At 44.5% G+C, this 69,266-nt stretch overlaps 3 protein-coding genes across 3 annotated transcripts; all 3 read left to right on the forward strand.

Moving 5' to 3' along the window:
* The first annotated feature begins 20,997 nt into the window (after window positions 1–20,997).
* Window positions 20,998–24,693, forward strand: LOC124091576 (keratin, type I cuticular Ha1). Its single transcript, XM_046442649.2, has 7 exons — window positions 20,998–21,412; window positions 21,601–21,683; window positions 21,980–22,136; window positions 22,875–23,036; window positions 23,129–23,254; window positions 23,421–23,641; window positions 24,270–24,693. The coding sequence occupies exons 1-7, from the start codon at window positions 21,065–21,067 to the stop codon at window positions 24,421–24,423; spliced, it is 1,251 nt and encodes a 416-aa protein (XP_046298605.1). The 5' UTR covers window positions 20,998–21,064; the 3' UTR covers window positions 24,424–24,693.
* Window positions 24,694–32,480: 7,787 nt separating this feature from the next.
* Window positions 32,481–36,570, forward strand: Krt34 (keratin 34). The gene is made up of 7 exons (XM_046442650.2): window positions 32,481–32,890; window positions 32,997–33,079; window positions 33,948–34,104; window positions 34,951–35,112; window positions 35,205–35,330; window positions 35,476–35,696; window positions 36,153–36,570. Exons 1-7 carry the CDS (start codon window positions 32,543–32,545, stop codon window positions 36,235–36,237), a joined length of 1,182 nt encoding a protein of 393 aa, XP_046298606.1. The 5' UTR covers window positions 32,481–32,542; the 3' UTR covers window positions 36,238–36,570.
* A 13,607-nt stretch (window positions 36,571–50,177) lies between these two features.
* Window positions 50,178–55,466, forward strand: LOC124091578 (keratin, type I cuticular Ha3-I). The gene is made up of 7 exons (XM_046442651.2): window positions 50,178–50,574; window positions 51,997–52,079; window positions 52,490–52,646; window positions 53,504–53,665; window positions 53,758–53,883; window positions 54,045–54,265; window positions 55,052–55,466. Exons 1-7 carry the CDS (start codon window positions 50,227–50,229, stop codon window positions 55,152–55,154), a joined length of 1,200 nt encoding a protein of 399 aa, XP_046298607.1. The 5' UTR covers window positions 50,178–50,226; the 3' UTR covers window positions 55,155–55,466.
* Window positions 55,467–69,266: the final 13,800 nt, after the last annotated feature.

Raw genomic sequence — 69,266 nt, forward strand, 5'->3', positions numbered from 1 at the left:
AAGCTTATACTCTGAGGTGTCACCTGGAGGATAAGTTCCAGATAGAACTAGATACCAAGTTCTCTGTGGACCTGAGCAGGGTGTTGGAGGACCACTGTGGATCACAGCAGCATACTGTGGTGCCAATATGAGGCTAGGGTTGAGACCAACTGCCAGGAAGTGGAGCAGTGATTCCAAGATCAGGTGGTGATGCAGAGCAGGGAAGGCCCCCGGCTCTGTTCTGGGGCAACAAGCTGATCTGTTGTTTGATCCCTCAGGCTTTAGTCTGAGGGCAACAGCCTGGGGGGCCGTGTCCTGCTTTGAGGAACTGTGGTGTTGCCAGTCGGAGATCCTGGAGCTGAGAGGCATGTGGAATGCTCTGGAGGTGGAGCACCAAGCCCAACATAGCCTGCTACGAGTCCTCCATGACCCTCAGCACATGGCATACCCTCAGCATACCAAGGCCTGGTGGTAGCATCTATTAGAAGTCTCATTCATGAGTTCTTTCAACATTAATTCAGTGATCTGCTCTCTTTCTCCTTGGTGGAGATTTCAGTGTGACCCACAGAAACAGTTCTTATGAAGTCAACTTCCCATTTCCTCTAGAACAAAGTGTGAAGTTCAGGCACTCACTCAATGAGATGTTACGAGCTGCCACTTTTTTGCCAGATATTGCAGATATGGGTTTCCTAAGTTAGATTTTTTTATGTTCTTTTTTTTTAAGGTGGACACAATGTCTTTATTTTATTTTTATGTGGTGCTGATATTCGAACCCAGTGCCTCACACATGCTAGGCGAACGCGCTACCACTTGAGCCACATCCCCAGCCCAGATTTTTTTTTTTTGAAAAGTTACAGATGTATGGACAGTGCTTTCCGGAGACTTCTTTCAATGTCCCCATGCCTGGTGAGTTTGGCTATGATTTTCACTGCTGAATTTTGATGCTCTTGGGTCTCTTACTCCATCATTTCTTGTTACAGAAGGACAGTGTGCAGAACTGTGTGATGCCAACTCTCTGCAGCCTTGAGCTGGCCCAGAAGAAGAGCCTCATCCTGTGGGGGAGCTGTTTGCTGAGACCATGGCTGATCTGGAGTGGCAGAACCAGGAGTACCAGGGACTGCTGGATGTCAATACCTGGATGCAGGGTGAGATCCACATGTACCAGAACCTTCCCGAGAGTGGGGACTGTACATATGTGATCTAGGCAACTCGTGGCTGAGCCACATACTTGGCTATCAGGCAATTCCTCAGAGATAACTGAAGTGCTTGCAGATCTTGGCATGGGGAATAAGCTTCCCTGTGCACCCTCACATGGTGTCTCATTCACCTCTCCTGTGTTGACAGAATGTTACATAAATGATAGCCAGGTCCCTGAGCTGGGGCTCCTGGATGTGGAAAGATACAGGTGAGAAGAAAAGTAGAACTGTTGGGATTGAATCCTTTGGTCTCTGGGCCTGGTTGGTGAGAGACCTGCCCTTTGTCCTTTTGCCCTGTCCATCTCTGAAGCATCTTTTGATTTCCTTTGTTTAACTCTTCCTTTTATCTCTTCCATGTGGACTCCCCTATCACCCCTGCTCTGTATCTGTCTCCTGCGCCCTTTGTCCAAGTTGTGCCTTACCACGCATGGGCCTCCCTCGGTCTGGGGAACCAGCTCTGGGAGCTGATTCTGAAGGTCTGAGCTCCAGTGAAGGAGAAGTTCTCTCACCCTCATTTCTTAGTCTTTCTTCCAGAAAGACCAGACCTACTGGAGACATTTTTGCTAAATTGAAGAATAGCAGATACTTCCAAGTAGCAACTTCCTGCTTTATCCTTATAGCCTTAAACTTCATACACATATATAAAAGCTATTGCTTTTCCCAGTGTCTCTTCTGGGACTTTGGTTCTACTCTAGTGTTTCAGGTCTCCTAAAATGTAACTGGGTCCCTGTATTAAGTGCCCAACAAGCCACCTTCCTGTACTAAGTGCTATCCTGGTGCTGGCCGCATGTGTGGTGAGATACAGAATCCTGGTCCTCAAGTTCTTGGGTCCTCCTTGCTGGCCCTGACACGTCACTGCCAGGAACTTTCTGGGTGCAGGGGTCTTAGCCTCTGGCCCTTCCCTGACATTGGATGTGTACTTACTTTGCCCATGAATCTCTACAGACCGGTGAAAGGAGGTGCTGCTGATTGCCAAGCTTGCATTCTTTCAGAACAGCTCAGAACGAACATGTCCCTACCATGCTTTTGGCATCTTAGGCCTCTTGGTATTTTGTCCAAGAGCAAAATCACACCACTTAAAGTTCCAATCTAGTCAAAGGGAGGTCATGTTGAGAACTGCCATGGCCAACTTGCCAAGTTTTCTCTCACTCCGGTTGGCTCTTTTCACAGAAGCATGGAATTCCTGCCCAGTCTCATAGACATGGAGGCCCAGCTTGGGCCCTGGAGGACAGTTGTCTTGGTCCCAGCTCACTTTCTGGATGTCATTTTCTTACAGAGATGCTAACACCAATGTGTACACTATCGGTGACTGCTGCCTGGCAAGGGCCGGTGGTGAAAATCACGGTCACCATGAGAGCACCTTCCTGCCTCTGGGATGTGGCTCTGGCACACGCCAAGGTGGTTCCCAGCAGGATATGACTGAAGAGCAGATGGAGGAACAACTTCTGGGAGCCTGTTCTGCCGTCTACTCTGCGCTAGTCCAGGAGCACTGAGTGTGTCCAGAGGAATGAAACACAGATCTCACTTCACCTATGCACCCAGTGTCAAGGCCAAGGCAAAATTAGTCCTTCTTTGTGGTAGAAGTACATGGTGAAAAGAATGTTCTCTACACTCAGTCAGAACTGGGTTCAAATCCTGCCTTGGTGACACTATCTGAGTAAAGTTGGCCAGGTCACTATACTCTCTTGAGACCTCTATCACGTCTAAAAGTAGAATAATTGCATTTTCTCTCAGTATAGTTGAGGGATAATGCACACAATATTCCCAGCATATAGAAGGTGCCCATTGGATATTATTATTGGGGCTGTTCTCACTCCAGGTGGTCTACCTGGAACTAAAAAAGCATTCTTTGAGTTGTCAGAGGACAGGAATGTCCAGGGTGCTCCTGTGGGTTTCCTTCTAACAAATAAACTGCAGGAGTCACGTCTTAAGGAGTGGCCAGATCCCACCAAGTGATGGGGCCATGAGGGCTCAGGGTCCCTCCTGGTTAACAGTCCCAAGTCTCTTTCTTCCCACAGGCTGATTCTCCCACCTGCACATTATGTTCCTCCCTCTGGCTTCCCAGCACCTCCCTATCCTCACCACCTGGATCTGCAAAGCCCTAGGTGTGCCATCTGTTTTTGCTTTGGCCACAACTGCATCCAGGTTGTTTTCAGGTGACATTCATTTTCCTTCTGAGACTTTTGCACCCTTGGCTGAGAACTAGATCCAGTTAGGGACCACTGAGTGCTGAGCCCATGAAGCTTCAGTTTACCAGTACTGTACCACCAGCAGCTGGGCTGGTACTGTCTTTTTCCAGGTTTCACATGGTAACATGAGGCAGGCCTCACCAGGTCCTTATGCTCATTTTTTTTTTTTGAGGGGGGGGGGGGCTCCAAATGTCATTCCCCACAAAGCCCAGTGAGTAGGATAGGTGGCTAGCTATAGGCCCCTGAGAGTAGAGACTGAAGTCACAGAGAACTCTGGGAAAACCCAGGTACAATTCTGGACCTACACGAAGAGGAAAATTTTGCATTTAGGGTTTTTTTTTTTTCTTTTTCTTTTTTTTTTTGTGTGTGTGTGTGTTTCCTATGATGATGCTTCACACCTAGTGCAGACTGGGTCCTCCTCTTCCTCTTTCTCCTCCCAGTATCCTCCCTTCTTTGTGCTGACCAATTTGTCCTCTCTCACGGCCACTTATAAGAATCCTAGGAGCTCAAATTGGTGAACCATTTTTTAATCTTCTTATTTTCATTGAATTCAGTGATTCTCAACTGTGTCTTCCCATGGAATAAAACAACAACAACAAAAATGTGTCATCGTCTTGCTTAATGTTGTTTTAACTTTAAAAAATATAAAGGCCAAAGTCCTATCATGACTAAAAGACAGCTCATTTAGAATATAGGTTATGCTTGTTTTCAAGTGACACTCCCTCTAACTAAAATATCTTTCCTGCCACCTGTTTTGGAGATGCCAAACATTACCTTCCCTCTGGGGCACGGACTGTCCTATTGAGAATCACTGTTGCTGCTCAGGTGTGAGCCCTTGGGCCAAACCAACCAGCATGACCTGTCTTCCAGGAGTTGGAGGAGGGTTTCTCAGTGAGTCCAGGCAACCCAGCTGCTCCCTCCTGGCCCCGGGTCTTCATCTCCAACCCTCCAAACACAGCATCTCCCCTCCCGGCAGATCTTTCCCTGGACCTCCCAGCTCCCTTGAAGCACATGGTTGTTCCAGGATCCCAAAGGGACTTCAGGGCACCTTTAGTTTCTCTCTCTCTTCTAACCCCATGCAAGTAATTGCCTCGCCCCATGGAGTTCTTTTGGACCACCTGTCTTCCCTGCCCTTTTTTCTTGCAGTACTGCTGGTGGCTGGTTTTGGTTTCCATCCCATCCTCTGGGATTCTTGAAGGTGCTTTCTCCTGTTCTGTGCCAAGGTCATCCTGCGCACCCACCAGTACATTAATCCAAGGCACCCCGTTGTGTGCTGGAGAGCCCTCAGAGTGGGGCGTCAGCCTTCCCACCCCAGGGTGCAGAGTGCGTGCTGGAGTGATTTTCCTAAACTTTTCCTTTGATGACCTCCCTGTCTTCCCAAACACCTCTAGGGAATGTTGTTCCCTGCTGTATTTTGGCTCTTCTAATGAGTATATGGCCCAGAGAAGGAACTCAGTGTCGATTTGCTGAATGAACTGAGTGGATATCACAGGATGGCTAGTATCTAGCTTAGCTTGGTTTTCAGAGCAACCTCCATGCTCTGTCCCCTTCGGGGTCACTTGGAAGAGCCAAAAGAACCGAAGCCCGGGAGTCAGGCAGATCTGGGCTAAGGTTTCAAGGACTGTACTTTCTTTCCAGCTTTGTGAGCTCAGATAGGTTGCTTAGCTGCTATGAGCTTTGTCTTATTTCACAATGGGACATTTGCAACCACTTTGTGGAAACCTGCAAGTAAGGTTGTTAGCAATCAAAACACACAATTGTGTGTAAACCACATGGTGTAAAAGTTGATGAATAGAAGGTAGATAGATATGGTTGTGTATATCTACTTTGAGTACATAGTTTCATGTGTGTGTGTGCGTGTGTGTGTGTGTGTGTGTGTGTGTGTGAGAGAGAGAGAGAGAGAGAGAGAGAGAGAGAGAGAGAGAATTAGATGAAACACTGTGTGTTGAGTGCCAAACCTGAAGCCACCACACAATGGATGTCACATATTACTTCACTTGGCCTTTATCTGTCCTCCACAAACAAACATTGCTCCTGATCCTGACTGGCCTGTCCCCACAAGCTTGACAAACACAGTGTGTGGGTTTTCCTTTTTGTCCCTCCTTTCTTCTTCCCTCTTAGATATTCTTATAAAACAAATCTGAGTGATGAAAAGGGAACTAGGAAAACAAGCAGGACTTGCTTATTTCTTGCCATCCCGAGGGCCATGCATGCTGATCTTAAATGCGGCAATTCAACTTTAGGCTGCTCTCGACCTCGTTGGATCTGTGTTGCCACCTGGAGTTCATTTGCACAGGATGACAGTTGCCGTAGAGCTCATCTGTTGTTATGGAGCAGGGGTTCTGTCCTCCAGGTGTGACCCCAAATCCTGAAGCATCAGCGTGATCTGGGAGATTGTTAGAAATGCAGGCTCTTGGGCCTGACCCTTTTGCATCAGGAACTCGGCACAGGGCCTGGTAGACTGCATTTTTGCAAGTCCTCCAGGTGATTTCAGTGCAGGCTACCCTTTGAGAGTTGCCAGGGGAGACACTAATGAAAATGGAAGCAGACTACTACGTCTTTAGCACAGATGAACATAAATTTGAATTTTATAGGGGTTAAAAATGTGGCTTTGGCTTCTTTGAGCCTACCTTTTTGTGTCATTCAAACCCATTTCTTTGGGAGTCCTCTCTAGTCAGCTGTATTCTTGCATTCCTGAGGCTGCACCTCACTTTTCTGCTTTTTAATTTTTGCTTGTACTCATATTTTTTTTCCCTAGAAAAACCTCTCTCTCTGTCTCTGTCTATTTAACTCTTCCCTATCTTCGAGTTAGTGTCTTTGATGCCTCCCCTACATCTCTAAGGACCAGTGTACTCTCCTTCCCCTGAGTTACGTGGCCTAGCTCTCCTGATCTCAGCTTTTTGAAAGACAAGACTCACCCTCATTCATCACTGTGCCCTCTTCCCATCCTTGTGCCTTGAGAAGGGTTTTGCCATAGCAGCTCTTGAAAACAGGACATTTGGAGTAGATCACCAGGACAAGGTAAACCCCACCTTGCAAATATCATCTGCATCTGTACACAGAATAGTTACGGGAAGTGTCCACATGGGCCTCACTGACTGTATCACTTTTGCAGACAGAGGTGACAAGGAGGTAGGTTTGTGTCTGCGTGAAGGACTTTCTAACAGTACCCTATGTTCTGAGCCCCTTAAGGCAGAGCTGGCTGTTGTTTATCTCTGGATTTTAGTGTCTTGTGCAAAGCCTGGGAAACTGAACTGCAGGGGCTGGGTTGGCTAATGAGGGCATAGACCACCATGGAAAATGACAGAGTGGACAATTAGCAGGAGGGCAGTTATCAGAGGGGATTTAATCCCAACAGGTCCTAGACTTGAGAGGACATTGAGATCTTTTTCAGCTTGGAGATTCTGTTTTAGGGCCACATGTCCCAAGGGCCCTTCTGATAAATTCATTCAGCCTAGGAATGGGGTCAGTGTGGCATCTTTGTTAGTGTAGACTGGAAGCCAGCTAGCTGCTCTTTCTCAGGGTTTATTGAACAGCTGACTATTGGCTGCTTATTTCAGAAATAGAGGCTATAAAGCTTCTGAGGCTCTGAATGCACCTGAAGATTAAGAAAATAAAAAATTAGTTCTATAGTCTTTGAAGAAATGGGCAATTCAGGAAGGTGTACTTCAAAGAAAAGGCAAGAACATTTCAAAAACTAGGTTGTCTTCTGTAAACAAGGCGAGGAGGGCCCCAATCTGGTGACAAGGTCAGTGGGAAGAGAGGGCACCTTAATTAGCTTATAGGTACCAATACACAGCACCAGAATTGTATTTCTTGGGAATCACAAATTATTTTAGTTTTATTAACGAGTTTTTTCCCCTCTAATTCCAAAATTCTTTTCTGTTTTACCATTGCTGAAGTTGGTATTTTCATTTTTAATTCCTAGCTTTGTTTTTTCCTTCTGGGGCCAGATCCCTTTTTCCGACTCTGCTTTACCTGAAGACTATCTATGGGGTGGCCCTGGCCAAATCTTCCCACATCCTGGGCTACAGCACAACTTTCCAGTGCTCACATAGATATATGTCTTCACTGCGAACACCAACACACTGGACTCTTTCCATTTCCTAAACATGTTTGGTTCTGCTCATTTTGTTTTCTGTGAGAGATATCCTTTCCTCCAATCCCTCAGGGAAGACATCATTAAAAAAATTTCCTACTCCATGAATTTTTTTTTCTAGTCTCTCAATGTGCTGTCTTTCATATTGAAATCTTCAGTCTCATTTAAAAATATACCCTCTTTTCTTCCCTTTATACGATCAAGATAATTTCCTTTCTTTTCCATCTTATTGAAATCTAACTTCTTGCTCCCCACCAAGCAGCGGTGGCCTTGGTGTCTGTCTCATACTGGGCATTCCATAAATATCTACTGAAAAAAACTAATTATGATCCTTGCCCTTTTCTTCAAGGTTCCTGATCGGCTCATATTTTAGACTTTGCCATGATGGGAATATATATTTTTAAAATTTAAATTAAATTTATTTTAAGTGGATACATTAAAACATAAAAAAATTACACATATCTGTGGGGTGCTATGTGATATTTTGAGACATGTAGACATTCCGTCATGCTTCAGTCAGGGTAAACTTACCTATCTCCTCAGACATTTCTCCTTTCTTTATGGTGAAACATTCACAGTCCTTTCTTCTAGGTCTTTAAAATACACAGTTCATCATTTGTGATCTATAGTCACCTCCCCGTGCAACAGCAGACCCCAGCTTCTTATTTCCATCTGTCACTTGTTACCCATTGTTCAACCTTTCCCCATCCACCTCTGGCCCCCGTCCCCCCAGACTCTGGTAACCACTATTCTACCCTCAATGTCTATGAGGGAGACTTTTCAGATTCCACATATGGGGAACATTCTGAGGTAGAAAAAAAGAACACAGCCGTGAGAGAGACTTAGGAAATTCTCGGAGTCTCTGCTTCTTGATAATTTTAGAGACATAAGCTGATGGAAGGGGAAAGAATTTCTAACCATAGAAAACAGGCAGCTGGGAGAAGACCTTGTTTCCTCTGTTTTCTAGCACCCTGCAGTGACAGGAAGCATCATGTTTGGATTAAGATCTCTTTCGTGAGCTCATTAACTCTATAGGAGACAGATTGAAATTACTAATAGAGTGATTGTGTAATAATGGACATGAATATTAATGGGAAAAGGCCAATTTTTGCATTAACACCCACTGAAGGTCTATGGGAGACAGAGGGCTTCATCTTCAAGCAAACCCAATCATGGGCAAAGCAGGAGTCCAGCCTTTACTGCCATGACTTCTGACTGCCGCAGCTCCCTCCTCAGTGGGCAGGATTCAGAGGTCAAGGCTGCCTCTCCCATTCAGGCCACTCTGGCACACACTAACTGAATCCATGTGGGGTCCAGTCCTCTGGACTCTCCTAACCTCTGTCTGCCCCTACAGTTGCCACCCTGCTTGTCCCTTGTCAGGGGATCTGTAACACTCAAGGCACCCTTGGAATCTGTGGGACTATTGTGAAGGCAACCTGAATGGTCAAGGGTGAAGCCATGCTGTCCCTGAACGACTGCCTGGCCAGCTCCCTGAGAAGGCACACAGGGGAGGATGTGGAGCTGGAGAGCAAGATCCAAGAGTCAAGCAAATGCTGGACTACTCCTGCCTCCAGACCGGAAGGAGCTCCAGTTGAAGGGGAGGTTTGCTGTGTAGCAGATTCGGCATCAGCAAGCTACTGGACTGACTGACCACCTGGGCCAAATCCAGCCTCCCACCTGATTTTGTAAGTAGAGTTTTATTGGTACGCACCCATGGTCATTCATGCATATACCATTCATAGCTGCTTTTGTGCTATGACAGTAGAGTTGGGCCACTGTGACAGAGACTGTCAAAGGGTCTCCGTCAAAGCCTAATATATTTATCCAATGATCTTTTACAGAAAAATCTTTGTGTCCCTTGCACTTGATGTTCAGGGTATTCAGGGCCTGGGTCAGCAGTAGAAGTAGCTGCCGCTGGAAAGTGTTTGGATTGTGGGAAGAGCCTCTCTTGAGAGCACCTCTTGAGTGAAGGCGAATGGTAATGTGCAAAGGATGGGATGCAGGGTCTGTCTGCCCGGTGCCCAAACACTTGCCTTGGTTTCAGGGTGTGCAATTCCTAAGCCACAGTTAACAAGACAGTGCTAATTTATGAAAGCAACCTGCCTTCAGGAATACTTTCTAATGTCCTTCTGAGCTGGTATCTTATTCATTCAGGAGCACAGGCCTCTCATGCACACCTGCTGTTCCCTTTGATTAGCAAGTCAGTGCTTTCTGAGAGCCTACATCTTAGTTTTGGAGACAGGAAGACAAAGAATGCTAAAATAGGGGCCATAGAAACCTGGCTAGATTCAGAGAAGAACTTTAGGAAGGTTGGGCAATGGAAGAAAGAAACTTGTTTAGAACTGGGTCCATCTAAGAACATGTATGAAGACACGAATGATGTGAATATAGTTTGTATACGACCAGAGATATGAAAAATTGTGCTCTATATGTGTAATATGAATTGCAATGCATTCTGCTATTATATATTACAAATTAGCATAAAAAATTTTAAAAAATGGATTCACTTTATCTAAAACTTCCAAAGCCAGTGCATTATTCTGGGCTTAGATTCCAGGTGTTCTTGTTTATATCAGGTTAAGCATCTAGCAAAATAAAATCAAGTCTTGGTTGTGCTTAGTTTGCTGCTACCTTCCATCTCCTGGTTCCCTTGACTCTATTTCTTCATCTTTTGTCAAGAACCCTCCTGCATATTCTCCCTCCTGAACCACAAATGTTTCTCTCTTACATGGCTATGAGTTTGTGTGGTCCAAGGGGATGTTGGAGTTTGAACCTTGGCCATAGATGGCTCAAGGAACAGGGAATTACTCACTGAGTCTACTTTCTTTCCCCAGATCCTGTGTCCCAAATCGTAGAACAAAGGCTGGTCATGCCCACAGATGATACCAAGTTGGCTGCAGATGACTCCAGGACTGAGTGAGTTGGGGTAGGCCAGGGATGGTGAGGAGCCAGGTGCCTACCTTGGCTTTTTCTCTCTTGGGGTGCAGTTGGCATCAGGATGAAATCAACCCAGACCCAACAACAGCAGGAGAGAACAAAGGGCATTAAGCACCCCCCGGCCCAAGCCACCCTCTTATTGTCTGATTTTGGAGTCTATGATGTGCTTTAGAATGCACCATCTTCTCCATTCTGTTCTAAGAATGTGAAGCAGGGAGGGCGGGGATGGCATCTCTTTTCATCAGGGGACTTTGAAGAAGAGGGTCTCTGGTGGCCACATAGTATTGCAATTGCCTGGTTCCTTTGCTGCCTCCTGTTGAGAGCCACAGCCAAAGGGGCCCCAGCAAACTTCCAGCTGCCAGCAAACTTCCAGCTGCAGGCTGATGATTGGCTCACAGCGGCCCCAGCAACATCTAGCTGATTGGCTCCTCGGCCCCAGCAACATCTAGCTGATTGGCTCCTCTGTGGTGATGCTCATTGGGCTGTTTCCCTGCCCTTTCAGACCATGGAGCTGCTCATTGGGGGACTTTTTTGGCTCCGCCCACGTGACCCAGCCAATCGGCCTCAAGAGCAGGAGGATTGTGGGAGGTGGAGAGAAGCTTGTGTGGGAGAGAGAGGCTTGTGGAAAGCCGGTGGTGGCAGTTGAGGCTCTGAGGGTTTTTCCTGAGAGGCTGTTTTGTTTGGCGTGTGTGGTTCTAAAAATAAAGTTAGTTTCTTTTGACAAGTGGCTCCTGATTGTGCCCAGCCAGACTGCGGCAGCCTCCCTTTTGGGCTGTGAGCTGGAGGGTAGGTGCTGGCTGTGTGTCCATCATGCCATCCTCAGTACTGGCCACTCTGCCTGGTTCAACTTAGGTGTTCAGTGTTGAGTGAGGAACATTCCATTGCTCTCTGTGCTATGAGCACACTCCATGGGCAAAGCCAACTCACAATTACATTGCAAAAGGAAGGCTGGAGGGATCATGGCTGTGTACCGCATTCTGGTGCCTCTTTCTACTCTCTGACTCTAACCCCTGCAGCTGCCTTTTTACAGTATGAGATGGAGCAGTCGCTGTGCCAGCCAGTGGAGGCTGCCATCTGGGGCTGTGCAAGGAGTTAGACAACCTCACCCTTGGCCGGTGTGACCTGGAGGAGCAACTGGAGTCCCTGGAGGAAGAGCTGCTTTGCCTCAAGAGGAACCAGGGGCAGGTGTGAGACTGTTGTGTGATGTGTTGAGAAATCCACAGGAGTTGGGGGCAGCAATGAGGGTTCCCTTTGCTTGGGATATGAGCTCAGTGGGCCTGGCCTCCTGGGTAAGCCATGGAAGCTATGAAGGTGCATTCTGGAGGCTGCTGGACTGGGGTGGTTAGTGCCCCCTCCTCAGAGAGCACAGAGCAATTGCTGGGGTGGACGGGGAGTGGGAGCTGAGGCTTTGGGCAGAGGGCAGTGGGGCCCCTGAGTGGGTCAACCTCCTGCACCCACAGGTGAGGTGTCAGTTGGAGGACAAGCTCCAGGTTGAATGGCACACTGAGCCCACTGTGGACCTGATGAGGTACCACCTGCTGGGAAGATGTGGTGCCAGTAGGAAGCCATGGTGGAGACCAGCTGCAAGGAGGCGAAGCTGTGGTTCTAAGCCTTGGTGAGGACCACGCTTCAGAGCAGGGCGGGACCCTGGCTTCTACTCTGGGCCACTGAGCCGACTGGTTGTTTGACCCACTGTGCTTCAGTCTGAAGGTAGAGCCTGCGGTCCTGCAGTTGTTGGTCTTGGAGCTGAGACGCATGCTGAGCACCCTGGGGTGGAGTTTGGGGCCCAGCACATTCTGGTGAGTTCCTTGTGGTGTGGAAAGACTTGGCTCGGCTCCCACTTCCCTTGAGCTGTTCCCTGGACTCAGTACAAGCCTCACTGAAATCCCAAGCAGGGACACAGCTTGTACCTTGACTTCATCCTCTTTGGGAGAACTTTCTAATTGATGTAGATAGTAGATGAGTAAATATTAAGTCAGACGAGGGAGGCTCTGCAAACTTGCCTTAAAGTTCTATGATGAAGACCAACGGCATGGTGTTAGTTCTCACAGCCAAAGACAACTGAAGGGCTTGGATTATTCTCTGGTCCTGTCAATGTCTTGGGGGGATATGCTCTTATTGCAGAAATTGAAGGCAGGATTCATGGCTTTAAACCTGCTTCCCCTCCTTTTTTTTTTTTTTTTTTTTGGTATCACAGAAGGACTATGTGCCAAATTCCTGTGTGAAGCTGAGGCCCCTGTGGCCCTGAGCTGGCCCCTGAGCAAAGCCTCTCCAGCATTGTGAAGGAGCAGCGGCTGAGCCCTGGGCTGGCCTGGAGTGCAGAACTAGGAGTACCAGGTGCTGCTGGATGTCAGGCCCAGGTTCAGGGCAAGATCAACAAGTATTGGTACCTTCTGGAGATGGGGACTATAAGTACACTCCCTGATGCCTGTGTCAACACCAGATGTGGTAACAGAGTCCTCTTCTTGGGAATTACCTAAAGGCATCCCTGGAAGCCAGCTGGGGTGGCACTGCTGATCCCATCTTTGGGAACCAACGTGCTCCCAGCAGGCCTGGTGAGTGCACACCTGCCTGGCCCTTCAGGAAGGTGTGCCAGAGCTGTCAAGCTGACCACGTCAGGCTCCCACTGCTGGTCACTCCCACAGAGGGCAGAGCTCAGGGCACTTAGGTTTAGATACATTCTCTCTGGAAGAAATATTAAAGTAACAGGGATTTTAAATTGTTTCTAAGGGCTGTGCACCTGTTTTTCTGTTTTAATTCTTCAATGGCCCCGCGGGAAGGGTAATGGATAACTCACTCTGTAAACAACAAGGAATACAATTAGGAGCTTATTTAAGTTAAGAGAGTGGCTGACGTCTGGCCTGCTTCTTGCCTTCTCTCTGCCTGAGAGGCAACCCTGGCCCTGCTCTCAGATTCTCTGAGCTCTGGCTTCTGGTCCCCTGGGGACTCCAGGCAAGCCAATGCCCCTTCCAGGTTTTGAGCCATCTCTCAGGTCTAAAATTCTCTTTTGCTCTCAAATTCTAAAGTGTCTACTTACCTTTGTCTTTTGTTCACGTCTCATGCCAATGTTTCAAATATATATATATATTTCCTCTCCATAGACTTCCCTGCAACCAGTGGGTGACTCCAGCCTCCAGCCTCCAGCCCCCGCGGTCCAGCCCCTGCTGCCCACCTCTGCTCTTCCACTTCTCCCACTTTCCGTGCCTCCTCAGCCGGCCAGGCTGGAAATGGGAGCCACCTCAGCTTCTCTGGCTCTGCTGAACAGTCCTGCTAAAGACGCCTCCCTTCCCCCACCAGCTGGGCAGGAGGCTGAAGGGAGGCCAGAGCCTGTGGACAGGCTTTTGAGCCTAGCGGCTCAGGTGCTGTACCTAGATCTGGGCTCCTCTCTCTAGGGTATCTAGAATGTTCCATTTTCCTCTCTTTTATTGCCTCCTGACTGCTCAGAGATGTGGCAGACAATCTCATTTTAATTTTGCAAATAAACTTCTGCAGCATAATGAGTTGGAGCCTATTAGTCTCAGTCTTTTTTTTTAATCCCATGCTGATGGTCTTCCTGGGCCTCTGCAGCTCCTGCTCCTATAGAAGTGGGGATGAAGCTCGCTCACGAGGGTAGTTCTGGGAGATGCTAACACCAGAGACTGGGAGTTAAAAACAGGATGCAGCAAAAGGGCCTTGATGAGAGGTCCTCAGCCCCTGAGGACCTGGCTAAGCCTATTTGGAGTCAGAGTCATAGAAACAGCTTTCAAATTATAGATGTTAAGTAAAGTTCCCTTTTTTACATGGATGGAAGCCACTTTGTCCTCGTGCAAAAAAAAAAAAAAAAAAGCTTAGGACAGAGGGCTTCCCTGGGCCCCAGGACACCCTACTTGCAGTGACAAGGCCCTGTGTGGAGTCTCTAGACAATGTGACACAACCCTCTACAGAGGGAGTGGCTTTTGTTTTTCTCAGCTGGTGGCTCAGTCAGGACTTCAACCCTAGACTCTTTGAAGTCGGTCCAAAGCCCATTCCTTAGAAGCTTTGAAGGGGAAAAAGGACAGAGGAGAAGACTTAGGGTGCCAGTTCCAAAAGTGTGGATCTCCAGCTAGCAGCACATGATGCCAGGAGCCGTTGGTTCATCCTTGAGCCCCACCCAGGCTTCCTGAGTTGGCCGTCTATTCTATCAAGTCTTCCAGATGGTCCTGATGTACCAATGGGTGAGGGGGTATATCTGGGGAGTAAGTTCCTGTGTGGCCAGAAAGGACTGGTCTTGCTCTTGTGAGGTGTCCCATGGGTCAGGAGTCCCTCCTGTGTCAAGACTGTGCCTCTCTTCTGCACATTTGGAAACTTTGAGAACATTCAGTGATAATAATTGCTGAGCTTGCCAGGCTATCCGTAGAGAAAGGCTCAGATAGGCTGATCCACCAAGCTCCTCACTAAAGTCCACTGGGGAGTCTTTCTGGCAACCGCCTGGCTTGGAATTTGCAGGCAATAGATACACACCAGAAACTCTATTTAGGCAGTCATGGCTGAGACCCAGCACATCTCCAGAATTCAAAATCACAGCTGACCAAAGATGAGAAGCAGCCAGTTCCCTATCATGGGAGACGTTCAAGTAGAGGCTTTGTAACTAGCTGGTGGGGATGTCGAGGAGGCCACTCAGGCATTGGATGGGGTGGGATGTGATGGGAGCCGAGGCCTTCCAGCCGCCACGGTCTGTGACTCCCCACATTCTAGGCCTTATTATTTATCAGTGAAACCTCGAGTGTTCAAGTGGAGCCACCAAACCCACTGTAGGAGCGGGTTCGTGTCTTCCCTCTGCTCTGGGAACTCTCTGAATCACAGTGGCTTGCTGAGAAATCCACATGTGTAGTGGATGACTGCTTAGCTCAGCCCATCCCGGTGCTGAGCTCTGGTGCAGGAGTGACCACAGTCTCAAGCCCCGGGGGGGGGTGGAGGAAGCTTAAGTGAGAATCTAGTCACTCTGCCTCCAATGTCTCTCATCCCCAGAACCCCACCTGTGGGCCACTGTCCATAGAGCCAGGACTGATTTGCTTGGGAGGCATCAGGACCTCTGTCCTAGGAATCTTGGGTAGGGTCAGAGGCTGTCGCACCCACTCCTCCTCTCAGCTGTGACTCTGCTCTTTGTCCTGAGTGGTGGAGTGTTTGGGTCCAGGTGACACACCCCTGAGGCCCTTACCTAAGAGTGGGTCTCAATAAGAACGAGCAATCAATCATGTTTAGTCTTAATTTAGCACCTTGCCCAACCACCATCCCCTCCTCCTCCTTTGTACTTAAATAGTTCCTTTTATCCAACAAGTTCAAAGCTGTCCAACAAAATAAACCTACTTATTTTTGCACTGTGACAGAGTAGGCAAGCATCGTTCTTCCCATTTAAGGGAGAGAGGGAGAAGGTGAGTCATGCAGTGGTTGAGGGAGTCTTCTGGTGGTATGAAGTGAGTCAGTGAGGCCCCAGGGTGGTTGACCTGGGCTGCTTCAGTTCATGCCTAATGCTCTAGCTGACACTTATAATGGGAAGATTAGGTGAGATGAGATTGTGTGTGTGTGTGTGTGTGTGTGTGTGTGTGAAGTGGTTTGGGCTCTTGGGAAAAAATGCAGGGCAAAGGGGATTATTATGCTTGGGGCGTGTGTCTGTGAAGAGCTTCCCTGGAGATCACACTGCCTGCCCTTTATTACCATCACCAACCAACACTAGGACCATTAGCATCATCCTCGTCGTCATCATCATCCTCACCATCACCAAAGCATGCATCTTTTGAGCTCTTACCATGAACCATCTACTGATCTAAATTATAAATGGGTCTAAAAACTCATAGCAATCCCATGAAGTCAGTGCCATTCTTTCCCCAGTTTTCAGATGAGGGGTCAAGTCTCAGAGAGGTTAAGTAACACACTAAGGTCACATAGCTACTAGGTGGTGGAGACTTCATTCAGATCCAGGAAGCCTGCCCTTGGCTATGGTGCTTTACAGATGCCAAGTCTCAGATTCTGTCAGCAGGGTGACAGAGCCATAATTATGCCATTGTTTTGGCTCATTTCCTTGAAGGAAATAAGAATGCTTCTGTTACAGGAACTATTTCTGAGAACTTGTACTATGAAGGGTGACCCAAGGAGGGGAAGTTCTGTAGTATCTCTAACTTGAAACTTGAGATCCCTGACAAATTTAATGGCCTAGAATCAGCAAAGAAGCTTAACCTACTCTCTACCCTTCCCCAAACCACTTCACTTATGAGGAAGAGAAGAGAAATAGTCTGAATCCCTTACAGATAGATGTTCATTGTTTCCACATTTACAAAGCATGTGTGTTATCCAATAAGCGCCGGAAAATCTTACCAGAGGCAGTCCAGACATCACAATCCCCACTGTGCAGTGGGAGAAGTTCAGGCTTAGGGAGGTGAAATGACCTCTCCAAGGCCTCACAGCGACAGCATCAGGTACGTCTCATCCTGGTCCATTGCTCATTCCCTGTACCCAGCTGTTAAGGTCTTTGGCAAAGGGACATCTGGATCAAATGCAACATCCATCCACTCTCACACACTGGGATAGACTGCACAGGGCGAGGCATTCCAGGGTCTGGGATCTCCCTGAGGATAATCTCCCAGGGCTTCTCTCATCCTCCAATGCCCTCTCCACCCAAACTCCACATTGCAGGCTCAGCTTCTGGCCTTTGGCCACTTCTGGCCTTCCCTCAGCTGAGACTTCCCCTTTATGCTGGTTATTGCACCCAGATCACCCCTGCCTCCCTTTCCCTCCCTTCCTCCTGGATCTTGGACACCTCTGCAGCCTCCTGCCAGTCACACCAGCAGATCTGGGTGCTGCTTCCGTTTGCCTCCACCTGTCTTATTCCCTTTTCCACTTCCTGTTTCGCATGTGCTTGACTTAGATGGTCACTGCTTTCTCTGCCCCACACCACCCCCCTGGAATGGTTTCTCACTTGTCCCTGCCAAAAGCTTCGGTCCCTTCTTAAAAGATTACCTATGGGACAGCCACAGGGCTGATGTGAGGCCATCACCCCTGCCCAGCCTGTGGTCTCCAAGGCAACAAGAACCAAACATCAAAATAACCAATTCCTAGGACTGAGTGAAGACAAGATTCTTCAAGGGATTAGGATTCTAATGAAAGCAGTTCTTTGAGCCCTACCTATGAATCACCTAGTCAGTGAAGCACAAATAAATCTCTTTTGAGAAACTGGTAAATAATGTGAAGTGGCTTCCTCTCTTCACCCTATGGAAGATAATCATGGACAGGATTGAAGTGGCCTGACTGGAGCTTGGGGCAGGAGCAGGGGTGAGAAGTAGGGTGCAGAGAATAGAGGAAAGAAACTTTAGAGGGTAAAGGGCCCTATTATGTGTATCCACCTGCTCAACAGGTCAGAGCTCCTGGGAGGCGTACCCCACTCATACCATTTCCTGTCCCTGGGATTGTATCAAACACAATGCTGCCCTTAATATCATATGTGCCATTTTCTAATTATGTTAGATAAAACATATTTCCAAATGTCCATTTCACATCTTTCAAATAACTCATCCTCTTACCTTCTTCCCATTTCTCATTTATTTTTGGAACTCACATTCGCCCGAATTGTTCATAAACAGATAATCCTTTACTGTTTTGGTTTAGTTCTGTGTCCAGCATACAGAAGATATCTAATAAATGTATTTTGAATTAAACTGAGCTAGATAAAGAAATGTGGGTTTGACTATCCATTGACAGCTCAGTTTTTCTTGGGATGAGTAAAATTTGCAAATATTCCAATTTGGAAATCAAGAAAGTACATAAAGTCCACTCTTAAGCTGTGTGAATTTTTGGAGACCTTACAACCCAGGCGAGTCCCATTTCCCCTACTAATTTAAGAAGCAAATTCACTCAAGCCTTTCTATATTTTGCAAATTCTGCAAGAAAGATGTGAGATTGACAAGAGACAGACAGCAGCCTTGTGTTTACTCACCAGCTGGTCTGTCTGCGGCTTCCATCCAGAATTCTTGTGCCATTTCACCTTCTGCAGGGCAGCCAACAGGGAAAGGAAGCATCTCCAAGTCAGAGGGGCAGGCAACTGGGGTCACCTGTTTCTCCCTGCAGCTTTGGTGTGGCTGCCGGTTGGCCATGACCCAGAGCCAGTGTGGGTCTGACTATTTCAGTCCTTTCTTCTTTCTCCTCTCCATACTCGTGGCTCATTCAGGAATACATGGTGTTGCTCCTTTTTGACCTTGCATTGCCTGGGCACAGACAGTGTGGACACGTTGTCTGCCGCAAACAAATCTGTCTGGATCATGGGGATGATGCTCTGCTCTGGACACCTCAGAACAATGGTGCTTCTTTCAGAGACCTCGGAAGCTGGAGATCATCCATGATTCCTCTCCATTTCTATTCCACAGGACGTTCAGCAGGGTGGGCTGCGCCTCTCTCCACCAACTCGGCTTGCTTTGGCTACCTCTCAACTTTGCCTTCTCCAGGTTAGCCCATCTGAAGATGGGCTCTCTGTGACAGTCCGACTCCTGAGGTTTCCTTCTTGCTTCTTTTCCTTGTGTTCTTATCCCTTTTATTAAACACACTGCTCCTTGTCTCCACATCTCTCCATTTCTCCAATCTCTCTGCATCGTCGGGAATTCTGCATTTGCTTTTTCTGCTAACCTGGTTCTTGAATCTTCTCATCCTTAGAACCTAAACATGCTCCTCTGTTATTCTCTCCTTCAAGACTCCGTGAAGCAACCCTGGCCGATCCGTGGATAAGACCAAAGAGGTTGCAGGACATTGCTGGCATTTAGTCTCCGCTCAGGGTAAAGCCTCCCTGGGTGGGAAGAAGAGTGTTGAGGAAATAGCGCCTATCAGGAGGCCAGCACTTTGGAGTAGGTTGGCAAGAGTCGGAAAGCAGGAGGCCTATGCTGGTCCCCACAGGGAGTGCTCATCTTTGGAAGCAGTCATCTTTCCCTACATCCCAATCCCAGATGAAAGGAGACAGAAGCTCCCTGTTGACTGCTTCTGCCTAGCACAAAGTGTCTGTGTGTCTGTGTGATACCTGACTCCAGACCCGCCTATTTCTCCCCCTTTAATTGTCTTGGAAGAAAACAAAGAAAATTTGATTTTATTACAAGTCTAGGGCTTCTTTGTGATGCTGTGGGGCTTTTCATCTGGATGGCATTATAATAAGTGGTGATAATGGTCTTGGGGAGTGTAGACGAAGGACCTTTTATCTGAGACTCAAGCTGAGCCATGAAAACTCAATGGGGAGAAAGACTCCAATAAGTCATCGTAAATGGCAGTTCTGGCTAGCCGCCAAAGCCACAGAGGAGGCTGGGATGCTGCTACCTGCAGGTGGTACCTGGAAGTGCCTGTACTTATGCAACTTGTATCTATTCCCAACTCTGACTACCTTTTCCTTGCATCTTCTGGTGGCGCCCTTCACCTCCTAAATCAATCCAAGTGACTTCAACTTGCTTTCCCAGATCCCCTACTTGTGGGGTGTCTCAGAGACGTCTCTCCTGTGTCCGGGCCTTGGATTCAGTGACATAACCACAGTCCTCCTACGGTGCTTTAACACCTTTGAATAGGTTGTGTGTAAAGCAGCAGGGCTGGAGGAAGGATGCCCAGGACAGAATTGGGCACACGTTCCTGGTATAGCCATTTCACTTAGAGAGTTGGGCAAAAGATGACAAAGTTTAACTGCAAATTTAAGTGATTTTTAATGTTCAAGCCAATGTGGACGTATTATGGAACTAGTGAAATTTTAAGATGAACTGATTTTATGCCTATGGAGGGCCCTTAGGGCTATCTCCTGACATTTCTAATATCCCCACTTGCTCTGTTCTGACACAGTGGATACCCGGTGAAAGCGTTTGATGAACACTACCTTATTGCTTTCCCATCAGCCTCCAGATACATTTCCTAGTGAGTTCAAGTGCATTTGCATGGATCTTTCAACTCGTATTTTTCATCCTTCTTTCAAAATGATCTCTTTCTCCAGAAACTTCCCTGTTCTCAAACCAATTATCAAAGCCTCAACTTATAAAATTATTTCCTCTACAATTCTCTTATGTGACAGCAGGGGACATTATGTGGCACTACAAAACACAAAGCCGTTGGACCTTTTTAACCATTGTCCAAATCAATCCTAATCATTCGCCTCAAACATCCATCCCTGAATGTATGCTGCCTCATTTAAAGATCCTTCTCACAGAGCAGACAGGGAGAGAGTCTACTGCTGACAGTTAATGCCACTTCTTCCTCAAACCAATCTGTCTCTCTCTGGAAATGCTGGGTGGGCCAGGACATGAGGTTGATTATGGACCTGCAGGATCACGTGACACAAAAGAATGACATTGCATGCACCAACACCCAATTAATGAGGGCTGGACATGTGACCTCTTTGAAGATCTCCCACAGAACTCTGATTTCATGGGTGTACTGCCTGAAGAAGAGTCCTGACTTAGCAAGAAGCCCAAGTAAAGAATTTTATGGGACAAGGGACTCTTCTGAGGAAGGCAAATAACAGACTGAAGGAAAGGGCGTCTAAAACCAATGAAGAAGTACAAAGAAAAAAGACATTACATACTGTGTCCACACCCTCCGTGGAGGGGGTATAAAGGCCCATCCGGGGAAAGGAGACCCACAGCGCTGTGGCTCGCCTTGCATTCTGTCTTCAGCCGGGCACCTCGCACCCTCCCAGCACCATGCCTTACAACTGCTGCCTGTCCAACGTGAGCTGCCGCAGCAGCTGCTCCTCCCGGCCCTGCGTGCCCCCCAGCTGCCATGGCTGCACCCTGCCCGGGGCCTGCAACATCCCCGCCAACGTGGGCAACTGCAACTGGTTCTGTGAGGGCTCCTTCAACGGCAGCGAGAAGGAGACCATGCAGTTCCTGAACGACCGGCTGGCCAGCTACCTGGAGAAGGTGCGCCAGCTGGAGAGGGAGAACGCGGAGCTGGAGGCCCGCATCCAGGAGCGGAACCAGCAGCAGGACCCTTTGGTGTGCCCCAGCTACCAGTCCTACTTCCGGACCATTGAGGAGCTCCAGCAGAAGGTGAGGGGGCTGGCTGTCATCTGTAAGCAAGGAAGGATGACTGTGATCCTCCATCTCGGGTAGAGAAGTGTTTCTTGCTTCTTGGCTGCCATGATTCTTACCTTCAAAATGTCTCTTTAAGCCATTCTAAAGAAGTTGGTGGTTGGGTCCTGACTTCCCATCCTCACTAAGCGATCTCTCCTCCCCAGATCCTGTGCACCAAGTCTGAGAACTCCAAGCTGGTGGTGGAGATCGACAACGCCAAGCTGGCTGCCGATGACTTCAGGACCAAGTGAGTTCACACTTGTTTCCTTTACTTCTGTTTAACCTCTCTTTAAATGGGATTTCCATAGCTTTACTGAACAACTGGTCAACCCCGTTAGTTGTGCAGAGGATGGGAGGGAACCACGTAAAGGAATCACAGAAATAGAGGCCAATGGTGGGTCTCCATGGAGCCTCCAGAACTCTCTGTTTCCTGGGTCTACTCATTTCAGAAAGAGGGAAGACCAAGCCAATGAGATTACCAAGGATCGTTCTTTTGAGTCTTGAAGATCTGCCAGTTGCTGATCTGCCCCTATCCTCCTGCAGGTTTGAGACGGAGCTGTCCCTGCGGCAGCTGGTGGAGTCCGACATCAACGGCCTGCGCAGGATCCTGGACGAGCTGACCCTGTGCAAGTCTGACCTGGAGGCCCAGGTGGAGTCCCTGAAGGAGGAGCTGCTCTGTCTCAAGAGGAACCACGAAGAGGTGAGGCCAGAAATGTGAGATCAAGAAACCTGACTCAGTCTCAAGAGGGTGGCTTTAGGAATTTGGTGCAGAACCAATATAAGGCTCAGGATGTCTGTATGAATTTTGTTTGAAAAAAAAAAGCCTTATGAGGAAAGAAGAATTGGAGAGATAAAACCTGTGCATGTCCCCAAAAAGGATACACCTTTCACTCCAACCCCCTGCACCATTTCTTTCTAGAGCATTTCCATTTGCTGGTAATTGGTCACCAAGTTGTGGAACTAGTCCTGGTATTACTGTTATTAGTGCAAAGTCATTTTTATTTCTCCCTCAAAGGCCAAACAATCAAACAAACAAAATATGACTGAGATTGTGGGTCTCCACATTTCCTAAGTCATGGTGAAGAAGGAGTGGGGACACTTTCTGTCTCTTTAGAGGGGCCATTTATTGGATATGCAATCTGAGATGGTACACCAAAGTTTTGTATTCTGGCGTCCTCACAGCCAATCTGGGAAAGTGTGCATCCTTCAGTGATATCCAAGTAAATCCTTGGGAATTCTTTTTGGAGTCAAGTCCCATAGCATGGCCACAGTGAGGAGGTGCTGGGCCACATGCAGACCATCTTGCCTAGAGCTGTCACAGACTGCTTTGCTCAGTTTTCTTTCTGAAAAAATAGACTAACAGGGCATCAACAAGCAATGCCATCTCTGAGAGTCCAATCATTGAGGACAGTAACTCTTACATTTTTTGCATCCACAGGAAGTCAACACCCTGCGCTGCCAGCTTGGAGACCGCCTCAACGTGGAGGTGGACGCTGCCCCCACTGTGGACCTGAACCAAGTGCTCAATGAGACCAGGTGTCAGTACGAGGCCCTGGTGGAGACCAACCGCAGGGAAGTGGAGGAGTGGTTCACCACCCAGGTGGGCATCCGAGCACCTGACCACTCAGGACCCAAGGCCCCAGGGCCCTTAGGGCAGGGTCTGATCCTGTCTCCTCCCCTTGGGTGTTTCAGACTGAGGAGCTAAACAAGCAGGTGGTGTCCAGCTCAGAGCAGCTTCAGTCCTACCAGGCGGAGATCATTGAGCTGAGGCGCACGGTCAACGCCCTGGAGATCGAGCTGCAGGCCCAGCACAACCTGGTGTGTATTGTTCAGACCAGCTGGTGAGCAGTGTGAAGTCGGGGAGGCAGACTCACCTGTGGTCCACACTCTCCTTAACCCTTGAAGCTGGTGACTCTGCAAGCCCATGGAGAAGCTCCTTAAAGGGGAGCAGCTCTCTGACACCCCTTTATCTTCCCCACTACAGAGGAATTCTCTAGAAAACACACTGACAGAGAGCGAGGCCCGGTATAGTTCCCAGCTGTCCCAGGTGCAGTGCATGATCACCAACGTGGAGTCCCAGCTGGCCGAGATCCGGGCTGACCTGGAGCGTCAGAACCAGGAGTACCAGGTGCTGCTGGACGTCCGGGCCCGGCTGGAGTGTGAGATCAACACGTACCGGGGCCTCCTGGAGAGCGAGGACTGCAAGTGAGTAACAGCTGGAGGTGTTTGATGAAGCCCCACTCATGAGTACACTACTCCGCGGCACTCTCCAAAGATTACTTACCTTGGGAAGGAAACCATGCCTTCATTCCAGGCATGCTCAGACAGAACCCAGAAAACACGTTATGGCCATCATTAACAACATCAAATAGTTTGGAAGCAAGAATTATTTGATGTACATATGGAAATTATACAACCAATTCTTTGTATTCTACTATGATAGTATATTTGATCGCCTGATATGTGATCAATGATGTCTTACTGTCTACAATACTGTATTGCATAGAGGGGACCTCTCAATACACTATCCTATCTGGCCTTATAATTTAACCCCTGGCCAATATTCTCCCCATTCTATATGTGACTTGCCCAAGGTCACCAGCTGGGAATGGACCAACGTGGGGTAGAAGTCAGAGTTTCAGGGTTTCTATTCAGTGCTTTTGGCGCTCTGTGATAGGGAGAGCGTTAGCAATTTGATAATGTGCCGCAGTGCGAGGTAGGCCTTCTCTGTTCTAGGCCAGGCAGGGTCCTGATAGGTGTTCCACTCTTGGGGTCTCTCTGGTATGTGATTTTTACATCCCCCTCAATTTACCTTGTCATTCTTTGTCTCTAGGCTTCCCTGCAACCCCTGCGCCACAACCAACGCGTGCGGCAAGCCCATCGGGCCGTGCGTTGCCAATCCCTGCACTCCCTGCGCGCCCCCTGCCCCTTGCACACCTTGTGTCCCGCGCTCCCGCTGTGGACCCTGCAACTCCTTCGTGCGCTAGAATCCTGCAAAGCCAAAGGGGCAAGGACACGGGCCTGGGGCTCCAGAGCGTTGACCTGGCTCTGGTTCCTTCCAGAGAAAGGGCCTGAAAACACAGTGGAAAGACTGGCGCTGCCCCAGGGAGGCACAAGAAACTCACCCAAAGCCTCCAGCCACTCCAGCCTACTCCAGACCCGCCATCAGGGTCTGTTTCTTCCTTTGCTTGCTCAGAGAACCCTCTGAAGTGCCAGCAGCCCTTCCTTGTAACCCAATAAAGGCAATTTTCACAGCAAAGCAGATGCCTTTCTCTTTGGTATGCATTCATTGCCACTGTCAGCATCAATTGGGGACTCTATAAAAAGCCACTTGAAAGACCACACAATGGCCTGACTCTTGGAGACAAGAGCCATTCCATGCCTGGCAAGCAGGCATGTCTGGCCTGGTGCCGGGGACCCAGGAATGAGGCAGAGAGGCCAGCAGAAAGCAGGGCAGGGTGCTGCCACCTGTATCTCCACTTGACCATCCCTGGATTTTCCTCTTGACCTGGCATTTCCCAAAATTGCTAGAGTCCTGAGCTGGGAACTGGAAAGAGGCTCTGGAAAATTTGTCTTTTCCCAGTAGGAGCTTTGGGTTCAGTGCTGCATGATTCTGGACCAGGCAGTCCCAGCAGCACCCTGTGAAGGGACCCCCCCCTGGCTTTTCTTGCCATGTCCAGCACCTCCTCCTCTCCCCTGTGTGTGTAGATGGTATCACCTGGGTCACCAGCTGCTCTTCCTCCCTCCCTGGCTTTGGGTCTCAGAGACCCCATCAACTCTTCAGTTGATACTTTGGCCTTTCTCCATTCAATTCAGCCAATACCTGTTGAATTCCTACTGCACAGATGATTTTAGGCTTTGATGCCTTTAATCTACGTCTAAAATGAGTTGAAATTCTATCTATCCCACGGTGGTTATGCCACTTAAAATTTTTCCTAGAAATGCACAAGGTCCCGATTTCTCCCCATCCTTGCCAACTCTTGTTATTTTCTGTTTGTTTTTTAAATAATAACCATCTTAATGGTTATTATAATGGTTTTGTTTGCATTTCCCTGATGATTAATGATGCTGAGCATCTTTTACATGTGCTTATTGGCTATTTGTATATCTTTGGAAGAAATGTCTCTTCAAATCCTTTGCCCATTTTTAAGTTGCATTGACAGTTTTTTTTTTTAATGTTGAGTTGTAGGGATTCTTCATAAATCTGATGATCCCCATTAGATATAGGATTTGCAGATATTTTTTCTAGTATGTGATTTTCCTTTTTACTCTCTCAGTAGGGTCCTTTGATGCATAAAAGGTTTTTAATTTTGATGAAAGTCATTTTATTTATTTTTTTTCTTTTGTTGCTTGGGCGTTCGGTGTTGTATCTTAGGAAATTATTGCTGAATCCAATGCCTGGTAATTCCAGAGCTCTTTGGTGCCTTTTTTTTTTTTTTTTTGGTGGGGGGCTCTTGGGCTGTTCACTTGCCCATCACTCTTGAATGTTTTATTTTCCCCCAGCTTATCATCTGAATATTTTTTTTCCTGATTCTTTTACTTTCTGTTTCCCAACAGATTTTATATTTACTATAGCACAGGGCAAAGGCATTTTTTTCTGTCCTTCCATCTGGGATCAAAGCCATCATCTGAGTTCTTTGAGGCCAGAGGCTGCCGTCAGCATCTTCAGGAAGAACAGCAGGGCTGCCCAAGAATGCTCAGTATTTTCCTTTTAAAAAGCCCATCCCATTATTTCCAGGAGTCATGCCTTATCACAAGCCTGTGGGATTTGTCACTTTTAATCCCCCCGTTGACTGCACTGTGCAGGAAACCTGGGTGTGTCTTCTCATCTGTGTGCTCAGAGCAGCATTGGAATCCATGATCCCTCTCTGTGTGTTCTCCCAGTTCCTGTGCTTGGCCACACCCTGGCCTAGGTTAGGGTCTCGTCTCTCTAACTCGCAAGTGGTATGATGGTCCCCGGAGACCCGAGTCTATTTAAGTGTGTCAGTTTTGGACAAGTTAAGTTTCCTCCCGATGTCTCAGATACTTGATCTCTATACACAGTGACAAGAACAGAATCTGAACACCAGGGTTTGGGGTCAGGATGGAACACTATGCAGGAAGGTACCTAGCAGACTGACTAGAAAGTTATGGGTTGATATTTGTGTTTCCTTGCTGTCTGAGCCTTAGTTCTCTCCTCCGTCAATTCCCGTCCTTCTAGTTTTGGAATTCATCGCTTCCAAAGAATCAAAGAACTTAGTTCTCAAGTGAACTTTTACAAGGTTAATTGTTTAGGTTTAGGCAGGTAGGCTTTCTTGCAGGTTCTAAATTACCTTAGCTCATGTGTTGTATGTTTTCATTTGCTTAGAGGCTTAGAAAAGACAACCTAATTTCTAACATGGACATATCAACCAATCGTGCAGAAGGATGGCTGTTTCCCTGTTGAGTATGGAGATTCTTCAGAAACTTGTTTTTAATTTAGGAAAGTATCATAGAGATTAGCTAGGTGGCTTGAGCAGAGAGGCCCTTGGAAGACTGATGGGGTGTGGAAGGAGTAGAGTATGGGACCACAGAAGGGACAAGAAGGGAAAATTATAAAGTGAAAGGGCAATGGAAAGTAATGAATCCAAGATTTCCTTCCCCTCACTAACTCAGAGAAAATGCTGCCAAATATAAGATTTTTGCACTGCGTTTCAGTGTTCCGTCTCAGAAGTCAGAGATACCTGAGTTGTTCAAATCCTAGCCCCACTACGCATTGACTCTATGTTAGGCAAATTCGGATACTTTTCCAATTTTTTTTTTTGTTATCTGTAATGGGAATAATAAGGCAACCTCACAGTGATGCTGGGAGAATTAAATGAAAAATGTGTTGATCCTTTTGTATCTTTTTGCTTATTACCTTGTTTGGCACATAATGAGGATTCAGGAAATGGCCGCACCCTCATCATCCTCCTCATCATCGTCATCCTCATCATCAATACTACCAGCATCATTTTTACAAATACTTGCACAGAGCTGTAAGGCTGGGGATTCCTAGAGGATGAGTATAGCCCATTTCAATGCCAGTAACAGAAAGGAGGCCTTGGTGGCAATATGACTCCACCTAGAGAATTGTGCTCTTCAAGAACCACCCCGAATTAGGTGACTAAACCCATAAGATCAGGAATTTAGCACAGAAGCTAGAAGATGATAGTCGTCTGTGAACTTCCTATTCCTGATGTCAACATTTGCAGTTTTTTTTTTTTTTGTTAATCCATGAATACAGTTCTGTGTCCCTAGTGCTTACAGGGCAAGTGAGATTTGATACCACTGAGTGAACATGGGCAATGGGCGTGGGTGTCTGCTTAACAAAGTAGACTTTTCCCAGATTCTTTATCTGAACCATCTGGGATGGCAATAGGAAGGATGAAGCTTACAGAAATTATTGTCAGTACTCCATCCCCCAACTATGTTCACAAATACCATCTTACTCAACCCTCACAAAAATCTGGCAGTTAGGCAGCATTCTTACTTACTTTAATTAAAATCTTTTAAAGATGAGGAAAACAAGACTCAAAAAAAAAAAAAAAAAAAAGGGGGAACTGACTTCTCTGGATTCCTATCCTTGGAATGTGAATTACTTAACTTCTAATGTGTTTTCTGGGAAGTGATGCCAGCAATCAGGTGGAATAGGAAGCCCTAGGTCTTCTTTGCTCCCATGGATGCACCAATTCACAGATCAATTCTCTTTGTGAGAAATACAGTAACTGATTAAGAGGCTCTTAGGTGAATGAAACAAGCCAGACTAAAGCTGGTAGAAAGATTCAAGACACCTCTTCTTGGTATCTTTTATCCCAGCACAGTGCCATATGCCTAGAAGGAAATTCCCAGCTACCAGCTTTTCTGCAGTGAGGGAATGCAGGAAGCTACCCGAGAATTACTTGAGGGTCTTCTCTTGGTATGGCAGCCAGGGAGATTTTAGGTTTAAACTTGGGAACTATCTGAGGCTCTCCCACACAGTAGATTGCTCAAGGCACAAGACCTTTATCTCTGCTCTACTAGGAAGATCCCTCACAGTAGCTCCGGAAATGGGTGTAACCTGTTGGGAACTAGAGAGCCCACCAATAACCATTTTTGGTAAAGAACATTGCATTACATGTGCGTGTTTACAGCAGCACAATTAACAACAGCCAATTTATAGAACCAGACTAGGTATCCATCAATAGATAATTGGATAAAGAAAATGTGGTTTATATACACAATGGAATTTTCTTGGGTCATAAAGAAAAATGAAATTATGACTGAAGAAAATTCCATTGAGTATATATACCATATTTTCTTTATCCAATTATCTATTGATAGATACCTAGTCTGGTTCTATAGTTTGGCTGTTGTGAATTGTGCTGCAGTAAACACGCACATGTATGCATGTATGTATCACTGCAGTATGATGACTTTCATCCTTTAGGATAAATACCAAAGAGTTGGTATAGTTGGGTCATATGGTGGTTCCATGCCTTATCTTTTAAGGAACCTCCATAATCATTTCCAAAGTGGTTGTACTAATTTACAATTCCACCAACGGTGTAAAACTGTTCCTTTTCCTCCACATCTTCTCCAGCACTTATTTCAATAACTACTTTAAGTGTAAATGAATAACCCTCCGATTAAAAATGTAATCAAATGGATAAAACCAAGCCAAGATCCATCTACACTGTCTATGCTGTCTACAAGAGACTGACTTTAGGTCTAAAGACAAATACAGACTGAAAGTGAGGTATGGAAAAAAAGATATTCCTTGCAGATGGTAATCAAAAGAGAGAAGGTGGCTATACTAGCATAAGACTGTTAGGCTTCAAGTTGAAAATTTCATAAGAGACAAAGAACATTATATAACGATGAAAAATTTATCAGGAAGATATAACAATTAGAAGTCTATGTGTACCCATCATTGGAGAACCTAAACACAAAGCATGCATTGTCAGGACTAGGGATAAATAAACAAACATACAGTAATGGTAGGATACTTAAAAAAATCCCACTTTCAATAATGGGTAGAACATTAAGATAGAAAACCAATAAGGAAATAATGGATTTGAACTTTTGCACTAAAGAACAAACAGAACTAGCAAATGTCTATATAGAACATTCTGTCCAAGAGGAACAGAATACACCTTCTTCTCAAGTGCATGTAGAACATTCCCTAGCACAGATCACACGTTAGGCCACAAAACGAGTCTTTTAAAAAATTTTATTTGTTCCTTTTAGATATATGTGACAGTACAAAATGAGTCTTAATAAATTTAAGATTCAAATCACATATCAAGCATCGTTTCCAACCACAATGGAACAAAACTATAACAGCAGAAGGAAATCTGGAAAATTCACAAATACGTGAAAATTAAACAACATACCCAGGAGTAACCAACAAGTCAAAGAAGAACTTAAAAGGAAAATTAGAAAATATGTTGAGAAAAATAAAGACGAAAACACAACATACCCCATTTGTGGGATGCAGTAAAAGCCGTACTGAGGGAAGTTTACACTGATAAATACCTGCATTAAGAAGAAAGATCTCAGAGAAACAATCTAATTTACATATACTTCAAGGAACTAGAAAAAGAATAAACTAATTTCAAAGTTAGCAGAAGAAAGGAAATAATAAAGATTAGAGCAGAAATAAACAAAACTAAACAGTAGAAAAGCAATAAAAATGCTGAAGTTTGGATGTTGAGTGCCCCCCAAAGCCCAAAGTGTTAAAAGGCTTGGTCTCTAGGGTAGTGTTATTGGGATATAGAACCTTTAAGAGGTGGGGCCTAGTGGGAGCTGTTTAGGTCATTGGGAATGTGAGCCCTCATAGAGGGATTGTGTGCCCTCATAGAGGGATTGTGTGATCCTAGCCTATTTTCCTTTCTCTCTTTTTTGCTCCCTGGCTCATGATGTGAGTGGTTTTGCTCCTCCATGTGCTTTCACTCTAATGTGCTGCCTCAGGATAGGCTCAAAATGATGGGGCCATTTGATCATGGACTGGAACCTCTAATGCTGTAAGCTGAAATAAACCTTTCTCTCGATAAGTTGATGACTCAGGTATTTTGTTATAGTAGCAGAAAGCTGATAGAGAAACTAAGAGTTGGTTTTTAAAAAAAGAAAAACAAAATTCAGAGATCTTTAACCAGAGTAAAAAAATAAAAGGAAGACTCAAAGAACAAAATCAAGGTTTGATTTTTCTGCTCCTCTCACAATGCCTTTGAAATCTGGATGCATTCTTATTTAAATGACTTACATTATCTTCCACAAATAGTCTTTTGGGACTTCTTTCTGAACCAGGGCTTAATTTCTATGCAGAAAGTGTGATAGGAAAAGAAGGTGAGGTGAGGAAGGCTTCTCTCTAAAGACTCATAACTGGGCAATTGGGAAGTTCTGCAGGATATGGAAGAATCAAAGGGCAATGATATGTATATGTAAATTAGATTGTTTCTTTGAGACCTTTTTTCTCAATGCAATGATAAAGAGGCGATAGCAACATGCTTATCAGAGTAAGGTCTCCTCCTCCTTCTTCTTCTTTTGGAACCAGGATTGAACTCAGGGGCAGTCAACCACTGAGCCACATCCCCAGCCCTATTTTGTATTTTATTTAGAGACAGGGTCTCACTGAGTTGCTTAGTGCCTCACTTTTGCTGAGGCTGGCTGTGAACTTATGATCTTCCTGTCGTAGATTCCTGAGCTGCTGGGACTATAGGTGTGTGCCGCAATTGCACCTGGTGAGACAGGTCTACTTCTTAGGGAAGACAGAGTCAAGCTGCCTCTCATGCGCACTGTGAGCCAGGACCATCTCAGGTGGCACTGCCACTCCTCTAGGGGTGCTGATACTTTCCAAAAGGAGCATCAGTCTAGGAGTCAGGCAATAGAAATTTCCAGACTTTGTGATAAGGTCATCATGCATAGCTCTGGAAGCTCATTCTCGTTGTCCTTTCTTGGTGAATCTAAAACCTAATGCTTCGTCTTTATCCTTCAACATTGCTGCCTGAACCCTCGCTCTTAAGAGCCATACTCCTTCCACTCACCCCTCACCCCTCCACCTCCCCGTGTTTTTCTAAGGAATGAACATGTGGGGTTGAGGAGATAGGACAGGTGGGAAAAGGCTTATAGGACTTCTTGGACCACCAAGATAAGGGACTTCAATCTCAGGGCACTTGTGTATGAACTCAGACCAGGGAAAGCAGGAAAGCAGCCATCAACCACACCTAAGTAGGTGTGGCTGTGTTCCACTGAAACTTTATCACCAAAAAAAAAAAAAAAAAAGGGCATCAGGCTGAACTTGGTGCCTCCCCCATGTTTCCCTTAAGCTATTTTCACCCAACATCAGAGACACCCCTACCCGTCCCACCGCCCTACCTCTTTAAGGTTCCATAGTCTCCCAAGAGCGCCACCCTGAGGACCAGCCCGTATATAGGTTGTAGTCTATAATGGGTTAATTTCCCTTTAGTACGATTCCCATCCATCAAGCCAGTTTCCATTTTACTTATTTCCCAACCACAAATGCATAATTGTTTTCAATCTCTCCATGAACTGTCCAATGCCCTAAGTCCCAACCAATAGCAAGAATCAGGAGCCATAGAGCTAATACAGGGTGAGTGTTCGCTGTAAGGACCGTTGAAGTGAATGCTGAGAAGTGGGTAGATTTGGGAGGAGACAGCTTCCTGAAAGAGTGTTCACCCACAGCTTTCATTCCAGGCAGTGCCATGGCAGGACCTCAAAGGACAGGAATCTGTGATTCCCCAACGACTCCACCCCATGTCCTTGGCAGTCCGTCCTTCCCTCTGAGTAATGGGGTAAGCCTTTTGGGGCTGGAATGATTCTGCCTCCTTTGAAGTCTTCTGCTGAAACTCTGATTTCATCAACCACTGGCACCCAGGAAGAGCCTGGTGTGACACAAGCTGAATGGAATCATTTTATAGGAGGAGGGGGGACTCTTTGGAAGCAACTAACTAGCATATTTTGAAGAAAAATTAGCTGAAGCATTTGGTCAAGCCCCCACCCACTATTAAGGGTATAAAAGGACCATGGAGGAAGGAGAGACTCAAACCTCACCCACATCTACCTCCAGCAGCTCTCTGCTCTTCCGCCACCTCTCCAAACCCAAGCACCATGCCGTACAACTGCTGCCTGTCCAACGTGAGCTGCCGCAGCAGCTGCTCCTCCCGGCCCTGCGTGCCCCCCAGCTGCCATGGCTGCACCCTGCCCGGGGCCTGCAACATCCCCGCCAACGTGGGCAACTGCAACTGGTTCTGTGAGGGCTCCTTCAACGGCAGCGAGAAGGAGACCATGCAGTTCCTGAACGACCGGCTGGCCAGCTACCTGGAGAAGGTGCGCCAGCTGGAGAGGGAGAACGCGGAGCTGGAGGCCCGCATCCAGGAGCGGAAGCAGCAGCAGGACCCCTTGGTGTGCCCCAGCTACCAGTCCTACTTCCGGACCATTGAGGAGCTCCAGCAGAAGGTGAGGGGCAGAGCCAGGTGGGGGCCCAGAAGCAGCTGCCTGTCTTGGAACTAGTGAGATATCCTCAAGTTCAAGTGGACCTCACATTAGAACCAACTTTTTTCAGATTCTGTGTGCCAAGTCTGAGAACTCCAAACTGATGGTGAACATTGACAATGCCAAGCTGGCCTCTGACGACTTCAGAACCAAGTATGTTGAGCCTTTTTGGACTAGATGACCTCCAGGGCCCCACAGCTACTCCATGGCCCCATGAGCCTAATGTTGCCCAGAAGGGATGAGAAAGCCATCTCTTTCTTTTTATTTCTCCCCCTCAGTCTAGTTAAGTAAAGTCAGTTTCAAATAGAAATCCACACTGAAGGGCTGCCGGCCCTTCAGTAGATACAGGTTGGGTATCTCTTATCTGAAACGTTTGGGACCAGATATGTTTCAGATTTTGGATTTTAAAAAATGTTGGAATATTTGCAAGTACATAATGAGATATCTTGGGATTGGAACTTACATCTAAACACAACATTTATAGATGTTTTACACACAAAAAAAATATACATAGCCCCAAGGTAATTTTATACACTATCTCTGGTGCACTACAGTTTTGACTGATTTGTCACAAGATCAGGTGTGGAGTTTTCCACAGTGGTGTCACATCATTGCTCAACACATTTTGGATCTTTGAGCGTTTCAGATTTTTGGATTTTCTGATTTGGAATGCTCAACCAGTATTGATCTTTCTGGAAGGGTTTCATAAACCCCCAAATTCAGAGATTGAAATTAATTGTTTTCTGGGAATGGATCGATTTGATCATATTTTAGCCAACAAAATTGAGAACAGAGGGAGAGACTCCATCCTGTGGGCCCTGTGGGCACCTCCTGGTGTTAGTTTGAATCAAGAGCCTTTTCTGGTCTATGCACGTGTAGCATGAAGGAGACATGGAAGAAAAGGGGCAGAGAACTGTGTAGGTTCAAGAAGATCTTGGCCAATCCTATCCAAAAAAAGATGCCAGAGAGGAAGGCAGGCTTCTTGCCTGGCTTCTCCTCCCACTCTGATCTGTGTGCACAGGTACGAGACGGAGCGGTCCCTGCGGCAGCTGGTGGAGTCGGACATCAATAGCCTGCGCAGGATCCTGGATGAGCTGACCCTGTGCAAGTCTGACCTGGAGGCCCAGGTGGAGTCCCTGAAGGAGGAGCTGCTGTCCCTCAAGAGGAACCATGAGGAGGTATGAAAAATTTTTTTAAAAAGCCACCTTCAGAGCTTCAGAGCTGAGCCTTTCGTATTGGGAATCAGATGGTAGTAACCGTCAGACTCCCTGGCATGGAACCCATTCCTGAAGAACTCAAAGTTGGTTCATAAAAGGATGAAGCTGTATCCACATCACAAAGTGAAGAGAGCTGTGAATTCTCAGGCATCCAGGTGCAGGTTGGGCAGGTGTTGGAGATATTGAGGAATGGCATCCATTGATTGAAGTTGGTCATTGTTAGGGCTTGGATTTGGTGTGGTGGTGGGGAGAGAATAGGGGAAAAAAAAGAAAAGAAGAAGTCATGGCTTCTCTCTTTAAAGAGCTCACAGTCTAGAGCAGACAGACAGCCATGTTAATATAGTGGTGAAGGCAGAATGAAGCAAGTTCTCTATGAGAGGTACACAAGCATGCACAAGCTAGTATGCCAGAGAGGAGACAGAGAACTCTTCCCAGATGCAAGGAGGAGTGCAACGAAGGGGTGTTCTGACCTGAGAGAAGAGGCTGAGCAAAGACCCAGAAGTGGTGGAGAAGGGTACGTTGGGGTACGCTGGGCACACGGTGCCTACAGAGATGTGATGAGAAATGAGGGAGGACTTGCATATGCCAGGAAATTAGTCTCCCAGGAGGTGTGAATTCCTTTCAGTTTGTTGGGAAATGTTTTAGGATGATCCTAAATCCTTATTGCTACCCAGTGTCTACACCAATCTTTGGAATGATCGGGATATTCCTGTTAGTGCTTTGTTGGCAGGGCTGAACTCACTTCCCTAGAGCAGAAAGATAGCAGCTCTATTTCTGTGAGTTTAATCTTTCCTCCCCCTCCATCAGGAAGTCAACACCCTGCGCTGCCAGCTTGGAGACCGCCTCAACGTGGAGGTGGACGCTGCCCCCACCGTGGACCTGAACCAAGTGCTCAATGAGACCAGGAGTCAGTACGAGGCCCTGGTGGAAACCAACCGCAGGGAAGTGGAGGAGTGGTTCACCACCCAGGTGGGCATCCGAGCACCTGACCACTCAGGACCCAAGGCCCCAGGGCCCTTAGGGCAGGGTCTGATCCTGTCTCCTCCCCTTGGGTGTTTCAGACTGAGGAGCTGAACAAGCAGGTGGTGTCCAGCTCAGAGCAGCTTCAGTCCTACCAGGCGGAGATCATCGAGCTGAGGCGCACGGTCAACGCCCTGGAGATCGAGCTGCAGGCCCAGCACAACCTGGTGTGTATTGCAAAATTGGGGAGGCAGAGTCACCTGTGGGCCACAAACTCTCCTTAGCCCTTGGAGCTGGTGACTCTGCAAGCCCATAGAGATATCCCTTAAAGGGGGGCAGCTCTCTGACACCCCTTTATCTTCCCCACCACAGAGGAACTCTCTGGAAAACACGCTGACAGAGAGCGAGGCCCGCTACAGCTCCCAGCTGTCCCAGGTGCAGTGCATGATCACCAACGTGGAGTCCCAGCTGGCTGAGATCCGGGCTGACCTGGAGCGTCAGAACCAGGAGTACCAAGTGCTGCTGGACGTCCGGGCCCGGCTGGAGTGTGAGATCAACACGTACCGGGGCCTGCTGGACAGCCAGGACTGCAAGTGCGTATGGGAGAAGGTTTTCTGGGATGATGGGTATGGTGGGAGTGTCAGACACCGGGGGCACACACATGGTTGCCTAAACAATGTGCATTCATCGTCTTCTATGCAACCGATGTGCACAGGCAAAGGCCAAGGGAATGGCTCCTGCCACTGGGGGCTACTAATGCAGAGGTTGTGGCCGGGAGATTGCCTGTTAAAACAATATTTGTTACCTAAGGTAGATTGTGTTCAATTCCATGAGAGCTCAAGAGCATGAGATAGTATATTCAAAAGAACAATTTTCTGACCCTGCATATGGTATTTTGGGAAAGGGAGAAGGATTTGGTATCAATCAAAATTCCATTCTAATTCCAACCACTGAGAAATCATAGGTTGTCTCATTACGACCAAGGCAATATGTGCAATTTAGGGTTCTCTCTCCTCCCCCATCCATTCTAAACCTCTCTGTCCCCCCAGCCTCCCCTGCAACCCATGTGCTACCACTAATGCGACTGGCAACTCCTGTGGACCCTGTGGCAGCTCTCAGAAGTGTTGCTCTTAATTGAACAACTTGCATCCCCTTTGAAGACGTCAGTGGAGCCATTTAAGTCGAGTACAGGAACCATCCCCAGGTCCTTTTGCCAGGGCTCAGTGGCCGTTGAGAAACCTCACCATGCCAACTGTGATTTCTAGACCAGGCCATGCTTTACGCTCACGTCATCAGCTCCCAAGGTCTGGAAAACTCCTTGGTGTTGAGACTTGTTCAGCTCCCAGTAATCTGGGCTCCAGGTATTACTTAGGGTGATTCCTGTACGTTCTGCCTCTTCCTGCTTTCCTTCCTTCTCTGGAATGCAGGGAGGCTACTTCATTTAATTCCCAATAAACTTTATTTCTCCGGCATAGTAAAGGTGTTTCTCATTCATCTTTATGCATCGTAAAGTACACAAGTCATGACTGCTTCATAAAAACATCCGACATCAGGAGGAGGGAATGGGCTAAATGGCTGACCAGAGCTATTGTGTCCACTGATAGACAGGGAGGAATGTGCTCCTAGGGGACTCTCACCCAGGACAGGCCATGCAGAAAACCTGCTCTTCAACATCCACACCTGTCTCGCCTTGGCCATCCTGAGAGTCCTCACCAAACTTCACTACTGTCCCCCGCAGATATCCTCATCAGACTGGAATTTTCTTGTTCCCTTTCTTCTAAATTGCTTCAAGACTATTGTCTGTAGAAAGTGCTCAAAAAACAAATGAAACCAACCACAAAACAAACAAACAACCCCCCCCCCCCAAACAGCAATATCCTCTCCTCTCACCTCTTTGTGACACAGATGTCACTGATACAGATACCTTGAAATTCATCTTCCTTGATTTCCATAAATTCACACATCCTTGGTCCTCTCCTTATATCTCTGGTTGCCTGGGCTCTATTTCCCCTTTTTTTGGTCCCAGATGGAAGGATCACTTGAACACTGTGATTCTTGGGCCACCATTTTTCTCCTACATCCTTGTCCCAGGAGGACTAGCACCTCTAAGCTGAAGATTCCCAAATCTACTCTCACCTCAACTTGGGTTCCAGGTTTTCAGTTGCTCAAAGGGGAATCCATTCCATCTTTTTTCTTCCCTCCCTTCCTCCCTCCCTCCCTCCCTCCTTTCCTTCCTTCCGTTCTTCCTTCCTTCCTTCCTTCCTTCCTTCCTTCCTTCCTTCCTTCCTTCCTTCCTTCCTTCCTTCCTTCTTCCTTCTTTGTGGCATTTGAGATGGAACCTAAGGGTGATCCACCACTGAGCTACATCCCCAGCCTTTTTTATTTATTTTTGTTTTTGTTTTAATTTTTTATATTTTTTGTCTTACTAAATTGCTGAGGCTGGCCTTGAACTTATGATTCTCCTGACTCAGCCTCCCAAGTCTCTGGGAGAACAGCTGTGCCTGGCCATTCCGTCTTGTGTAATTGGACTAAAGTCCACCTTTGCCAAGCTGGTTCACCTTGCCACATACTTGTTATACCTAAGCCATTGTTTTCTAATAAGAACCGTTACATGCCGCCAACCTTCTATCCTTACTTTCTTCCTGTCATCGCCACAGCCCAGTTGTGCCAGAACAGTGAGGTAGGTTGCAGACAGGCCAGAGGAAGTATCCAGAGATAGCCTGTGAGGCATGGGATTTATTGGGGAAGTGTACAGAGATCAACAGCTGCTCTAAGAAGAGTTCAATGGTGATAGACAGATAGCACCTCTGCCCCTCAAGGTCCTTTGCTAAGGAGTGACTCCTTCCAGTGTTTTGTCCAGTGGTGGTTAACTGGACAAGTGACATGTATCCTTTACACAGTGTCCCAACTTCATCCTTGAGAGAAGGTTTCATATGTTGGGCTGCAGCAGCGGTCATTAGCGTTAGCCTCCTTTGTTTGCTTGTCTGACCAGCATCCCAAGGAGCGGCTGTCATAGTGTGCATGCAGGAAAGTTGTTTTCTATAGGTAGCACTAACTTACTCTAGTTCACAGTGTGCATAAGAGAATGCCAGTGTTCTTCAAGATAATATATTTGGACCTTCCAACCCTGGCTTGCTCTCACTGATTCATTGACTTAGCTAGACTTTTGGAACAAACGGATGCATTCAGAGTCATGGTATTTTACTGCTTCCCCTTTTCTTTAAAGATGGTATATTCCATCTCCCATGTAAGATGTACTTAAAAATCTTCCACTTATCTTCCATAGTATCCCTCGAGTGGCACAAAAGGATGTTACAGTGTAGCCAAATCCCACAATATTCATACAAAGAGCAACAGAATATGAGCAGCTCTGCTCTAAGAGCAAGTGGACGGAGAACAACATATCTCCAGGTGGGGGGAAGAGACTGTAACCAAGCAGAGACAGGATTAGGACTAAGTTTACCTACAGCAGTAATATGGGTTTGCAATTTATGTAGAGCCAAAGAAATGTTATGATCATCATGAGGGGTGTATGCATAACATTCAGTATTTATAAGGATACAGGCACCTCCCTGTGCTTTGGCCAACATAACCAATGCCCTTTTATTTTGAATCACCACCTTCCATGTTTGGGTGGTTTCTTTATTAAGCAAGGTTTTGGCTCTGTGAGTAGTATTTAAGGCAGCAGCAGCATGCTTAGCTAATGCTTCAACTTGGAACTCAATGTTAATGCTTTTTGCTTCAGGAGAAGGTATAATAAGTGGGTAAAGCCACCAGGCAGCTCAAGTTATATTATGTTTAGTTTTTATAAAGTCCTAATTAGTAGGGATTGTAGATAAAGTGGGAAGTATATAAAATCTTTTCTAAGTGCATTGGCCAATCCAGTTATAAGGCAGGTATGGCCACCTGTAGGTGTCACATGTCCATAACTGCCCCCAAGGGGAGGGATATGTTCCTCACATGTTGTTCAACTTTGCCATCTTAAATAGTCAGCGTCTGAGTATAATGGCTAAATGATGCTGATTGAAAGGGGTCCAACCTATATTTACAGAGAGTAGAGAGGTATTGAAGCCATTTTTTTTCTATACAGAGAGAAAATTCCCCTTTCATATTCATTCACTTAGCCACCCCAACCTGTCAATCAGAGTATACCACAGAAAGGCTTGGCCATGTCCATTTGTTCCCATACAAGTGGAAGACAAAGAAGAGTAAATTCAAGTTCAAGTCTATAGGGCATTTTGCCAGCTGCCTGGTGGTATATGTTATTTCAGCTTAACAGTCACTTCCATTTCACCAAGGTAGCTGAAAGACCAGTGTAGGAGGTCAGAGGCATTTTATTATATGTCTGGCATTCTGAGGATACTTGTCCATTATGCAAATATATTAGCTCTAAGGATGAAATGTAAGACATTTTTAGCAGGTGTTAAAACAGGCAGATCTTGAATATTCAACAATATATAAGCAAACTGATAATTCTGAATGAGAATAGAACCAGCCTGTGACTCATCCCCAGATTTACAAAACATATTTCTTGTTCCAGTGAACCCTGTGGCTTTGGTGGGGAAGCCCATAATGAAATGACATATTCTCCTCCAGGGATAAAAGATCTTGGATTGGTAATTTTTTCTGCTTTTGTCTTGTTCTAGTTCCTTTCCTCACACCATCAAATCCCCATTTGCTATTCCCATAGCCAAGAGATTATATGGGCTCACTGTGGCAGTGGCAACAGCAACTTATCCCGTGTTTCCATTTGTGAAGTGCAGGTGTCCTTCTTAAGCATAATCATTTGGATCCAGATGATGTCATCAGATTCTTGTATTAACATCAAGGAGGCACTGGAGCGTGTGCTGCAGTCACGTTCATTGATGGTCCTGATGACCATCCTTACTTAGTCACTTGGTACACACTGCCGAGGATCCGTCCTCCATGTTTAGTTGCCGTTTTAGTAGGCCATTCATTTATGCAATTGATCCTGTTGCAGCTGGGTTATTAGGTAACTGAAAATGCCAATATACGTTCAAATTCTGAGGCCATTCTTGTGCCATGTGGTCAGCAAAGTGTGGTCCCTTGTCCTTGTCTATGTCCTGAGGGGTCCATGGCCACACATGGTGCCAAGCACTTGAAAACAATGCCTGGTTGCCTTCTGTGCGGCCCTTCTGCAAGCGTATGCCCATAGTCATTCTGTGCATGTGCCTGCAGTGCCTGTAGCCTTCTGATGGGAGCAAGGGCCCAATGAAGTCAACCTGCCACTGTTGTGCACATGGCCAACCTTGAGTTACCCACCCAGTCACCTGAAGACTTGGCTATAGCTGCTTCATGGCACAGGCAGAAGAGCAAAAGTCACATACACATGAGTATCTTGGTGAGAGCCCCAATTGCTTTGCTGTGGGCTAAAGAGCTTCCTCTCCCTGGGGCCTGCCAAACCAGTCATATTTTCAGTTGCCACATCTTGCAGCCATCTAATATTAGTTAGGTCATCTGCTTCTGGATTGCCTGATGGAGAAGCATGGTTGTATGCTACCATGTGATACATAATCAAGTCTGACAGTCACTTCCAAATGTATTTCCATCTTCTTCACTTCCTTCTGTAGCCATGACCAAGGTCCTAAGGGAACTCATTTATTGCCCTGCTGCTGCCACAACATCCACTCAAATGCATCAGGGGAGCTAAAAACATCCTGTCTATAGTGGTTCTTGGACGAATGTGCCCAGGACTTATAATTGTTCTACAACCTTTTTTGTTAACAAGAAAAGGCTTCAAGGTGCTCAAGTTCCCAGATCCACTAGGCTTTCATTTTTATTAACTTATATAATAGTTTCAACCTTTGTGCTAAGTTTGGAATGGTAAAATGCCAGCATCTCAATATTCCCGAGAAAATCTGTGACTGTTTGATAGTAGGGGAAACTTGGACTTCATCTACAACAACAGACGATCCCAAGGACTTGGCAGACAACATGAGTCTTTGTAATTCTAAGGAATTGACAGCCCATTCTCTCTCTTGGAGATGCACTATCACCCTTTGTACTCCCTTCTGTAGGTGGGGAGAAGACTCAGAATTTAACATCACATCAATATAATGAAACATTGATAGTATGTCAGGTTTTGTCCATGGGACCAGAGAAACCACTGCCACATCCCTTAATAAATGGCTGGGCTATGTACATGTCCTTGGGGAAGGACATCAAAAGGCCATTGTTGCCTTTCTCATATGAAAGCAAATTTCTCCTGGCTTTCCTTACTGAGCCCCTGGTGATTCCTTTGCCTTCTCTTTCTTCCACGTTCTGATCCTTACTCCATATCTCTAGTTTCTTATTCTTTTCAGTTTTTCCCACATTAACTAGAGTCTGTTCTGCTGGAGAAATAGGAAGGCCCGCTAAAGGACCCCAGAATGATCCCAGAGCCCCACAGCATTGCCCTGAAGCTCTTTGGAGAATGGTATCCTTCATTCTTGCTGTGAATGTCTATCAGTTTCATCATGTAGTTTGCTCCTTCATCCCTAACTCTCCCAGGTGATCTTGTGGATCTTCCATGGATTTTCCTGGTGGGTGATTCTCCAATATCAGGCCAATTTTACAGGCTGCTTTCAGCCAGGACAATAAAGAGATGGCATGGTCTTTATTAACAGAAGACTATCTGTAGGGTAGGGCATGAGGTCTGAGGCAATTTTTTCATTTCACCCCATGGTAGGAATGTGCCTGCAGTACCAGCATCCCAGATCTGTAAGAGCCATTCTGCTTTATTTCTCCTGGCTGTCTGTCTAAACTTTCCCCCAGTTCTACCAACTCATCGGCAGCACCGTCTCTCATGGAGGTATGCATGTGCTGGTCAGGAGCGGGAAGATTCTCAACATCCACTCTCCCAGCTGTGGCTGACCTGTCTCCACCTTTTGATTTATGTCTGGTCAAGCCTCTGGCACCTCAGTTGGCTTGTCCCGGTCCTCATCCTCTTCTTTTGAAGTGCTTAGTTCACAGGGGCCCCATTTAGGGGGGTCCCAGTCCTTTTGAGCAATCACTGGATAGCCTTACTTTTTAGTTTAGCAACATGGCAGGCTAGTTTCCAAAGTTTCATGAGCACTCCTCACATGAGCAAGTAATGGCTCTGCAGCCCCTGAGTTAATGTGTTCACACTCCATCTTTAATTTCTCATGCAATTACTTAACACAGGCCTCGACCTGAGCTCTGCCTCCCTTGCTGCCTGGGGCCACCCTACAGCTGCTGCTATCTTCCATAGGTCTTTCTTTTTAATTAGACCATGTTGAGTGCCCACCAGCAATGACACTCCTCCCAATCCTCGGGGGTCTTGAGGGCATCACCATAGTCATGTGGCAGGTATCCATCATAGCCACCCCTCCCAGAGAGCTGGAAGACCATCTTGAGAGCCTCCTTCCCCGCCATTTTTCTTTTCCAACTGCGATAATCTTGGCACTTACAGTGGTTTATTTTACCGCCTGGCTGGCTCATCCATTGTCACACCCACAGCCCATTGTGCCAGGGCAGTGGGGTAGGTTGCTAAAAGGCCAAAGAAAGTGCCCAGAGATAGCATATGAGACAGAGAATTGATTGGGGAAGATGTACAGGAGATCACTGGCTGTTCCGAGCAGAGTTCAGTAGTGATTGGATGAATAGAGTAGCACTTCTGCCCCTCCGGGCACGTTGCCAAGCCATGCATCCTTTCCCTCGGTGTTCTGTCCAGTGGTGGCCAGCTGGACAAGTGACATGTGTCATTTCCGCAGTTCCCTTGATCATCAAAGCTCAGTCCTTGTCCCTGATGCCCATCTAATAAGGAGGGTGAGGTTTTGAGAAAAGAGAAAAAAGAAGCTTTATTGCTTTGCTAACAAAGGAGCACACACAGTGGACTCCTGTCCCAGAGGCTGTGACTTTACTGCCAAAGGGCACAGAAGGCTTTTAAAGAGGTAATACTAAGGCCACACTCCAATGGTGCCCTGTCAGGAGTCACAGTTCATTTGTAATATTGAGAGACAGCTGCTTATTAGATCCTCTGGTGTCAGCTTTAAAGTACAGATTCCTTCTTTTTCTGTGGTCAGTGAGCTGAAGGCCAGATAATTCAGCCTAGTATGAGAAGAAGGTTAATCTTGCTTCTGCCATTATCAGGGAGGGGGAGAGGGGGAAGAGGAATGAAAAAAAAATGTCAGTTTAAAAACAAACCTCCAGTGGCAGAGCAGCAAGGGTTATGGTCAAAGCATGAAGTGGACCCCTGTTACACCCTCAGTTCCATGCCAGTTGCCACTGGGACAGGGTTTTATATATTGGGCTAGAGAAGCAATAGTGTCACCAGCATTAACTTGCTAAGTTTGCTTGTCTCATCAGCATCCCACGGAGTAACTGACATGGTGTACATGCAAGAAAGTAGCTTGCTACAGACAGCACTGACTTGCCCTAGTTTGCAGTGTGCCTGGAGAATACCAGTGTTCTTAGGATAATATGTGTCTGGACATTCCAGCCAGGCTTACTGTCATTGTTCCTTTATCTTGGATAGGTTTTAGGAGCATTCAGGGTCTTTTTCTTTACTTTTCTTTCTTTCTTTCTTTTTTACTGTACCCCTTTTCTTTAAGATGGATACATGCCCCTCTTCAAGTTCAAGTTTATTCCTCTCTCATACTTTGCTTACATCTATAATGATCTCCCATAAGCTCTACATCAGTTCATTTCCTCTAATTCTAGAGGCTAATGTTCACTAGGTATGCACATTAATTCTACTGTACTCCCCCCCCACCCTTGCCTCACCTTTGAATTTTGGAAGTGGTCAAGTTTATAGGCTATACTGTCAATTATCCATTTAACTTAACTCTTTCTGATGGACAAATCCATAGTCCGTTACCTATTGCTCGTGCCTGGTACTGGATGGGGTAATAAGAAACAGATACCTGAACTCCATTCCTGGTCATAGAATGTTTACAGCCTGGAATGGATGGATGGAAGGGACAGTCCTCCTGGACAGATGTCAAGGTGGCTCAGGGAAGGTATAATAAAGGATTACAAGTTTCAGAGGTGCGAGAGGGTGCAGAAAGAGGCTCCTTGAAGAAGGGAGCATCAACCAGGGCTTTGAAAATGGGAGTGTCCAGTTCACATAAACTTTGTCTGCCTGCCTTCTTGACTTCAGGCCCTTCAACGGAGATGCTATCACCTAATTAAAGCTTACTACAAGGCGTGGGTTCCTGTAAGTGGAATAAATAAGGACGGTTAACACTAACGGGGGTTCATGAAAAGGTTACGAAAATGATACACTTCCTATAGTTTTGATTTCAATAAAGTCTTACTATACGATATTACCTTCATTCTGAAATAAAGTTTGAAGGAATATGTTTGGACAGAAAAGTGTGTGTGTGTGTGTGTGTGTGTGTGTGTATGTGTGTAGGTCTGAGGGAAAGTTTCTCCAAGCATGATTTTTGCTTGATAAGGAGATAAGGAATAAGGAGGAGTATTTAGAGCCTGATAATCCAATGGCTAGCTTGGAACAGGGGATAAGTGTAGTGGCGGAAGGTGAAACTGCAAAGTAGGACCACATCTGATAGTGCTCTGCATGGTTACCCATGAGATTTTCATGTAAAATGGTTGCCATATGATACCTCTAGCCATGTACAGAGGTTGGGGTGTGATAGGTCCCAGATGTTGGTAGAGTTGGATGGAAGAGAAGGATATAAGGATGATCAATTAAGAGACTGCTGAGAAACAGCAAGAACTGAGATGGGTGAAGGTGAAGGGGCAGAGCATGGGTGGATTTAGAAGCGTAATTTAGGATGTGGAAGCTGATCAAAAGTAGAACAGTGGAGAAAAAAAAGGAAGGAAACACTAAAGGGATCAAGCACTATATTAATCAGTGTTCATCAAAAAGGGTGAATCAATAGGATCTATCTATCTATCTATCTATCTATTTCTAGATATAGAAAGAAATTCATTATGCAGAATTGGCTAATGTCATTATGGAGGCTAAAAAATCCCATAATGTACTATTGCAAGCTGGTGGTGTAGTTGTGTTCCAAGTCCGAAAGCCTGAGAACCAGGGGAGCCAATGGAATAAGCTTCAGAGTTTGAAGGCATCAATGTCTGAAGGTAGGAGAAAATGAATTTCTACCTCAAGAAGATGGAGTAAGTTCATCCTTCAAATACTGTCTTATTCTTTGGGACCTCAATGGATTAGATGATGCCCAGTCATGTATGTGAAGGTGATGTTCAAATATAATCCCTTCCAGAAACACCCTTGCAGATACACACAGAAAGAATGTGTTAGAAGCTATCAGGGCATGGCTTCGCTCAGTCAAGCTGACTTGTAAAACCAACCATCAGATACACCTCCTACGGGTTTGAAGTTTTTGGACCTTAGAAAATTTAAAAAAATTATGGATCTTCAGAGGAGAGGGAGAGAGCTTGGGAAGAATGACTGGCTTTGAAGGCAATGTTAGAGAATCATCTAAATTAAGATGGTCATTAAGACTGTAGGAGTCAAAACTGTCAAATGGAAGATAGTGCATCTTTAGGGACCATTAAGATGAAAACAGAGCTCACTAGAGGCTCTCCGAAGTCTCTGAAATGAGGCTCATCCCTGGTTTTTCCTGGTCTCTTAAGATAGAGGTGACATCTTGGTATAGCAGTAGGAGGAGGAAATAGAGAAGCAGCTGAAGGGACACAGAAGTTAAAAGAAGTCAGAGTTTCAGAGAGGGAGTGGTCAACAGCGTCCAGGTCAGGGAAGATGAGAATGAGGCAAATCTCCTGGATATAGCCACTGGGAGAAAACTGGTGACTGCAAAGAGATAGGGTCTGTGGGATTCTGGGGGAAGAAGTCATATTTTAGTAGCCGCCCTCCACCTCCTGCTTTTGGTGCCAGGGATTGAACCCAGGGGCACTTAACCACTAAGCCACATCCTTAGTCATTTTTATTTATTTTTTTTAAATTTTGAGACCACATCTGACAGTGCTCTGATGGTTATCCATGAGGTTTTCTTATAAAATGGTTGCCATATGTTACCTCTAGCCATAGACTTAGGTTGGGGCATGATAGGTCCCAGAAGTTGGTAGAGTTGGATGGAATAGAAGGATACAAGGATGATCAGTTAGGAGGCTGGTGAGAAACTGCAAGAACTGAGATGGGTGAAGGTTGCTCAGGGCTTCGCTAATTTGCTGAGGCTGGGCTTGAACTTGTGATCTTCCTGCCTCAGTCTCCTGAGCTGCTGACAGGTGCGCTCAGCCAAATTACCTGTCTTGACAGTGAAATTATTGCAAAAGTTCACCACAACATATTCCCACTAAGCACGAAGCTTACTTTCCTTCATGCTCTGCATACTACTAACAATGTTTTAACCTCCGTTCTTTCCCCAGACCTGCAATGCAGTCTACAAAAACAGGTCTTCACTCCTTCTCTGAGTTGTCCCTGAATCCAGCTTTCCCGGGAAGGCTCGCATCATTAAGTTACATTGTCCTGGATTGTTTCATGCTCTTCTCTTTTATTCTAGACAGTAAAGTTAAAAACATAGCCTAGAGGAACTTTGCATTTTTCTGACTTGGCTTGGTCCCTGATATCCCCCCAATTCCATTCCCATTGGAAGCCCAGGACTGAATGTAAGAGAAATAATGGAAGCTCTGAGAACTAGGGCAGTAGGACCTGAATCCAATTTTGAGTATCCGTATCTGTTTTTGCTCAGGCCATCTGCTACAGTTTGGATTTTAAATCTCCTTCAGAAGACCATGTGTTAAAGGATTGGTCCTCATGGTGGCACTATTGGAAGGTGATGAGACTTTAAAGAGGTGGGGCCTAATGAGAGGTCCTAGGTCATTGGTGGATTCCCTGAAGGGGATTGTGGGACCTGAGTCTCTTACTTGGCCATGAGATGATCCGTTTTGATGTGCTCTGCACTCTTGCCATGATGTGCCACCTTGTTACAAACCCAAAGAAATAGGGCCCATTGATTATGGACTGGTACTTCCAAACCTGTGAACCAAAATAAACATTTTCTTTTTATAAGTTGATTATCTCAGTTATTTTGTAATAGTAATGGAAAACTGGTTAATACACCATCTTACAACTGACCTGCCTTGTTTTCCACCTTCTCTCCTGATGGTCCTCTATTGGAAGCCCTGTTGAATAGAGCCTAGATCACCACCATGATTTCTTCCTCAACCTTTATGAAACAGCCTGAGAAATCCCTAAATCCTATTCTTATGAATAATGAGGCTGTTCCACCCCAGTGGGCTGGTATTGATATTGGGCAGCAATACTGCTTTTCTTATCCCCATCTCAGATCCCTTTTTGACATAAATCAAGTTTCTTGCTTCCTGGGAGCCCTGTGATACCACTCCTATTTCTCCTTACCATCTGTAGATATTAACATGTAATTCATCTGTGAGTAGCTCAATATGTTACTTTGTGTTTCCAAAAGAATATATTTTCCATTTTTCATGGTGAATGACTACGAAATGCAGCAGGACCTGGCCATCATGGAAGATGATTTGGGGAAGGAGGCGGGATGACTTCTCATGACATTAAAGCCTTGTCACAGGGAGGGTGACATCAGCAGATTTGTTCTGACTCCTCTCTATGGTTAAGTACTACAAATGGTGAGTCTGCATATGATCTCTGACATGGAAATAGCCACGGCTTCCATAATAAATTGTATCCTTAAACCTCAAATGCAGTTTGCTCACATCTTAAGACCAGAAGCCTCAACCACAGCGTCTGCCACAATTACATGGGTGGTTGTCAAACCTCTTTGGTTGTTAGGAATTAATTTGCTCATCATGTTTACTAAAGGGTCATTGGCCAGAGACAATAGTATCACTATGTAAAGGTGAGAATTCCCAGTACACAGCAAATGGAACAGATAAAAAGCAATGGCCTCTAAGTATTCCCAGGAAGTGAATTGAAACCTGGGTCTTTTCTCAATAGACCTAAATATCCTCAGCCATCATTCCTTAACTACCATGTTGCTCTGTAGCAATTATGGCTAGTTCTACTCCACATGTGGAAATAGTTGGGTTTTGTAAATTGTTTTCTCTACTTCTGAAGATACAAAGATGCTCATCTCTGGATTATTCTACTCTGACAGAGGTTGAAGCTATAGCAATGGTTATCCAGATCTTCATGGACATATTTTCTAGTCTATAGCACACTATCCCTTTCCTATTCTTCAAAAAGTTCCATTGTCTGGACTTTTCTCTTATAAGTCCTGAGACAGAGAGAACAAGGGGAGAAGAACAGGTGATTAATAGAGAAAAACAAATGAATTCAACCATATGTTTTATGTTATTTGATCTCACCTCACTTGACACCAATTTTAAGCCAACATACCCATCCCACATCCCTCTTATGGAGGGATCATTTTACAGGTAGAGAATCAAGCAGGAGGGGCAGAGTATTATGGATTTTTAACCTTGGGGAGGGCACCAGTACCTCCAAAGCATTTGATTTTGAAGACCACATATTTGCTCCAAAGCTTCAATCCTTTATAAAAGCACATAACCCAAGAAAACGCACATTATTATTTTTACAGCCACAACTTGCTTCTGACCCTTTAAAGATGCTACTTGGCTTGGTTGTTTACTGTACTCACTAAGCTTGGTCCCAAATGACATGTGGCTGGTTCCAAAAATAAATACACCCTTAGAAGATGGAGATTTGCATTCCATGAGGATAACCAAGAGAATGTGACCCAGAATGCATAGGCACGTTTGAAGAATGGGTGATCCGAATGATGGCTACCCAAGAAGAATTAGCATGTAGCTTCTAAAAGGAATACGTCCTTCATATTTGGAGCACTGATTAAATATAAAATTCTTACAGTTCATAGCTCCATCTGGAAGAATATAAGACAAGAACATGTTGCCAAAACATACTGATGGTCATGAAATGTCACCTAAACCTGTGAAAATATGGTGGCTTTGCAGGATCACATCTTTTGGTTAACTAGCCTCAGGAATTTCTATATTAGATTAACCAGAAGTTTCCTTTAAAAAGAAAACTTCTTGAGGGTATGGTGCATTTCTTGCTTAGCAAACTTCTGTTAGAATAGAAATGACTCTTGGTTCTTTCATAGTGAAGAACAGACTTGTTATTTCTTGGCTCTTTCTAATTTAGGATGATATTTCATCTAGTAGTGATTGAGTTCCACTGATCTCAACCAATTTCCACATTATTGCATCTTATAGTGAGAAGATTGGAATGGATGGATAATACAAAGTGGTGGAGAGATCATAGCCTTTGGAATTAGATCTGTATTTGAATCCTGGCTCTCCCATGCAGGAGTTCTAGAAAGTTGGGGACCCTATCAGAGGCAGCCCTGCAAATTCTTACCAAATTTTGTGAGGCCTGAAAGAAATAATGTGTATGAGGTTCCTGAACATAGTGGGTACTCAGCAAGCAGAAGCCACAGCCAATTAGAGTCTCTCTGTGTGTAAGCACATAGTATGGTGCTACCTACAGTAGGTGGTCCTAAAATGTGAGTTCTCTTGATATTTTTGTAAGGATTGTAGTAGAAATGGAACCTGGAAAACTCCTGCAGCCCTATAGGAAGAAGGTAGAGTTGTCTCCCTCTGCCTGGATGTAATGGCCAAGAGACACTGAGTTGGATGGCCTTGTGAGTCTTTTCTGATCGGAGCTTCCAGGATTCCCTACTAAACAGCCTTGCTTCCAGAGAGGATTCCTTAGGTGGCCCCTCTCCCCCAGAGTCCTAACTGAATATGAGCTGGATAAGGCACAAATCCTTCCTTGTTTAGGAGGGAGAGATACAGAAGTGACCCCAACACTGGAGGACAGGGTATGGTGTTAATGTACCCTATCTTAATGCCCCATGAATAAGTGCTGCTGTTGGCAAAGTTGGTTACTTTGAAGTTAAACCATGAAGCTCTTACTTAACTAACTAGCATGATTGGTGAGGAGTCCTGACTTAGCAAGAAGCCAGAGTAAAACATTTTATGAGGTCAAGGACTCATGCAGGATGGCTAAATAACAAATGGAAAAATTGGTAAAGAAGGAAAAAGGAGGGTAATGCTTTATGTGGTCACCACACCCACTACTGACAGTATATAAAGCCCTGGAGAGGACCAGGAGTTACACCAGAGAAAAGAAATCAGGTTTTGAAACTGACTTTCAGAGCTCTGCTCCCTCCCAGCACCATGCCTTACAACTGCTGCCTGTCCAACGTGAGCTGCCGCAGCAGCTGCTCCTCCCGGCCCTGCGTGCCCCCCAGCTGCCATGGCTGCACCCTGCCCGGGGCCTGCAACATCCCCGCCAACGTGGGCAACTGCAACTGGTTCTGTGAGGGCTCCTTCAACGGCAGCGAGAAGGAGACCATGCAGTTCCTGAACGACCGGCTGGCCAGCTACCTGGAGAAGGTGCGCCAGCTGGAGAGGGAGAACGCGGAGCTGGAGGCCCGCATCCAGGAGCGGAAGCAGCAGCAGGACCCCTTGGTGTGCTCCAGCTACCAGTCCTACTTCCGGACCATCGAGGAGCTCCAGCAGAAGGTGAGGGGCGGGCACTGCAATGCTAACTTAATGAACTTTATCCAAATTTCCCATATCGGCTTCCAAGGGACTCTAAGGCTGTTTGCAGCCAATGTTGACAGTGATGGAGACATAGAATCCACTGGCTTAGATAGGACACCAAATAGCCTTATCCATTTTGGAATCACTATGAATGGGACTAGGTTAAGGCATTGGCTACAAATTAGTCACAGACGTCTTACATTGTTTTTTTTCTTTAACCTAAAACCCAAATATCTGCTTTTTTTTTTTTTAGTTCTATTATGACATTTAATCTGCTTGTCAGAGAATTATAATGTGAATTATAATGTGTATCTGAATCAGTACTTTGAGCTAGTGGTTTCCTGAGTGAGTCCTCAAAGACTGTATTAAGAGTGTCTTTGGTAAAGCAAGAGAGCCATTGACTTCAGAAGCCTTGCTAGTATATGGAGACACACACACCACTCTCTAGAGCAGGCATGTATACCAGTGACAATGCAGTGTCATAAATGCAGAAGAGGGTGCAAGTAAAGAGAGAACATGGAGGTGGGACTTAGAGAGCTCCCCAGAGGAACCAATATCTGAGTGGGGTTTGAAGGATGAGTAGGAGTTTATACCTGATTGCATGAACATTTGGTTCTTGGAAGGACTTTTCCGTCCACTCTTGCATAGTGCTGGCCAAGTGAATACCAAAGGAGGGTCATGCAATATGAATATCATTGTTTATTTACCCACAGTTGGCATGTGTCAGGCACAGTGCTGGGGTGGGGGATAAATGACTATGATAGCATCTTTCTTTCAGGAGCTCAGGGCTAATAAGAGAGAGCAGTATAGAAACAAATGACCATAAAAGGCTCTAAGGAGTGAGTGCCACTGTAGAAGACACATGCAGGAAGGGGCCACCTGGGGACGCCAGAGAGGGAAGGGGTTTTGCCAGATAGAAGAGGCATCTAAGGGCATTTAAGGTAGAGAAAGAAGCTTCATGCAAAGCATGGTCAAGCCCACAAGAGGAGAGTGGAGAGAAGTAGTAGGGGATGGAACAAGGTGGTGTGAGGATAGTGTATACCCAGTTGTCTTGGTTGCCTGGGACTTGTCTGGTTTTAACATTTCAGGAAATTTCTCCGTCCTAAGCAAACTGGGAGGGTTGGTTGCCCTACCTGAGCCTTGGCTACCCACCTATCTCAGTTCCTATAGGAAATCAGACATAGACCAAGAAGAGTACAATTCCTGACATTTCATCTTGATTGTTCTAATTTTGAAATGATCAGTTCTATGAATGAATCCTCCTAGCATCACCAAACTGAAAATCTGAAAGGACATCAAGCTATTGGGAAGGACTGTGGATGAAAGAAATTGCTTTTTGCTTTAAGTAACAAGACGTTCCTTTCTTAGCATAACTCATTTCACAATTAATCCCATCCCCAGATCCTGTGCAGCAAGTCTGAGAACGCCAAGCTGGTGATGCACATTGACAACGCCAAGCTGGCTGCCGATGACTTCAGGACCAAGTAAGGCTCAGTGATGACCCCGGCCGTGTAGTGACAGGCAGGCAGAATTACAAAGTGATGAGCTCCCTGTCCTGGGAATGTTCCTGCAGAAGCTTCTAGATGATGCTGGGAGGGCTCGTGCACTGAGCTAGAGTTAGGTTAAAAGCCAAAGTCTCTTCACCTAGTGCTAAGATTGTGTGTTTTACGGTTAGTTAATGATAGATGCACCCACACACAGGCAATCCCACCAGCATCTCTTTGGTGGGTCTCACTGAGGAAGTAGGTCTCCTTACCCAGCATAGTGGTGCTTTTCCTTTTGGAAAACTTTTTAAAAATTCAAAATATTTCAAGATATAATGAATTTGACTAGGTCAATGCAGTAAAGCTTAAGAAAGAGAGTCTTCCTCCTTGACCTTGGGCTGTGTGCACAGGTTCGATACGGAGAGGTCCCTGCGGCAGCTGGTGGAATCAGACATCAATGGCCTGCGCAGGATCCTGGATGAGCTGACCCTGTGCAAGTCTGACCTGGAGGCCCAGGTGGAGTCCCTGAAGGAGGAGCTTCTGAGCCTCAAGCAGAACCATGAACAGGTAAGAAAGTCCCAGCCCCCAACATCACAATACTGAGATACACAATACTCCATGACACCCCTGAGAAGGGTAAGGTAGGTTTTTGGTGGCTCAAAACATACTTGGGGGATTATTGTGGAATGAGTCACATGTTGATCTCTTTCACATAAAGGAGTGTGGTCAGCTTATCACCAGGGGGCCAGATGTGTGGCCAAAAGCCCACACAATGATCTTTAAAATACTTGCTACTGTTTGATAAGATTTATTGTCTTCCAAACAGGTACTAAATTAATATCAAGACTGGAAGTTGATAGCACACTTCCTTATCCTCTGTGTCACCTAGATAACTGGAATCCAAGCTGGATAAATGGATGGATAGATGGATGGAAGAATGGATAGAAAGATGGGAGAAATGAAGGAACTTGGTGGTTGACTGAGATCTCATGGTTGAATGCAATATTAGGAAATCAGATGCATGCCTCGAACATTCTGTTTTCATGAGGAGGAGACAAGCTGTAGAAGACAGTACATGAAAATAGAAGACAGGAAGTGGATAGGAGATAAACCTGGATTCTCTACATTTAAGTAGCAAAACCGATTGTCATGCCAGGCTGCTCACAGAGCAAAGGGAAAATCAGAAGGAGATGGAAAAATTCTGGAGTCAGAAGAAATATTAGCAATAATTTAATCAACCAGTCTCCTGATCTAGATGAGGAAAGAGACTATGAGAGGAGGCTGAAGTCACCAGAGGTGACTTACCTAGGTTTTACATCAACTAGATTTCGACTTGCACTTCCTAATTTCACGTCCCACCACGTGGACTGGACACACTTACACACATTATTTTGTGAGTTCAATCTTTCCTCTCCCTCCATCAGGAAGTCAACACCCTGCGTTGCCAGCTTGGAGACCGCCTCAACGTGGAGGTGGACGCTGCCCCCACCGTGGACCTGAACCAAGTGCTCAATGAGACCAGGAGTCAGTACGAGGCCCTGGTGGAAACCAACCGCAGGGAAGTGGAGGAGTGGTTCACCACCCAGGTGGGCATCCGAGCACCTGACCACTCGGGACCTAAGGCCCCAGGGCCCTTAGGGCAGGGTCTGATCCTGTCTCCTCCCCTTGGGTGTTTCAGACTGAGGAGCTGAACAAGCAGGTGGTGTCCAGCTCAGAGCAGCTTCAGTCCTACCAGGCGGAGATCATCGAGCTGAGGCGCACGGTCAACGCCCTGGAGATCGAGCTGCAGGCCCAGCACAACCTGGTGTGTATTGTTCAGACCAGCTGGTGAGCAGTGTGAAGTCGGGGAGGCAGACTCACCTGTGGGCCACACACTCTCCTCAGCCCTGGAAGCTGGTGACTTCTTTGGAAGCAGTTTTGAAGGAGCAGCTCCTGACACTCCCTTTGTTCTCTCCCCCACCACAGAGGAACTCTCTGGAAAACACGCTGACAGAGAGCGAGGCCCGCTACAGCTCCCAGCTGTCCCAGGTGCAGTGCATGATCACCAACGTGGAGTCCCAGCTGGCCGAGATCCGGGCTGACCTGGAGCGTCAGAACCAGGAGTACCAGGTGCTGCTGGACATCCGGGCCCGGCTGGAGTGTGAGATCAACACATACCGGGGCCTGCTGGAGAGCGAGGACTGCAAGTGAGTACCCGGAAGGCACAATTCTACTCAAGGATAAAACAGGACTCCGAGGACCAAGTTTCAGTGTATCTGTAGAAGCCAGGGTTTTACATCCAGCTGTGGGAAAGTCAGGGCATTTATTACTAGCATCACCTGGGCTGAAATGATTTTCTGTTAAAAAAAATAGTTATGAGTATTTTCTCCACTGGTGAAAATCGTCCTTTGGCTTCTGCTGGGTAAATAATGCTTTACATCTTCAGGGATGGCTTGTTGTGTCAAAAAAGAAAGCCATGCTTAGCAATCACCCATCTATCTGACTTAACCAAAACATTCATATCCATTGCTTTCTTGGTCCTTGTTAGAACCCTTTGGAGCAGGCAGAGGGCATCATTACAACCATCCCATAATAAACATTTGAGTGTCAGAAGGGAAGATGACTCGGTAACTAAGAAGACACACCACTGTCAACTAACACAGTGTTTATATAACCATAATATATATTTTTTGGGGGAGGGATTTTTTACGCTTGTCCCATTTTGTAGACTGGAGGCTAAGGTTCACAGGGATGCAGTGACTTTCCCTTGTCTCCAGGGCTATGGAGTGAAGGCTGGGATTCTACCTCAAGTGTTCTGTGCTCTTTCCTGCCACGGTCTCTGTACTTTGTAGAAGGAGTGATCTAAACAAGGCTTGGCTTCCTAAGACATTGGGGAGTGGATTCTACTTGTTCTTATGTCTCTTTGGGTTGAGCCCCCTCTCTTTTTAAAATGACTCTTCTCATGATGACGATCTAATGATTCTGTGTCCCAGGCTGCCCTGCAACCCCTGTGCCACCACCAATGCCTGTGACAAGCCCATTGGACCCTGTGTCACCAATCCTTGCATTTCACGCTCCCGTTGCGGGCCCTGCTAGATACCCAGGGGCCAAAAGGAGGATTGCATGAAGACAGAAAGACCATCGATGGACCACCTCAGCCTCTCTGACCCCATGCCCAGCATCGCCATGAATCATGGCATGGAAGGAGAACAAATGCCCAGCGCTGTGACCGGGTTCTCAACCTGAGCTCCCCCTGGGACCTCTTCTCCCAGGGCCTTTCTCTCCGTGTTCTGATGGTTTGAGAGTTTGGAGCTGTGAAGGGGCCACAGGAGGTGTATTGTGGATCTCTCTGATGCTTCTGCTCTTCCTGTAGTTTCCCGAATCTCCTAATAAACTTTCCTGTTGCATATACAATTCTCATTTGTATTCATCCTTTTCAGTGTGTTCACGTCGTATGTGCTTCTTGTAAAGCCTCTTGAAAGCAGAGAGGGCTTTATAGATTCACCCTGTCCTAAAAGGTCTTCATCATGATTCATGAACATTCACTGAGCCTAAGGAATGCCAGTATCTACTCAGGATGGCATTCAACTGGCAGGAACACCGAGGCAAGAGGCCTCATCTGAATACAATAAAAACATTCGTCATGGGACATTACTCAGTAGAATGCAATGTGTAACATTTATGGAAAGTTCTATGTTTTCTTTCCCAAGATCCCGCAAGATGAGGCCTGAAGTTAACATTTACTGAACACTTACATCAGGAGCTCTGCTACTCAGTTTTTCGCTTACATGATGAGGAAGAGTGGCAATAGGACTGAACCCAGAGTTCATTCTCCATTTGGCAATTAGGTATGAGGTGACTAGTAGGGAAGGAAACTGATTTCAAACAAAAACCCAGAGCTTTTACGTCTTCCTGAGGATACATGGTACTATTAGTCTCAAAACCTTGCTGAAAGCCAGGTGCGGTGGTGCACACTTATAATCCCAGTGGCTCAGGAGGCTGAGGCAGGAGGATCGTGAGTTCAAAGCCAGACTCAGCAAAATCGAGATGCTAAGCAACTCAGTGAGACCCTGTCTCTAAATAAAATACAAAATAGCACTGGGGATGTGGCTCAGTGGCCGAGGGCCCCTGAGTTCAACCCCTGGAACCCCACTTCCCCACCAAAAACCTTGCTGAAACTCTCCTTGGGAAACACTGCATAACTCATGATAGTAGAAAGGCCTATCCTTTATATTCGAGTCATTGTCAACAGATTTTTAAATCTGCATTTTTTTTAACCACTGGAGCTAAATTTGAATTTTGGCACCTTCCCTAAATTATTATCTCTCTGGTGTCTGTGAATTCTAAAGGTGACAGACGTGCTGTATCTTGTTCCTATTGGTGCTTTCTGATGTCTTGCCAAGGTTAATGGCTCCCATCACTAGACATGCTGTGGGAGGTGCCAAGGATTCCACCCCTGTCCCCAGACTGACCAACAAGCTAGTTATGTCTCCTCTAGTGCTGTGATGACGCCGCTGCAATGTTAGTCTTAAATTCTTGGGTTCTCACATTCCAGTTCTTTTGATGCTGGTGTTCCTTTGTTGATGTCGCTGGGCCTCTGGCCCTTTCTTGGAAAATCATCTGGGTGACACTCCATGCTGTGCTCGGGGTGTCCTAGATCCAGTTTGGCCACTCCAGCCTTCTTCATTCCCAAGAGCCACCTCATGCAAATCACCCTTGTCCAATCTATCCCATCACTTCTCCTATATGCTGGGACCCCTGTTCACTGACAGTGACCTTGCAGTCACCTTTATCAGGGTCCACTGCCTCCCAAGAACACTGTTCTATGCCTGTGAGTGAGAGCCCAAATTTCTCCGCATGGTAGATACATGGTGATTTATTGTTCAGTATGTAAAGTACTGAACAAAACTTGGTATTCATGCTGGGGTAAGAGTGTTCAGGGGCACTCTTCTTAGTTCTTTACTCTGCACTGTGTTTTCTTTAGTGGAGAAGAGAAAGCAGTGAGAAAAGTTTTTCTCAGGGCAAAACCAGTTTAGTTTCTGAGATATCTGAGTAGGGTTTAGTGTTACTACTCTGCTCACACTTTGGGTGAGAGTATATTGGCTCTAAAGTGCACTGTGACATGGTTATGAACTATAATTGGCACCTAGTGTAACACGCAGGGCTGCTATTTTCTTATTGTTTTTTATTTTATTATTGTACTGGGGCTTGAACCCAGGGGCACTCAACCACTGAGCCACATATTCAGATGTTTTAAAAAATTTTTATTTTGAGATAGAGTCTCACTAAGTTGCTTAGGGTCCTCACTAAGTTGCTGAGGCTAGCTTTGAACTTGGGATCCTTCTGCCTCAAACTCTTTATCTGCTGGGATTACACATGTGCGCCACCATGCCCAGTTCTTATATTAAATGGTTAATTATGAAAAAATTTCAAATATGTAAAAGTACAAAGTCTAAAAAGACACCTATAAGTTGATAACTAAGATTGAAGCAATCTTAACCTTGTACATAGTTACATCATCTCTTTGATATTTTTAAAAAGAAAGGTGTTGTTATGGATTGAGATAAAACCCTGACTATATCCATTCCTTTTTCCCCCTGTCTTCCAAGAGGTTTTCCCTAGATTGGGTGGAATATCATTCTTCAAGCAAAACATTTCTAAAAATTATACATGGATGCATTTTTTTGGTATGTTTTCCAACTTAGCACTTTAAGTTAGAAAATGTAAATAGTATAAATATTGCCATTAACTTTCCCCATTCAACATAAAGTTTCTGAGATTTATTTATTGTGATTCATGATGTTCTTTTCACTTACATTAACTGTGAAGTATTCCATAAGGAAAACTAGCCAAGTTTTTATCCATTCCATTGCTGGAGGATCATTTTCTATTTTAAAAAATAAAAAAGGAACATCCTTGCCAATATGTCCTGGTGGGCCCATGTGAATGTTTTTCTGGAGCAGTGATTCTCAAAGTGTGATTCCTTGGGAACCTCTTAGAAATGCTGTTCTCCTAGACCTACAAACCCAAAACTCTGAGAATGGGACTAGCAATCTAAAATTTTAATGGCCCTCTAGGAGATTTTAATATCTTTAAACTAGAGGAGTGTCATCAGACTTAGTAGATTTTGCCAATGAAATGTGAGTACAAAGGTATCTTGTTGCCCTAGTTTGCAGTTTTCTTAATTCTAGGGACATTATGTGCTGTGACCAGCATGGTCATTAATTCAGAAACCAGTGAGGGGTGATGGGGGATGAAGAAAAGACAAACAGACACATGTAGAGAGAAAAAGCTGGGACCAGGTGGGCAACCAAGCTCCGTTGGGGTTTGACTGAGCCAGAGCTAGCTTAGCATGTTTATTATATAGGGTTTTGTCAACCAAATGTTGTTTGTGGGAAAGTTTTGGCAAAACAGGCAATCTGAAGGACTCAGGACTGGCAATACATTAGGGTTATCTTGTTATGCTCAGAAATTTCTATTTCTGGGAGCTCGTGCCTGAGCTTAAGGTCTTGACTGATATAGCTGTGCACCTTTGTACTAGGCTTCCCCTGGCCAGTGTCACCATAGCAACCGGGCCATCTTGACCTGTACTTTTGCACAGGAAGTTCCCAGTGCAAACACAGCCACAAGAGAGTCAGAAAGACCATGATTCAAATCACGGCTCTCCACAATTATGTATTAAAAATGTTTTTTAAATTGGTTGTTCAGTTTTCTTCCCTATATTTAATTTAACTCAACAATGTTTGAGTACTTATGTTTGTGCCTGCTGGACAGACCAGTGAACAAAATAAAGACCAAATCTCTAGGAGTTTACTTTGAAGTGGAGGAAGACAGACAACAAACAGGTACAACCATCAGGACCATGTTAGGTGGTGTTTGTTAAAAAGAAATAAATCAGAGAAAGGACAGAGAGGGGTAGGGGATGGAGCCTTTGTGAGTAGGGTGTTCAGGGCTCCTGATATCTGATGAGGAAAAATAGGGCTTAGTCCATTTTATTATTGACATTTATTATTTCAAAAATTATTGGAATTAATTTTTGAAATCTTATTTTGTGCTTTCTCTTAAGTAACATTCTTCTTTGCTTATTGTTTCTTCATTTCCCAACATCTAGCCCCAGTTTAATGTTTATTCTTAACTTTTAAAAGTGCACATTTGACTTAATACTATCTAATTTTAACTTACCTTTCTTTTCTTTCATATAAAACAAGGCCCATGAAAGTTTGTATTTGTGTTCTTTAATTTAACTTCTACCTTGCTTTATGCTCCAAAATTTGGTCATTGTCATTGTTTAGAAACACCTGAATGTGCATCAGTTCATTTCTTTAAAAAAAAAAATGCTTCTGGCACTTTCTCCCTTCTTTCTGGTTTCTATTTCCTGTTTACCAAAATACATTCTTTGATAGTTCTTATAGAATATATAAGTGGTAAATTATCTGTTATTGTCTGAAAATGTCTTTTGTTATGGTCACTCTTAAATGATGGTTTAGTTGGTATGAGGTTCCAGATTGATATTTCCAAAAATGGATCATACATTAGACCATAAAGCAAATCTTAATGAATTGAAATAAATCTATGCATCTTATCAGATTATAATGGAATGAAACTAGAAGCAGCAACAATAACCTCAGAGTTTGTATGAGCACATGTAGATTGAACAATGCACTTTAAAATGAACAGTGGGTCACTAGAGAAGCTAAAAGGGGCTGTGCACAGTGCTGCTCCCCTGCAACCCCAGTGACTTGGGAGGCTGAGGCAGGAGGATCACAAGTTCAAGGACAGCCTTGGCAACTTAGCAGGATCCTCAGCAACTTAGTGAGCTCCTGTCTCAAAACAAAAAATTGAAAAGAACTGGGATATAACTCATCAATAGAGTGTCCTCGGGTCCAATTTCCATTACCAAATAAATCAAAGGATAATTTTTTTTAAAAAAAATCTAGAATCAAATAAAAATGGAAATGCAATGTACCAGAACCTGTGGGATACAGTGAAAGTCATACTAAAAAGGGAACTTACAGATTTGAGTGCCAATATTAAAAAAAAAACAGTGATTGATCAATTTATGTGTATGTAAGAATATGGCATAATGAATCCCATTATTACGTATAATTATAATGTACCAATAAAGGAAAACTAAGAAAACAAAAACAAGACAGAGAGATCTCAAATAAATAACCTAATGATACATCTCAAGGTCTTAGAAAAACAAGAACAAACAAAACTCCAAATCAATAGAAGGAAATAAATAACAAAGACTTGGGCAGAAGTAACTAAAACAGAGACTAAAAGCACAATACAATGGGTCAATGCAACAGAATTGGTTCTTTGAAAAGATAAACAAAATTAACAAACTCTCAAACTAATCAAGAGAGAGAAGAACCAAATTAATACAATTAGACACGCAAAGGGGATAATGCAATAGATATCACTGAAATACTTAGGATTATTGGGAAATATTTTGAAAAGCTTTATGCTGATAAGTTGGAAAATATAAAAGAAATGGTCAAATATGTAGATCTATCATATGATCTACCAAAATTGAACCAAGAGGATAAAAAATATTCAAATAGATCAATAACACACAATGGGACTGAAGAAGTAATAAAAAGTCTAGCAATAAAGCAAAGTCCATTACTAGACAGAGTCGATGCTAAATTTTACCAGGACTTTTAAAGAAAAAAAATGCCAATGAACCTTAAGCTAATCCATAAAACAGAAAGGAAAGAATGTCTTTCAGACTCATTCTATGATGCTGGTATTACTCTGCTACCAAAATCCAATAAGTACAACAAAAAAGAAAACAGATATAGACCAATATCCTTGATGAACACAATGCAAAAATACTCAATAAAATACTTGCAAACCAAACTCGACAGCACATTAAAAAGATTATACACTGTGACCAAGCTGGCTACCTTCCAGGGATGGAAGGGTGGATTGACATATTCAAATCAAGAAATGTAATATAGTATATACATAGACTCAAATATAAAATAGTCACTGATCATCCAATAGATGAGAAAACACTTTTTATAAAATTTAACATCCCTTCATAATTTAAACCATGGAAGAACGACTAGGGTAGGGGCTAGGGGTTTGGGGGGAGGAGGGGAAGTGGTAAAAGAGACGGTGGACATGATTGAATCATAATGTATGCACATGTGGAAATGTCACAGTGAAACCCATTAAAAATATATGTTAATAATCATATAAAAGTATTCTAGGTTAACTGCTGTTTTCCTTCAGCATTGTGAAGACACTGTACCATTATCTTTTGGATTTTGTTGTTCATGTTGAAAGCAGGTTGTCAACCTAACTGTGTTTCCATTGGTGGTAATACTTTTTCTTTTTTCCCCCCTCTTTGCTTCTAAGGTTGTCTTGTTCTATTTAACATGGTGTTTTCCCCTACATAATGTCAAGAGCAGGTTTAATTTTGTTTTGTTTTTTTATTTAGGAATTGCATGCTTCTTGAAATGATTCATGCATTTCAATAGTGTGGGAAATTCTCAGTCATTGTGTTTTGTGAATAACTTCAGTCTTATTGTCTCCATTTTCTCCTTCTGAATTCCTTTAAAAAATTATACATTGGCTTCACTGATATATAATTAATACACCATATATGATTCATATACCATAAAATCTACCCATATAAAAGACAAAATTAAATGGTTTAAAATATGTTTGTAGTTATCACATAACTACAAGTTTGGAGCATTTTGTCATTCCAAAAAGAAACTTTGTATCTGTTAATAGTCACTTCCCTTTCGTCTGTCAATTCTCAGGCCTGGGCAACCCCTATCTCCATAGATTTACTTATTATTATTATGGATATCTCATATGAATGGAATATGTGGGATTCTTTGACTCACTTTTTTTTTTTGCAGTGCTGTGAATTGAAACCAGGGTCTCACCACATGCTAGGCAACTTCTCTTAACACTGAGTTAAATCTCCAGCCCTGATTTGCTTCTTTTACATAGCTTAATGTTTCCAGGTTTACAACCTGTAACCTGTATATGGCCACTGGATTATGTGGGTTGGTTCATTGGTTATTAGAATAATGCTCCTATAAACATTTGTGTTCAATTTCTAGAACGGATATATATTTGCAGTTATTTTGGGTACATACCTAGGAGTGAAGTTGCTAGGATATATTATAACTTCATGGTTAAAATTTTGAGTAAAAATCATCTTGTTTCCTGTTATTGCACCATATGGACATTGTTACTGATTATATATGAGGGCTCCAATTTCTGCACATCCTCACAAACACTTGTGTTTTTTCATTCTTTATGTAAAAAAAAAAATATGGTTATCCTAGTGCATGTGAAGTAGTGTCTCATTGTGGGTTTGGCTTGTAATTCCTTCATGGTTACTGATGTTGAGCTTCTCTTCATGAGTTTATTGGTCATTGTATATATCTTTTTTGGAGAAATGTCCACTCAGATTCTTTGCCCATTTTAAAAAACTTGGCTTATTATCTCTTACTGTTGAGCTGTAGGAGTTCTTTATATATTCTGTTTCTTATAAGATTTACAAATATTTTCTCTCATAGTTTAATTTTTCACTTTCTTGATGAAAAGAAAGTTCTGTAGTGCAAAAGTTTTTAATTTTGAAGTTTAATCTTTGCTTTTTAAATTTATTTTTTAGTTTTAGGAGGACATAATATCTTTATTTTATTTTTATGTGGTGCTGAGGATTGAACCCAGTGCCTCATGCATGCTAGGTGAGCACTCTACCACTGAGCCACAACCCCAACCCCTAAGTCCAATCTTTTTTTTTTTTTTAACCTTTATCACTTGTGCTTTTGGTGTCATATCTAGGAAACCATGGCCTAACCCAAGATCATGAGGCTTTACATCCATGTTTCCCCATAGTTTTATAGTTACATCTCATTATTTAGGTTCTATATCATTTTGAGGTATTTTTTCCCCCTCTGGTGTAAGGAAAGAGCAAAGACTTATTCTTTTGCATGTGGAAGTCCAGTTGTTCAAACATCATTTATTGAAAAAACTATTTTCCTCCATTAATTTTATTGGCACCTGTGTCAAATGTACTTTGAAGTAAGTATTAAAAATCAGGAAATAAGAATCTTCCTACTTTGTTGTTCTTTTCCAAATTATTTAGGCTATTCTGGGTCTCTTGCATTTCCAGCTGAATTTTAGGATCAACTTGTCAATTTCTTTAAATAAGCTTCCTGGGATGTTGGTAGATGTTGCATTCAAACTGTAGATCAGTCTGGGGAGTATCTCCATCATTTTTTTTTGTTTTTTTACCCTACTAACTGTTGAACCCACCACATCATCTCTTCTCCCAGAGGTATATGACTGCAAGAGGGAGGGTTCTATTCACCAGCTGCCCTGTCTGTATCCTCCCTACAAAAGTTTACAAAATGGTTGAGCTGTGGAAAATGGGATCTGCTGATGTGTTCTGGTTGTTGGGGAGGATGGTGACTGTTGCTTGGCTGCCAAGACCATGTTGCTTCTGGAAGACAGAGCTGGGAGAGAGAGATAAGTGCAGCTCCTTGCTCAAACACCACAGCCTCCCAATGTCCTTACCACATTTTTTGTTTAATTAATTCTTCTCAATTTGTTGTAAGCCATTTAATCAGTCTTCAGAGACTTTGATTGATTGTCTTTGCTAATTCTGGGGAAGAGATTTCCTGGAGCTATTGATTGTCTTTGCTAATTCTGGGGAAGAGATTTCCCGGAGCTATTAACACCACTATTTCTTGGATTCCTTTAAACAGGTTCTTCACATTCTATCTTGTCTCTTATTTTCTCTTCCCTGTTTTCTATCTTTAAATATCTCTGTGCTACATTCTTGTGAACTTTCCTTACCTTATCAATTCTACTTCACTCATTCTCTTTTCATCTTTCTCTAATTTGATGTTTAACTTATCAGCTGAGTTTTCAAATTTATTTTATTAAATTTTTAGAAAATAAAAAACTTTTTTATTATTAAGATCCTTACCAGAGTTGGCTTTAATAAATGAGATTCTAACAGAGATAGCAGTACTTAATAAGAAATATGTCAATTATTAAAGTTAACAATAATTTGATACATAAAAAGTGATTAAAGATATAAAAGTAACGGGAATGATGAGACATGAAGCAGAAATGTATATTCTACATATTCTTTTAGAAAACTGACAGAATTAACATCAATCCTCAAGAGGTCTATTTTATTTTATAAAAGAAAAAAAACCCAACAAATATATTGACTCCTATATCTGTGTCAAAGGATGTTGTAAAGCTCTATTGAACAAATACTAACAAAATTAAGTTGATAAAACAATATGATAATTGCTGTGACTTAATCAGTGGGAAAGTTATTGACTTTTATAAAAATATCCAATAGGATTATAGAGGCTAGGACTAATTACAACTCTGTTAATTCAGTAGAAGCCAAGAGAAAATTCAGCAGGTGAAGAATATCATTGATGTCAAACAAAACTGGATTTTTTGAAGCTGCAGGAGACCTACTTTTAAAATTTATACTTTAAGTCTTATTTTTCATTTCTATAAATTATTTGATTTTTTTAAAATTATGACTTCTTTTGGAAGAGTGGAAACTTTTTGTGGTTTTGATTTCTTATTTTGTCTTTAAACATAGTCATTTAATATTATTGGCTTTAATCTCCTGCTTCATTTGTCTTCTTTTCCTTGCTCATTGTGAATTATTTCCTTGGGTGTTTTGTTAATTTATCATTATGGAGATTCTTCATATGTGTACTATAAATTCCATTCCAAACATTGGTGATATGCAGGTTACTACTTAGTTTAACAATCTCAAAGGAGACTTACTATTTTAAATTTAGAATCCAGTATGAGATAGTTCAGCTTTTTAAAAAACAATTTTCTTATAACAATGGACATACTTAATTTTTCTAATCCACCTTTGAAGGGTTCTGTCTTTTGAGAGAATCGGATTTCTTATTTGTCTCAGTTCTAACTCTAAAAGCTTTGTTTCCTGTCCCTTAATTCTTTGATTTATTATTTTCCAATTTGGGCTCCTCCACAAACTCTCCGTGTGAGCTTGGGTAAGTCATTTTCCCATTTGGGTCACAGTCACCCTATTTTTAAATGAGAACTGGGTAAAATGATGAAATGACCCATCAGGTCTTTGGCAGTGCTAACGTGCTAAGAGTCTAGCCTTCATCAAATTTGGAAACTGTTTCCAGAAAAGAAAGTTCAATGTCCTTTATGAACTGTTCCATGGCAAGGATGTAGCTCAGTGTGAGGTGAACTCAATACTCATCTCCTTGGACTGGGAACTGATAGGCACCCGGCAGAGGATTTATCTCAGGATTTTTCCTCTTTGGTTTTCCTGACCCCACACCAGTCCATTCAGGAGCTATTGGCAGTTTGGTTTCTTTTTATTACTTCCTCACAGTTCACCTTTGGACTTGGCAAAGTCAGCAGTTATGACAAGGGTGTGAACGCCAATCACACAGCTTCATTTCCAGAATAACCAACTTAAGTGCTGTTCGGTGCTTATACTGGAATAGAAACCCGACTTGGCTAATTTTTACAACTCATTTTAAAAGAACTATAAGAATGTCCTTCTGGAATTTTAATGCACATTTTATTTTGTTTTCTTGTGCAGAAGGAATACATTTTTTTAAAAAAAATTTGTAGGTAAATGAATGAAGTTGGGAAATGTAATGCTAAGTGAAGTTAACCAATCCCCAAAACCCAAATGCTTACTGTTTTCTCTGATATAAGGAGGCTGATTCATACTGGGGTTGGGAGGGGAAGCACAGGAGGAATAGACGAACTCTAGATAGGGCAAAGAGGAGGGAGAGTAAGGGAGTGGGCAAGGGGTGTAAAGGATGGGGAATGAGATGGACATCATTACCCTAAGTACATGTATGAAGATACAAATGGAGTGAATGAATATACTTTGTATACAACCAGAGATGTGAAAAATTGTGCTCTATATGTGTAATATGAGTTGTAATGCATTCTGTTGTCATATACAACAAGTTAGAATTAAAAAATAAAATTAAGATAAAAGTTTAATAAAAAATTGAAGAGAATAAAAGAATATAAAGAAAGGAAAAAAGAGAAAACACATTCATATTCCTAACATTTCAAACCAGCCAGTATCATCATTATAGTGTGGTTCTTTTCTTAGAACTTGATTTTTATTTATTTATATGCAGTGCTGAGAACTGAACTCAGTGCCTCACACATGCTAGGCAAGCACTCTACCACTGAGCCACCACCCCAGCCCCCTAGTGTGGTTCTTTTTACTCTCTCAATTGTTTTTATTTTTTTAAAAAGTGTTATGACTATATTTGTGTATCCTTTTTGGAGTAAATGTATTGCTATCGAGTGGGGTCACTATTGTTTGACTCACTGTTGTTCTAAGTTTCTCCAAACTGACAGCATATAATTCTATATCTGATGGGATATAACTGTACCTAAATTACTACAAAAATTGTTGGGGTATAATCATAACATCAACTTAGAGATGACAATTGAAATGAGAGAGACAAGAAGGATCTTCAGTATTGGTGAATTCTATTGTTATTCCCATGTATTTTTAATTCTTCTTCAACAGCACTGACCAATGGCTAACAAGGCTTCATTTTCCTGTTTTACTTCTTCTTTATCATCTTCAATTTCTTCTCCTAGATAATGGGAGGTCAGATTGGTTTTGAAAATAATATCTCCATGGAGGAGATGAGATAGGGAATGCAGTGGTGATGAGCAGATTTGGGTTCTAATTATATGATCCTAAGCAAGTAGTTTCTTCATTCTGAGACTCAGCTTCCCCATTTGTAAAATTAGGGGGCCATGAATGAGAGCTCATTAAGATCTCTATGTGCTCCTTGTTCCGAGGCTTTCCTTCTCTCTTTTGACATTTTTGGCATTTGGGATTTACATTAGGAAGTGGAAGGGAAGGAGAGAGGTCAGTGCAACATGCAAAGGATAAAAATAAAACAAAATAAAAAATGCAAAACATTTTTAATTTTTAGCTGTAGCTGAGTGCCTTGGATCTGTTGGGGAATGTCCATTGCTGAGCTCTGTGTTGTCCTCCACTTTGAAGACAGTGAGTGGCCCCTCCTCTTCCTGGGCGATGAATGCTTCCCCAGGTTAGATTTTTTTTCTTCATTGTCTTTCTTTAAGATATCAAAGAAGGCTCATCTTATGTCCTACAACAAAACAGAAGTGGTCATATGCATGGCCAGTTCAGATTGCTTATGCTTCTTGGATGATTGTTCCTAAATTCCAAACTATTATGAATCATCAAGTTCAAACAAGCTCAGCAACTCTAAACTGTTTCAAGCACACTCCAATTATTGCATGAAAGTCTGATTGCTGAGACCAAAGCTCACAAGCTTTATGATCAGCTGTACTAATGGATGATGGAAGAACTTCTCTAAGTGATGACGAACTTCTCTAAGGGATGAACACTTCAACACTACATGGCTCAAATCTCAGTTTACCAGGGTTCAGTGTGGGCATTACTTTAAGAACATAGGTGCTGTATGCAGCAGGCAAACCCTTGTGACCCTGGGAGGGTCTTGACAACTTGCTGGCCCATGCAGCCCAGACCCTCTCCATGGTCCTGATCTCGTGTGGCCCCTGAGCTGCATGTGGCAGCTCTGACATCACCTCTTCTTGGGAGTTCTCCTCCCTGGCCCTCTGTGATGCCTGCACTCGTTCTCCTCACTGGCTCTCACTCTTTCTCCATTTCTTTGGAATTCCCCAAAGTTGGGCCCTCAGCTCCTCGCCACGCTTCTCGTTGTATTGTCCCCTGACTCATTTCTCCAACTCTCCCACCTGTACTAAAGTCTTATCTGTTGTTGTTCCCCCATCATGAACTCTAGAACTCTGACTCCCTTTGGCCCCTATTGCTGCTTGCCGGGCCTGTTGTAATAGCCTCCTTGCTGGCCTCTGTGCCCCCAGCCTTTCCTTCATGTTTCTGAAACTGATGAATATCTGCAGAAACAGTTCCTCAAACAGCTTCTGTCACATCACACGTGGGCTCAAAAACTTACATCAGCTGTCCTGCTACCACGGAGGGCTGAGCCTCTTAGTTTTGCCCCTGAGGTCCTCTACCTATGGCCATGACCTCCCTAGACATCCTTATTTCCCACCACTTCCCTTCCCAGTTCTTCCCTCCCAGCCACCTGGACTCACTGGAGTCCCTCAACCATGCCTTGGGCTTTCCTGCCCCATCACTGTGGACAACACCATCCTCCTCACCCGACCTGGCTCCTACTTTTCTCCTCTCTACTTCTTAGTAGCTTCCATGTCCCAGCACAAATTCAGCCCTTGAACCTCCAATCCTGGTGGTGCTTGCTCTCCCCAGTATGAAAACCACTCTCTCTTGTCACCTCCTTCTGCTCAACAATGTCCACAGTGTGGCCGGGACTCAAAGATGTTTAGACCCCACCCTTGCCTTCGGGGGGGCTCCAACAGGGAGAGATCAGCACACAGATCAGGACAATGTTATGTTCAGGGTAAAATCCTGGAGTTCAGAGAGGAGGGAAGGATGACTTGCCTGATGGAGGTAGGGAAGGAGGTAGGCCACGGGGTTCTCAGCAGCGTGACGCAGTGGAACGAGCAGAGAGCCATGCTGGAATTCCTGCTTCACAACTTACCATCCCCTACCCTCTGTGCCTTGGTTTGCCATCTGTAAAATGGGAATGATATCATCATTTGCCTTGAAGGGTTGGGGTGAGGAGTGACAAGATAGTGTTTGTGAAAAGTGTCCAGTAGCAGCCTGAGCAGGTTCTTGGGAAGTGCAAGCCCTGTCTGACCACATTCTGCACGGTGTCCAGTACACTGCCTGGGATAAAGTCCGATCCTGGTAGATGCCTGTGATTTGGTTGCTAGACATTATCACAGGAAGCAGGGCTATTATTATTATTATTATTATTATTATTATTATTATTATTATCAGGAAGCAGGGCTGTGAGGACCTCGGCTGTTTTAACTGTTCTATAAAACATCCACTCCTTTTTTTTGAGAACCATGAATTTAGCACTTGGAAATTTGAACTAGCAAAAGATACACAGGCAGTACCTATGCTTTTGCATTTCTTCAAGGAGAGCCAGAATCTTGCCCAGGAGTCAGGGCCCTCACGCCAGGTGATAGAGCAGCAATCCTGTCCCTGGACCCGCCACACCCAACTAATGAAGGCCAGGGCTTTCATGAGTCCAGTTCTTTGAAGCCACACCACGAAGCTCTTACTTC

This window comes from Marmota monax, unplaced genomic scaffold (genome assembly GCF_021218885.2).
Source record: "Marmota monax isolate L192 unplaced genomic scaffold, Marmota_monax_Labrador192_F-V1.1 WCK01_AAM20220418_F8-fsc00205, whole genome shotgun sequence".
NCBI lineage: Eukaryota > Metazoa > Chordata > Mammalia > Rodentia > Sciuridae > Marmota > Marmota monax.

What these genes read in the sequence shown, in the direction of transcription:
- LOC124091576 (XM_046442649.2), top strand. Translation starts at nt 21,065, where the DNA reads ATGCCTTACAACTGCTGCCTGTCCAACGTGAGCTGCCGCAGCAGCTGC. An exon ending in TCAAGAGGAACCACGAAGAG is followed by an intron (nt 22,137 to 22,874) that starts GTGAGGCCAGAA and finishes TTGCATCCACAG; the next exon opens with GAAGTCAACACCCTGCGCTG. An exon ending in AGGAGTGGTTCACCACCCAG is followed by an intron (nt 23,037 to 23,128) that starts GTGGGCATCCGA and finishes TGGGTGTTTCAG; the next exon opens with ACTGAGGAGCTAAACAAGCA.
- Krt34 (XM_046442650.2), top strand. Translation starts at nt 32,543, where the DNA reads ATGCCGTACAACTGCTGCCTGTCCAACGTGAGCTGCCGCAGCAGCTGC. An exon ending in TGCAGGCCCAGCACAACCTG is followed by an intron (nt 35,331 to 35,475) that starts GTGTGTATTGCA and finishes TCCCCACCACAG; the next exon opens with AGGAACTCTCTGGAAAACAC. An exon ending in CTGGACAGCCAGGACTGCAA is followed by an intron (nt 35,697 to 36,152) that starts GTGCGTATGGGA and finishes CTGTCCCCCCAG; the next exon opens with CCTCCCCTGCAACCCATGTG.
- LOC124091578 (XM_046442651.2), top strand. Translation starts at nt 50,227, where the DNA reads ATGCCTTACAACTGCTGCCTGTCCAACGTGAGCTGCCGCAGCAGCTGC. An exon ending in AGGAGTGGTTCACCACCCAG is followed by an intron (nt 53,666 to 53,757) that starts GTGGGCATCCGA and finishes TGGGTGTTTCAG; the next exon opens with ACTGAGGAGCTGAACAAGCA. An exon ending in TGCAGGCCCAGCACAACCTG is followed by an intron (nt 53,884 to 54,044) that starts GTGTGTATTGTT and finishes CCCCCACCACAG; the next exon opens with AGGAACTCTCTGGAAAACAC.